The sequence below is a fragment of the Astatotilapia calliptera genome, chromosome 7 (assembly GCF_900246225.1).
Source record: "Astatotilapia calliptera chromosome 7, fAstCal1.2, whole genome shotgun sequence".
NCBI lineage: Eukaryota > Metazoa > Chordata > Actinopteri > Cichliformes > Cichlidae > Astatotilapia > Astatotilapia calliptera.
Window position 1 is genome coordinate 44,148,218 of NC_039308.1, and position 72,089 is coordinate 44,220,306.

General features: G+C 39.4%; 1 protein-coding gene across 2 annotated transcripts; it reads left to right on the top strand.

Annotated features, from left to right (window-relative positions):
* Nucleotides 1-6,781: 6,781 nt before the first annotated feature.
* kitlga (kit ligand a) lies at nucleotides 6,782-36,568 on the top strand. 2 transcript variants are annotated; one of them, XM_026174994.1, is made up of 10 exons: nucleotides 6,782-7,077; nucleotides 25,434-25,544; nucleotides 26,071-26,127; nucleotides 26,917-27,069; nucleotides 27,684-27,864; nucleotides 29,759-29,803; nucleotides 30,544-30,641; nucleotides 30,840-30,946; nucleotides 33,153-33,216; nucleotides 33,300-36,568. In XM_026174994.1, exons 1-9 carry the CDS (start codon nucleotides 7,063-7,065, stop codon nucleotides 33,181-33,183), a joined length of 798 nt encoding a protein of 265 aa, XP_026030779.1. In that variant the 5' UTR covers nucleotides 6,782-7,062; the 3' UTR covers nucleotides 33,184-33,216; nucleotides 33,300-36,568. The 2 variants fall into 2 exon arrangements, with proteins under 2 accessions (XP_026030779.1, XP_026030777.1); XM_026174992.1 differs by lacking the exon at nucleotides 6,782-7,077 and adding an exon at nucleotides 7,137-7,493.
* Nucleotides 36,569-72,089: the final 35,521 nt, after the last annotated feature.

Sequence of the window (72,089 nt, forward strand, 5' to 3'; positions counted from 1 at the left end):
AGATTTTGCATTTTAAATAGAAAAAAGGCAATGTAATTTTTGAATAAGAAAGTTAGAGAAGGAACGGTTCTAAAGCTACATGGATATAACCTTGAAAGCTTTTGGGTTTTCTTGGACTGCACTTTGACGGTAGAGTAGCTTGGAGCAATCGTGTCTAAACTATAGGAAAAAGGTGTGAGTCATCTACCAGTGTTATCAGGTGTTAAACAGCTATGGGGTGAGGAACTGATATGGCTTCAGTGAGACAAATACTGTATATGTTGCCCTAATCCGGTTGATTTTGACTTATGAGTGTTTTGTGTATGGATCAGCAGCCAAATCTTTATTGACAGAGCTGAACAATATTCAATCCCTAGCTCTTATGATTTGTGTTTGCACAGCATATGTGTGATTATGTGTGTGATTGGGTGAGTGAGGCTTGTAGTAAAAAGTGCTTTGATTGCTCACTTAGAGTAGAAAGGTGCTACAAAGGTACATTCGGGAGATCTCCTCTTCAAGTGGAGGTAGGTGAAATGTCACTTTGGATTCAAAGGAGGCAGCTTGCAGCAAATTACTGGATCAGTTTAAGGGGACATAATGAAAGCCATCCTACAAAGAAGGTCTTAAAGGCTTGTTGGGGAGAGGAGAAAAGTACTGAAAATTTGTCTGGGATGATTAGACGTAGCTCAACAAATGAAAGTCTGTAAAACAGGCAGCTGTCTCTCTGCACTTTCACTCTAGAAGTTTAAAAATGCTTATGTTAACAGCCAATGATTACATATTAAAAGAAGGAACAAGAAAGCAGATCTTGTTCAGATGTATTACAGTCTCGAGGACCTTAAATCTAGTAAATGTGCACAAGTTACTGATGGGTTAAAAGATACACAACCAAAGGCAACAGAGGCAGCAGTGGCTATTCCCAGGCACAAGAATGTTTGATGTAAAAGGAGATCAAATCATCCAAGTCTATATTCTGTTGAGCAGTGTGTAATTTTGCTAACTTTGAAGTGGGCAGAGCAAATGTTTATGAGATACTTTCAGTCAAGGCAATCAAGGAAAACATAGTATTCATGTGGGTGCTAGCTCACAAAACATTCTACTGGTAATCTGTGTAACAAAATAATCAGTGGAGCATGTTTTGATTTGAAGCTTATGCTATGAGGAAGTCATTTGAGCATATTTTGATTTCATGCTTCTGGTATGAGGAAGAAAGAAGGTGGGATACACGTGGTTGGGTTAGAAAATGTCTTAGCAATGCATTCAGGTGTGGCGACCCAACAGATGACAGGAAAGTGTAGGTTTCTGAAAACTACTCGACTATTTCTGAAAATATAGTTACGTTGGACTGTTGAGAAACGTATGATTAGCTAATGTCAGTTAATACCCAGAGAATATCCAACATTAAGCTTCAATAAACCACAAACCTGCCTTTAATGTATCATGTTACTGTTATCACAGAAGTATGCTACATGAAAGTGTTTTTTGGATTGCATGTTCTGACTTCTCTATATGAAGGAAAATATTTTTCCCTTCCATTTTGTCAATGAATTGCTGATATTTCTGTTTATACATAATTTGCTGAGCCATTGTTTTAAAAAAAAGACTTACAAGGTAAACTTTGGCTGCAAATGGCAAAGAGATTTGTGTTATTCACTTCTTTCATCACTGAGCAGTGACTGAAATGAGGAAGTGTTTCATTCAAATCATTGGTGTGATAGAACTTTATAATGAATGATTAACGTCTCTCGAATTAACTTATTTTTCCTTTTGGCTTCTTTAATGGGCTTCAGATTATTGTTAAAATGTGAGTGTGATTCTGCACAAATGTTTATCCTTGAAATTTAAGAATATGGCAAGGAGAAGCTCAACCCAAAGGTCCACTTACTAATGGCTTACCATGACCCAAAGAGGTCAGTAACCATAACTGTCTCTACCTCCACAACATTATGTTTTTATATTCACATGAAAAAGAGTTGTCTGTTGGAAATATCAAACAAAAGCCTAGGGCGTGAAGGGGGAAATTGTACAGAGCTATCATCTGCATTTTTTGCACCTCCTAACTAGTTTACAAGCAAAAGATACGAGGCATTGCCTGCCAAAACTTGTATGAAACTTTCCACATGATATCTTTTTGTTCACTATGATGAACATAATCAAGCAGATAAATGTAAGCAATTTATTTCCCCCATTGTAAATTTATTTGAAATAACATGGGTAGTCTTACAGGTCATATTTTCCTCTGCAACAACAACGTCAAAATTGATGAACGATACAGAGTTTTGAAGTTTGAATGGTTGAAAACTTCTGAGGTACAGATGTCATTTTGTTTCTGAAACTGTTTTATGTTTGCTGTGCACTCAAGCTTGTTATTTACACTGACATTTTAAATGCTCTCCTAGAAAACTATTTATCTGTGGCATGTGTGCACCTTGTAAATTCCTTCATTCAGCGTGAACGCAAAAATGTAGCCACTGGTAGTGCTTATCTTTGATTTGATGGATTTCAAATTTTGAAAACTAATGAACTGTGAGTAAGTGGTATTTAGAGGCATTACCTGAGTAAAACAAAACAAGTATTGCTATCAAAATTAAAAAGATTACTGTGAAAAGTGAAATTAATCTCCTAAATATTCACTTTCAAAGCGGAAATTAATGGATTATATCATGACACCCTTTTACTTACTATCCCTTGCTATTTTACACTAATCTTAAAGACCTGTAAATAAATTAAATTATGTTACAGCAGCTTTACACTTTACTTTTGTAGCAGCAAAATCAGGTTTATATGAAAATTGGGATCTTTTCTGATCTTTTGCTTTCTGACATATTCTGTATGCCTCTCGACTAGATACTAGTTACTTGGTTTTATCTGAGACTAGTCTCAGATAAAACCAAATTATCATAAAAAATGAAATGGAACTCAAGAAAGTTTATAGAGAATAATTAGCAAATGAGCCTCATTTAGCACATTAATTTGATTTGTATGACACATTTATGCAAAGATTCAGTCTCAGGTTCAGGTACATTAACTCTACAACATGATGACAGTGCAGGACTGTGTGTTTATGTGCCTTTTTCCCCTCATCAATATTAACCAAAAATCAATTAGTACAGTCTCCAGATTGCCCAGCCATTCCACAGAAGACTTCCTGTATTTCATAAATACAGGAAATCCTGTTTCTTGCAACTGTGGATTACATTTATTGACAAATATCCATGAAGTCATGGTATTTCACAGACAGATTACCAAAATAAGCACCTTATGTAATTATGCCTCTCAGACAGCCATTCAACACGAGAAGTAGGCGGGCTGAGTTTGTGGTTATTCAGCAAACAACAATGATTACTGATCCCATCGTATCCTTTTAATCCTCTCTGCTACTCAACATTCTGCATCTAAAAAAGATTTTGAAAGCTGACTGTGAAATATGTCTGCATTCAGTCAGTTCACAGAAGTCTCACACAGGCAGTGAAAGGGCTGAAAACTTTAAATGCGATTCTCAAGAACTGTCAGATTCTCCAGAACTGTCAAACCAGTTTGTTTATCCCTGAAGGCAGTCACCACACCTCCGACAGACTGACAGAAGTCTGTGTGCTTCAATTAGACCTTTCTCACTATGCACAATAAATATAATTTGTCACACCAGCTCGTTTAAAGATAAAATTGTCTTAACTTTTGCTTATCGTCAGAAGTGACCATATTTGGATGAAAGGGTAAAAGCTAAATTTTGGAGCTTGTATATGTGTTTATATGCTGTAAGAGTGCAGTACATGAACACTGATACTTGTTAGTTCCACCTAAAACTAGATTTGTTTTCTTTTGGTCCAGGAATAACCAACGGTAGCTTTTATAGACTGCAAACATTTATCGTATGAAGTAGGGCATTTTAAACATAGGAGTCTGTGGGACTTGATTCATTTTCTGGGCTCATCTTAAGTGGCCATTAGAGGAAGAGCAGTTTTTCACATGTCCACACTGGCTTAAAACATAGCTGCCTGGGCCTCCCTTTCCTCCAACAGAGCCCTTCCATGGGGCTAGCAAGGATTTTCCAGGCCAACCAGGAGACATAATCTCCCCAGGGTATCTTTTTTACATCCCATTTAAATCACAATTATTTTGGAAAAACGTTGTGCCTGCATTTGCCCCAGGGTCTTCCCTGTCTTTGTCATGCAGCATCTCTCCACATAGACATTCTGGCACACGTTTAGATGAACGTATTTAAGGAAAATGCAGTGCAACCTAAACAGACTGTTAGTGTTAGCCAAAATGTTAAGAATGAAGGCTCGAACTGATTTACCAGAGCACAGTTTTCCTCACCTCTCCAAATACCCTTCCTTTTCATTTGATTTTTTTTAAGCAATGCATTTCCACTGCAGAAAAAAACAACTGGGGAAATATTTTAAAATAAGAAGTACATATTTTTAACTGATATTTTCTTAAGTAAATTTCTCTGAAATGAGATGTCCTGGAGGGCACCACAGTGGACATGTGTCCAGTCTTTTTTTTAGAATACTTTTGTTTTTAATTAGGCAACTGATTTCAACTTTTAAAACAACCTGTGTCTTATTGTTTTATGTACTTTCTTGTCTGTCACCATGTAGGTCTAATTTTAATTACTCTGGTGTTTTTTTTAAACTGGTTTTGGCACTATACTTTTGGCAAGGACATAGCTCGACTGGCCATAGGGCATACTGAGCATTTGCCCGGTGGGCCGCTGGCGATTTTTTTGTTTTTATGGGCCGATGATTTTAAGCAATCACGTGATTTTCGCGCATTGCATGCCGGGAACTCGTGGCAAAACAATCCAAGTACCGCATCAAATGCAAGCATTTGCAGCACCGCAAAACGTTCATTCTCCGGTTCCAATACCTTCTTGTTTTTCTTTGGCGCACAAAAAAGGAATGTACAAAACAAAAGGAAAACAATGCCGGTCCGTACAAAGACAGACTCGACGAAAAGACAAAGAAAAGATACGAGGAAAAATCAAAGGAGTGAAAGGGTCAGACCTTTACGAGCACACAGAGTGGACCAAAGACGTCAGCGTGCTGCCCAACTTTCACCACGCTCATATTTATAATTATACGCTTCTTGGAGTGAGTGCATACACTCATGAAGTTTAGTAACTTCAGGTCACTGCAACAAGCCCAGGTACAGTTTACCGACGGATGGGTACAGGACCTTGAAATGCACCGTGTAGAAAGTAAAGACCATCGTACGAACAAAGGTAAGTTTACCAGTCTAGTTCACCAGTCTACCAATTAGTGATACAAAACAACTGTTTTATCCTGTGAATAAAAGTATATGGTTTCTTTTTATCGCTGTGTAACTGAGTTCAATTGAAAGCCTGCGTGCGCTAGCTAGTACCTCTTGCCACAAGTTCCCAGAATCCTTTGCGGTTTTACCCCTGAATGACGTCACATTTTCAATCTTTATCCCGGTGGGCCGGGCTCTAGTCAAAATGCCCGGGCCGATTTTTTTGTCCCAGTCCAGCCTTGGGCAAGGAGTAAGTAGACATCCAAGACAGTTTGCGCTGTAGCCACCGTGAAAAAAGCCTTATTTTGCTTATTGTTAGATGAGGACAGAAAAGCATGAAAAATCCAAGATTCATGAAGCTTTTTGTCAGTCTGTCAAAACAACTGAAAAAATAACAGTTTGAAATAAACTAAAATGAAAATTAATGGTCGGCTTTAAGAAGACAGTCCTAATACAGGACAAGAATGCTCTTTTGAAATAGGACAGCACACAGTTATTGTTTGTATGTTTACTGCTAGGAAGTCATGGATAAAAATATCACTGCACTAAAACCATCCTGAATGACCACCAGGAAAAAACCCTCAAATAATCACAGAGGACACCAACAGGAAATAGCATTAAATGTCAATGGGTCATTCTAAAATCACACTTAAAACAATGTAAGTAACTTTGCAAAAGATCCCACCCTTGCTAATTACACAACCAATTGTACACATAAGTTTCTTATCAGACAAATCTATGTAACAAAAGCTAGACTTTCAGTTTGACTCACTGATAAATCTCTACACAGCCATTTGGCTATTGACATTTTGATAGGCATGGCAGATAAAGAAACATACTCTAACAAAGCTTTGCTTTAAAGTACCAGCAGTAACTATTTAGAATTCCATCCTCAGTGTCATAAACATGTCATACTAAAACCAAGTGAAAGCTGCAATGCCCTAATTGCTCACTCTGTTGATTGCTTGAGAAAATACTTTTTTTTGGCACAGTCCAGTGACAATATTCCAGAGAACCCATGACAAACACTTTGACTCATTCTTGAACTGAGTCACTCCACTCATCACAGAAGGGAGAAGACTGAATTAATATGTCAAAGAGATTTTTTTTTTGTTACAACGCCCATGCTTTCACTTTACAGTCTAACAGTCTGATTGATTAAACGTGTGTCTGCTACATATAACGATGCGACGTCTGCATAGCATATGACATAGTCGAGAGCAGGAGGTAGGCTTAAGTAATAAAACCGCATAGAAAAAAACGTATTAAAGCTTTCCAATAATAATTACTATTGCCATTATATTATCAACACTGAACAGGCCAAGCACGGCTTCAAGCGTAAAAATAATTGCCATTTAGTACTCAAGAAACGCACTATTAGGAAAACACCTTACAGAAGCGCCGAGACTGTTTTTATAGCAGATATGTTTAAAGTGGCAGTAGTGGTTTGGAGAGCACCTCTTCACACTGTAACTCGTCAGAGGGCGGCTCTTGGACTGTTTTTTTACGTATCATTATAAAGGCTTAACTCCCTCCCTCTGCGCGTTGTCCCGCTCCTGTGCTGCAAGCGCTCAGTGTCTGGATCTATGTTGTAGATAGCTGGGCTATATGCCACACATTATTAGCCTAGAGGCTGCACATTTTAAAAGTTAAATATCACGGTTTTTTGCCGATCTTCTCCTTTTGGGCTTTTCCTTTTCTCCTCCACTTGGATACTGCTGACTTGGGCATTGGATATGTGCACACAGGATGATGACAACCCCTTTCCTCCCCGTAGAAGTAAAATAAAATAGGCTTTCGGACACACTGGATTTGCTCCTGTCATTCCATATGAAGAAGTCAAAAGTAAGTAGATGTTTTTGTTTGTCTGTTCGTTGGTTTTGCGGAATAAATAGTTTAATCTGCGGCTTACGCAGCGGGACTTGTTTCTCCTGCTCTCGAGTAACCGGAAAACCGTATAGATCGGGCACGATTTTTATTTTTAACAAGTTTGCGTTGTATTTGAATAAACCGACGGGACATGTTTCCGACTAATTACAGGATATAAGTGACAGCGGGATCAAGTCGTCTGGGTCCCGCTTCCTTCCTTCCTTTGACGCTGTGATGTGGCTTGATTTGGTTGCCAAATGGCAAACCTGATTTCCTCCTTAAAGTTATGTTTGCTAAAAATGTTCCACCTGTGCACACTGTATGATGACTGTGGCACATTTGCGTCTTCCTTATTTCGCTGGAGGAGCAGCGTCCTCACTGCACCCCGATTAGTAAGTTTAACCACGCCGCCCTGTCACTTCAGCCTTCACTTCTGAGAACGGTTTGCGCCGTGCGTAACTATTCAGCGCTAATTGTTAAAATGATTGCACTTATGCGTGAAGCGCATGGTGGTTAAGTAATTTTCAACCTGTAGGTTAGAGTTTATGATTGCTGCATGCACACCTTCGTAAATGGACGGTGTTTCCGTTTGAGTTGTAGTTTAAAGAGTAAAACTACTTTACTCAGTGAGAATGGTGATGCTTGCAGAATTACACGGCTTGATGTTGAGGCCATATTTTATCCACCTCGCCAGGCTGACACAAATCACTAGTAGGTAAATTAAGCCCAGGTTATTAAGGTGCAGTGTAGGACAGCGTGTCACTGTATTTCTTTATGTGTGCATATGTCAGTGGCTCTTTGTTTGTTTTCTGGTAATTGATATGCTCTTTTATCTGCCGTTTTTCCATGTACTGCAGGTTATTCATCAGCCTGCTTTATGTGCGCTGCAGGTCCACTTCGAGCTCCGTCTGTGAGCCTTGACACTGTAATCTCTGACCTATGACCTGGCTGATTGAAAACTGTAGGCTACAAGCAGAAGACTAAATGCACAGTTTAACATCACCATTACTTTTGGCAAATCAGTGAATTTCTATTTAATTTTGGCATTTTACCAATCTGTCATTTTTATTCCCGCCATGAAAGATTTGAGCCTCCAAATCTATACCGGCAGGTCCTCATCTGAGCACAAGCAACTGCTTTATACAAAATTTTAACATTTCATCTAAATTGAAGCCCGTTTACATTGTTAGAAACCATGACTATATCTTGATGTTAGGAAGTCTGCTGCATGAAATGGAAAGCATTTAGTTTGGGTATCTGTGTGCTGCGCCTGTTGGCTAAACTAAACATAGGAAGGTTTAAACTAAATCTCATCTCCAGGCTGTGTAACTGAACCCTGTGCATTTCAGGTTTTTGACTAATCTCAGCCTCACTCTGCTTGGCAGTTTAAGCCCATATTAATGACTAAATCAGATTAAAAAATAAATAAATCAAAGGACATGAAACATGTCAATATGGATATACCAGGGTGTGTACGTGTATGTCCATGCATAAGGGACGTCTTTGAAGTTTCGCAGACTAAGGCTGGGCATGTCTGCCACAGTTAATCTCATTCTGAGCAGTTTCCTTTATTCTTTTTTTTTTAATGAAGTTATACAGTAAGTTGTGCTGTGTGGTTGGACACCTTCCATCTTTTCTTCATGCACTGATATTGCAGCAGTTTGAGGTGTGCTCCTCTGTTATCAGAAGTAGAAAATAAAATAAACATTTTATTTATTTTATTTATATGTATCAAATCTGTTGAAAAAACTGAAATATTTCTGGTATTCCTTGGCGATGGAGAGCTCCTTGTTTATTCCTCTCATAATTTTTACGAATGTTAGGGCATGTAGCAGTAGATTAGTATATGTTTCAAATGCACTTTTTTTTTTTTTTTTTTTTTTTTGGCCTGTCCCATTTGGCTCTTTTGCCGTCAGAATTGTTGTCTAAAGGCAAAGAAAGATGCCCATTGGATTTACTTTCAAATGCACTTTAATAAAGGTGTCATTTGTCAGAGAGTTTTGAATAAACTCGAGCATTCATAAAAACAAGCTATGGCACACAAATGTGGGGAAACAAGCATGAGTACTGGCTTGTTGCATCACACCACAGAACATTTGGCACCAGTAGGGAGCGCTAGTTTTCTGATGCTAGCCACGCGGGGCTTTGAGCTGTGTGAGGTTTAGAGAGACATTGTGTATCTGGTCTCCTGTGCCCTTCCTGACACACTAAGGAATTTAGCTTTTTATTGTTAATTCAGCAGAAAGATTGAAAGATTCAAGCCAAATATTCAGACAGCTAACATTTCGACAAGTCATCTTGTCAGCTCCCTGCTCCTCCAAAGATCCCTGCGATGTTTTACAGTCTCCTCCTGTATACTGACTGTGTTGTTTGCCCAGATTAAACATTTCAATCCAAATAAAGTGACACAAGGCAGGTGAAGAGGCACTGGAGTATTTCAGCACCAGGATAATTTAGACGCACACATGGTTTGGCTTTTGGAGCCAAGTCCAGCACAGGCTGTAAATCCAAAGGCCCACAGCTCACATAATCCAGGCTCAGTTTCCTTCTACTTTATTGTTGTGGCCTCTGGCCTGCTGAGGACCAGCATGCAATCGAATCCCTCAAGTAAACTAAATTTCTCTATCTCTATCTTTGTTTTTTTTGTTTTTTTTGATGTGCAGGAAATATAAACTTGAAGGTTCTGACTTGAAGACAAATCACAAAATCGAATGACAGGCCTCTGAATAATTAGATTTACTGTGTCATGTTCCAGAAGGCATGCTGCAGGTAGGCGTTGTAGCAAAGTGGGTGTTAATGTGTCAGAATTACACTCTCCAGTAATCACAGCTGAATGAATTAGTTAACAATGAGATTATATTAGCAGCAGGAAAGGAAACACAAAGCATTAAATTAGAGCCCGCATGCTGGGCTGTGTGAAATCCATTCAATGCATAACGAGGTGTTGCTGCTGTTGCATGACATATTTAGTGCTTTGAGATGCTTATGGCTTTTTAGAAACCGCACCAGACTATATTAAAGTCAACACTAGTTTCCACTGGCTCTTTCACATTCATTAACATCAGCAGCCCAAGGGAATTTATGCCACCTATGAAGATAAAGCATTAAATCACTGAAATTCCCAGGTAGGCTGCCAGTTATGTTAGCTAATGTCTTGTTTAACACATGAGCAGCTCACGCTACTGATGAGTGTCTGTTTGTCAGTGCTGCATATCAAGTCGACCCTATGACTCACATTTTAATCACAGCCCATGCATCACTGCATATCTATCCACATATTATTTGCTTTGTTGTGAATGACACTCATCACTGCTGAACTTTTGTTTGGCATTTTAACTGAACGTATCTAAATGCTTGCATAGTTTTTCAGATAGTCGTCCTGTCAGGTTTATTTTTTAACTGTTGCGCCATTACATTGATTAGATTTATCGTCAATCATTTCCCACCTGCTCTTCTGTAACACAATCTGAATGCCTTTAAGTTTAGAATAAAGTTCTGTGTGCTGTGGTTTATTTGACAGCAAGAATTAACTAGTTTATGAGCACGCTGGTCTCTGCAGTAACTTGTGATGATTGAGCCACCTAACTCGAGGTTGCATGGGATTGGAGAGGTTTATTTATCTTAAGGATCACATGTTATTGGTGAAAATGAAAATGAATTCGCTTTGGTTGTTATTTTGTTTTTAGGCCCTGTGGGAAATTCTTGAATAATTGACTCTGAGTATAACTGAAATTGCTTCATATCAGAGTATTAGTGGTTAAAGACTGATATTGCAAACATGTTTAATCTCATCATAGCCCAATGAAGTGAAACCTCAATCAGGGGACATTCATAGAACTGAAGGACCAATTTGAAGGTCTTTTGTGAAGAAGATGAAATAGCCAAAAGCAATGTTTTAGCAGACAAAGCTTGCACAGTTCAGCAACTATGAAAATTAAAGAAGACAGAGCTGATGTTCAGTTGCAAAATGCTCACCCCATATGCACCATCCAGGTCCAAACAGGAGGAATTCAGTACTTCCTAGAATTTAAGCCTTTTTTCAAGAACCAAAAACTGCTGGAGCCAAAAAAGAAATGCTTGTTCTCTCAAAATGATTTTTTCCACCTATAAAAACCATTCAGAACATCAGCAATATTGAAGGGAATGTACAGGAGCTAAACCTACAGCTATTAGATGACTACCAAACCTATGTTTTATTAGCGTGTGAGTGTGTGTGATTTTGTTTGCAAAGTGCTATATTTTGCTCTACAGCTCTGTGTAATTATGGTCTTAAATGGTGACTTTGCCCTTGTTGAAAAAGATTTGTAAAGCAACACCATAAAAGCAACGCTGCAAACCTGGATTGATTTACAGGATTTTCTTCTGTCACAGAGCCCAGGCCTCGTGTCTGAGCGTTTGATGTCTTATTTCTGCAGGAACAAGACATTCAGTGTCCTGTCCCAGATTCACCAAAGGCCTTGTTTTTATCCCCTGTCTAACCTAACGCTCCCATGAAGGGCACATGTCTTTGAGTGCAATATTTTGCTAGAAAGGTGCCTGTGTCTATACCTGCTTGAAAATCATTCTTGACTTCAGTGAGGTTTGGGATACAGAACCGCTGAGCTCCTCTCTTCCAGTCATCAGAATCAGAATCAGAATCAGAATGGGTTTATTGCCAGATGTTGAGGTTTACAACATTAGGAATTTGCTGCGGTGCTTCAGTGCAAACAATAAGAATTAAAGTGCTATGTAGAAAGAAAGATATGTGCATGAGATATACATGAGATATATACATGAGAATAAGAATTAAGAGTGCTACGTAGAAAGATATATACATGAGTGCAGGTGGTGATCAGTGCCAGACATGAAATGATGCAGTGACACAGCGTAGGGTCATGTGTTGGTGGCGGGGACAGTCATGTGGTTATTGTTCATGTGTCCAACAGCAGAGGGGAAGAAACTGTTCTTGTGGCGAGAGGTTCTGGTGCGAATGGACCGGAGCCTCCTGCCTGAGGGGAGCAGGTCAAACAGACTGTGTCCAGGGTGAGAAGGGTCAGCTGAGATCCGGGCTGCACGCCGCAGTGTCCTGGAGGTGTACAGGTCCTGCAGAGATGGGAGTCTGCAGCCAATCACCTTCTCAGCAGAGCGCACAACACGCTGCAGTCTCTGTTTGTCCCTGATAGTGGCTCCAGCGTACCACACGGTGATGGAGGAGGTAAGGATGGACTCGATGATTGCAGTGTAGAATTGCATCATCGTCCGTGTTGGCAGGTTGAATTTCTTCAGCTGCCTCAGGAAGTACATCCTCTGCTGGGCTTTCTTGATGACGGAGGTGATGGTGGGCTCCCACTTCAGGTCCTGGGTGATGGTGGTACCCAGGAAGCGGAATGAGTCCACAGAGGTGATGGGGGTGTCAGTCAGGATGATGGGGGGGAGTGGAGCTGTGTGCTTCCTGAAGTCCACAATAATCTCCACTGTCTTCTGGGCATTCAGCACCAGGTTGTTGTGGCTGCACCAGGACACCAGACGTTCAACCTCCCTCCTGTAGGCAGACTCATCCCCGTCAGAGATGAGCCCAATGACGGTGGTGTCATCTGCGAACTTGATTAGCTTGACAGACTGGTGGGTGGAGGTGCAGCAGTTGGTGTACAGGGAGAAGAGCAGAGGAGAAAGAACACAGCCCTGAGGGGAGCCGGTGCTGATGGTCCGGGAGTCCGAGACATTCTTCCCCAGCCTCACGTGCTGCTTCCTGTCCGTCAGGAAGTCAGTGATCCACCGGCAGATGGGATCAGGCACATTCATCTGGGAAAGCTTGCCTCGGAGATGGTCTGGAAGGATGGTGTTGAAGGCAGAGCTGAAGTCCACAAACAGGATCCTGGCGTAGGTTCCTGGGGAGTCCAGATGCTGCAGGATGAAGTGTAGGGCCATGTTGATGGCGTCATCTACAGACCTGTTGGCTCTATATGCAAACTGCAGGGGGTCCAGGAGGGGGGCCGTGAGGGTCTTGAGATGGGAGAGAACTAGGCGCTCAAATGACTTCATGGCCACAGATGTCAGAGCCACGGGTCTGTAGTCATTTAGTCCAGTGATCCTAGGTTTCTTGGGGACAGGGATTATGGTAGAGGACTTGAAGCAGGCAGGCACATGACATGCCTGCAGTGAGGAGTTGAAGATGCCAGAAAACACTGGGGCCAGCTCGTTTGCACAGTGTCTGAGGGTGGCAGGAGACACACCGTCTGGGCCGGGAGCTTTCCGAGCATTCAGATTCTTAAACTGCTTCCTCACATCTGCTTCATGAATATGAAGAGTTGTGGTCGGAGGAGGTGGTGTGAAATCCTCTTTTGTGTGGGGTGAGGAGGGGGGTGTTGTAGGTGAACAGTTTGAAGGTGGTGATGGCTGTATGGAGGGGGGAGAGGTGGGGGAATGAGTGTCCAAAGTGCCTCTATTGTTGGGGTCGTTGGAGGTGTGAAGGCTGCCTGATGGCTCGTCAAAACGACAGTAAAAGTCGTTGAGGGTGTTGGCCAAGAGCAAGTCGTCAGTGGAGTGGGGGGTTTTAGGCTTGTAGTTTGTAATATTCCTAAAACCTTTCCACACAGAGGCCGAGTCATTCTCTGAGATCTGCTGCTGCATCTTCTCAGAGTGCTGATGTTTGGCAATGTCCACTTCCTTAGTGAACTTGTACTTGGCCTCTCTGTAGCAGTCCCTGTCTCCGCTTCTGAACGCCTTACTCTTTTCCAGCCACAGCTTTTTGAGTTTAGGGGTAAACCAGGGTTTGTCATTGTTATAACTCACCCTGGTGCGTGATGGCACAATGCTGTCCTCACAGAAGTGGATATAGGAGGTGACAGTGTCCGTAAACTCGTCCAAGCTGTTAGAAGCAGCCTTCAATGTGTCCCAGTCTGTGGTCTCCAAACACGTGCGAAGCTCCTCCACAGCCTCGTTGCTCCACAGTTTTTTGGTCCTCACGACAGGTTTGGAGAGCTTCAGCCTCTGCCTGTACGCGGGGATTAGGTGGATCATGACGTGATCAGAAAGTCCGAGTGAAGCGCGGGGCACCGCGCGATAGGCCCCGCTGATTGTGCTGTAGCAGTGGTCCAATGTCCTCTCCTCTCTGGTCGGGCATTTAATATACTGCTTGTATTTCGGAAGCTCATGGCTCAGATTGGCTTTGTTAAAGTCCCCAAGAGCAATGATGAGAGAGTCCGGGTATGTCCGCTCCGTGTGGAGAATCTGCTCTGCGAGTGCGCACTGAGCTGCTCGCGCATCCGCGTCTGGCGGTATGTAAACAGCGGCCAGGATGAATGAAGCAAACTCCCGCGGAGAATAAAACGGTTTGCAGTGAATAAAAAGATATTACAGAGAGGGAGAGCAGTGCTGAGCAATCACTGTTACATCTGTGCACCAGCCACTATTGATGTAGAAGCAGACACCTCCACCTTTGGTTTTATCGGAGAGAGCGGCCTGCCCGTCCACGCGCAGCAGATGAAAGCCCTCCAGCTTGAGCGCGCAGTCCGGGATGTCCTCACTGAGCCACGACTCCGTAAAACATAAGACACAGGAGGAGGCAAAGTCTCTGTTCATGCTTCTCATCAGGGCCAGTTCGTCTATCTTATTCCAGAGTGAGCGTACATTAGAAAGGAAGATCCCAGGAAGGGCCGTTCTCAGTCCGCGTTTCCTCAAACGCACGAGTACGCCGGCTCGCTTACCTCTCTTTCGACGTCTCACTTTCCTGATCAGAGTCAGCAGTAAATCTGCCGCAGATGCGACAAATATTGGAAATAAATCCACAGGCGTTGTAGTCCTGCAGTTAAGGAGCTCTTCTCTGGTGTAAGAATATCCAGAGGAGTGCCCAGACACAGAAGAAATGCACAAAAACAAGACAAAAGTAACGCACTGAAGCACCAGGGCATCCATACGCGGCGCCATCTTGGATCCACTCCACTCCACTCCATCTTTTATGTGTCAGATGACCTTAAGTATGTTTGTCTTTATGCAAGAGTGTAGAAGACCTTTCACAAGGTGCTCATACAGCCAGCAAGGAGAAAGAAAACATGATTGAAGCAATTCCTGAGAGTTTAAAATCAATGTTTATAGAACTCTGATCCATTAACCACTTCATGCTGAGGTCTGTCAGTTAGGAATTCCTGCAGGCTTTTTCTAACTGATGTGCAAGCCTGAAATGACTGGTTGGATCAGTTCAACGATTTATCAAACCTGGGTTTGGTCTCTATACAAAAGGCGCCGTGACTTGATGTCATGTGAATGCAAACATTATTGGGGAAATTACCGTCACAAGGAAGAGGGTACATGACCAGAGCCAAGCAGATGGGTCTGTTCTGTAGATTGGCAAAATATTTTGAGCAGAAACCATAGGGATCTATTTGTCAGAAGCAATTAGTAGCAGCAATTAGTAGCAGCCCTTTTTCATTTTCCCTCTTTAAAAGTCCAAAAATCTGTCTCAAATGATCCCTTATTTGCTGTTTAGTATAATGTACTGGACTGGTAAGTGTAGACTTGATGCACTGTGTGTGGCCTTGCAGGATTTATTAGTCTCAGAACTTTATTTCTCAACGAGAAGTTGAGTTTAAACAACTGCTTGGAGAGACATTTCTGCATCTCATTTTCTTATTTTAATGACTGCATGACTAATTTATAAACACGACCAATAAAGAGCAAGACAAAAGGTAAACAGTTGCAGCTTCCCAAAGTGGATTTTATGGTTTTTGCTGTGCTTTATGTCATTAAATATGTCAAAGATTTGGTTTTGGAGTGTTTGGAGCAGAGAAATTGCAATTGAAATTTGAAAGTATTCCACAAAGTTTTAAAACAGCAATCGATTTCTTTTGAAATATTAATAAATGATGGAAGCTTCTGCTCTCACCACCACAGACTCTGTAATTCTGTTGAAATGTATGCCTGTTCCCACAGGGCAAAGTGTTTCAGAGTGGTTTCTTCTTTAGCCAAGAGACATACGTGCACAGTGTGAATCAGCTATGGACCCACAGTGCTTCTTAATAAAGGAACCTCTCCTTTCTTCACCTTCTTTAATCTGCTTGTTACAGTCTACAGTCAGGCAAAGTCAAAATCTGGTTGAGCTGGCGCTTTAAAGGTTTACATTTAGGGATTAAGGTTTCTCAAAGAGTATCTATAACATCATTTTAAGTACCTCCATGAGCTTTGGATTTAACTCTTGTGCAATTTCTTTTGAAAGTAGTGAACTCCTGCTGTCAGGTCACAACACCTCACAATTGTGAAGCTTATAATCTGTTGCCTTTAAACTAGAGTTTGTGTGTGGATTTAGTTGTTGCTGCGTCAAAGCAGGATTTTTAGTTAATATGGTTTCTGGGTTGTTTTTTTCTGTTTTGTTTGTTTTTTGTTGTTGTTTTTTTGGAAAAAGCTTTCGCAGAATAAGTGAAAACACATCATCTGTTTTGTGGATTAGTTCATCTTTTCTCTGAAGAAATATCTCATATAATTAACACACTATTCATACTGTGGTTGCACATGTGTGTCCATTCTCTTTTAAGGACCTTCTTTCTTCATTTGAGAATGGCATCTTGCCTTGAACTCTTATAATTCAGTGTCCCTTATGAATACAGGCCCTTCAGATATTTTTACGAGCGCAAATTATCCCATCACTGAGCATCTGTGGTATACATCTGATTCAGAACAGTTGCTAGGGGGTATTAAGATGATGCTGCTTTTTTCCTCCCTCGTGTTTCCAATCCATTAGCTTGCAAGTTGAAGTTTCCACATGATCAGTTAGGACAACTGTCATAGAATTTAAAGTCAGTGTTAGTCATCTGGGCTGTTTAAGAAACATGAATGAAATGTGTGTGGGTTTTGTCATATCCATTTTACTTTAAGGCTGACATGTTCTGTGGTGAACTTAAATTGTGGTTCAGGGAATGTCACTTTCAATTGCTGTCAGCTTTAATGTGACTAGTTTTATGAATTTAATATTACATCCAGAACCCTTTTAAACCCCAAACTATTTGTAAAATTCCCACTTACCAAAGCTCAGTTTCTTTATTCTAAGGACTAAAATTAACAACCTTGAAAATATACAGTGACACCTAACATTTATACTTCTCCCATAAAATACTGTAAGTTGGAGAATAAAGAAATCTTTTGAAGTCAAAAACCAACTGTTACTGATCCTGCCCTAAAGATCTGCAACTTCAACTCTGTTGAATGTAATCTAACATAAATAAAGTATAAAAATGCTGATATCCATTAAGTGGTAGCTTAAATCTTTAATGAATTAATTTGTCCTATCCTTCCTATCCTATCCTTATCCTTCTCTCCTCATCCCATGGGAGATGGATTCTCCTCCCTTAGCCTAATTCTGCCTGTTTTTCCTGTTAAAAGGGAGTTTTTCCTTCTCACTGTCACCAAGTGCTTGCTCATAGAGGGCAATCTGATTGTTTGTTCTTTCTTGTATTATTGTAGGATCTTTTCCTTACAATATAAGGCGCCTTGAGGCAACTGTTGTAGTGATTTTGGTTATATAAAATGAATTTAACCAAACTTAATACACCCTCAACGGGTTGCGATTTACCAATACATTCAGTCTGGACCAGGTTCAGCAGCCCCCAAGGAAAACAGTAGCAACAAGATATCGATATGGCAAATATTCTGTTTTGAAGTCCAATTTTTAACTTTAATCTTAACTTTAAAGTTGCATTTCTGGTCATTAAGCATGTAAATAAAAATATCTGGTTTCACCTCTTGTTTAGCAAAATGAGATACAGTTGTGCAATCTCCAAGAAAGTTTATAATTTTTCAAGTTTTTGCCGAAATTTATTTCTGCAATTTCTCTACTATCGGGAAATTCTATGTTCGTACAACACAGACCCTTGCCTCCAGCTCATTTGCATTTGTGATATTTGCCACTAGATTGCCAGTGCGTTAACACTGAAAGATGCATGAGCAGCCCAATGCAGACGCCCAGCCACAAGGAGATCATTTTTTGGCACGTTGTGTTCAGTGGTTAGCAACAAAACCAAAAGCTAAACTACACTGGAATTTTTTTAAAAAAACAAAAGGAGGCAACATACTTTCCCACTTTCCCAAACAATAAAGTAAGAGTAAACTACAATTGGAAACCTAAATCTTTTGTTAAAAATCTATTTCTTTTAATTGAAGAATTGTATACTGTCTGTAATTCATACTGTCAGCTGAACATTTCTGTCTGTGCAGTTCAGTATGCAACAGAAAATGATTTTTGATGTCTGAGGAGAGAGCATTTGTTATCTTTTAGTCACTGGAAAATATGTCTGTACCTCTATCTCAGTCAGGGTTGAATTCTCTGCTTCACACTGTAATCAAATTATACTTCCTTGTTCCTGTTAGACTGCTTTTTAACAGCATCAAGTACAGGGCGCCCTTCAACGAAGCTGTTGATCTACTTGTCTGAAAGTATCTGAAAGTATATGAATCTGATAAACTGATCTACTATAAACCGGTTACCATAAAACTGACAACTATGGACCACCAATTCACATATTCGAGAATGAATCACAAGTTCAAAATATTATGATTGTTTTTGTTATGAGGAAAATGTTGTACAAATTTAGTCAAGCTTTTGGTGAGAAGGTGTAAAATATATCACCTACATCTGTAAGATGATCTGAAAAAATGCACAGTTGCACAACTCAAGATTCCTTGTTGGCCAGGAAAAATTCCCCTTCTTCAGTAAGTGCATATTAACCAGATCTGTCTAACCCCTTATTTGTTGATAAGCGGCTATATAATGGGATTGTAAGAGTATCATAAAACACATTTTTTCCCACTCTTTTCCTTTCCAACAAAAACATTGTAGAGTACACAGCACCATTTTATCCTTTTCCTCCCTTTTTGAAATTTTTTTCACAGTAGCAAGATGCGATTTCCTGCTGTACACAAACGGTGCACTATAATTGCAATTAAAAGTATGCATTGTTTAGTTCAACATCTCCTCTATTAAGGATGTAGCATTCAAGGGATGTCCTATTTGGTCAAATAACAAGCTTGTTTTGACATTTAAAATTATAGCTTTGACTGTAAAATAAATAAACAATAAATAAATTGTGTGCTCAGTAAGTTACCATAATGGGAGCCTTAATTCTTCATGCACATGCTCATATGTTTGGACAAGTCTTAGCGACAGTAGTCTGATTTGACCACTGCTCTGTCGTGTCATACAGCAATAAGTCTGGATTGACTTTTGCCCTAAAGATGACATTAACAGCAGACACTTCACTGTCTCCAAAAGACACCTGCAGATTGGCTTCTTCTCTGTATTACCCTTTAATTTCCTAGCAAGATCATTATTTGTGTTTTCATCATTAAAGCCTTTAATCTGCTCCAGATCAATCATACGTTGATGCTATTTGGTTAAAAGGACTGAAACATTTGGTGCTCTCTCATCTCTGAAACCTATTGTTTTACGCAGCAGGGGTTGTCTAATTTCTACCTAAATGTTGGCAAGGTCTGATCTCATTAGACATTTGAATAGGTTTGTTTGTTTCCTGTTTTTCTCAACAACATATGCTTAATGGCACACACACAACAAAACGAATTGTTTTCATCATTTATTAAATGAGCGATTTCTCTGAAAATCTGTCATTAGCTATCACTACTTGTGGCCATAGTAGTTTAATTGATCTCAGCTGCTGGTAATAAATTGGCCTCTGGAGACCACCTTTCTGTGTGACGTTATTGTACGTTTTTAATTAAAAAGTAAGCCATCAGACCTAGTTAACAGATCAAGTAATTTTTATCTTCTAAGCCATTCAAAGTATTTAACTGTTAGCTGTTAGCTGTTTATTTGTAGGGCTACACCAGTCGGTTCAAGCCAACTGGGTTAATAGCCCCATATAACAAATTAGGTTTGTTATAGATCCACATTAAATCAACCTCAATGAAATTCACTGTTTACTCAACAAGTTATGTCTCTTCGTGTATAGGATACAGTTTCATTTTGTGACAAAATAGCTATACTTTTTTTAGCGGATTGTGCACTTGCTATAATCTTTGATATATTTTTCTTTTTCTCTTTTTCTTTTTAAATTTAATCTTTAAATCGTTCTGCTTCTCATTTCAACAGTGTAGCTGATATGTAATTATAGGAAAAGAGTTTATCTGAATGGGTACTGAGACAAAATTGTAGAGTACTTTGGGCTGTCAAGTTGAACAGGAAGCAAAATATTCCCCGAAACCCAGATGTCTGACAGTTATCATCTCAAGACAAATGTCGCTTGTAAATGTGTCAGACATAGTTGAGGAAATGGTTTTTACGGTTTATACCTTAAGGTAAATTTATAAAATTATTATTTCCATTTGTACAGCAGTTAGAATTTCTCAATCAGTCTCTAAAGTCTTATCTGTTTTTTGAGGTAAAAAAAAAAAAAAACAGAGCTCCAGAATAAAAATTTGACTACACTACTTCCTGATGAGTTGAATCAGGAAGAGAACGAGCTGGTAGTAATTAACATATTCTTTGACAAAAAGAAAAGAAAAAAACACAAAACACATTTAAAGGTTTTAAAAAAATTCCAGGGTATTCATTGGAAACCCTCGGGTAACTTGAACCTGAATCAACTCAAGAACATCTAGACAGAAACAGCAGCCTGGTGTTTTCCCTCCCCATCTTTCATCATCTGGTCTGTTTTAATCCTCATTTCAAAACATGGGAACTAATGACTAATGGCAAAATTCAAAACAGTGATGTAGGCAAAAGATTATGAGAAATGTCCATCTATCTGACACAACAGGCTGCATGTTGCCATGGTAGACTAATGTCATGCAAGGTACTGTGCTCTGCTTTTATGAGATTACGTGGATAACAGGGCCACGAGCCCAGCAGTCTGGAGAGCCTGTTCAGCTAATTAGGCATCGGGTTCAAAGTGGTGATGGAAAATCAGACGGGATAATCATTATCTGCATCATTATAATGAAAACAGAAAACAGGCTTTCAGCAGGCCTCAAGAACTGTGATGCACCTGATGATGGAGAACAGGGCTTTATTTTGGAGGCTTGTGAATTAATATTCAATGATTTTGGTTCTGATAATACTACTATTACTACTACTACTTCTGATACTGTTAAAACAAAAAGTGGTTGTAAAGTGTCCGACAGAAAAATGCAATTTTGTGCATGGGAGATACTTTCATCTCCTGTTAGTGCAGCTGTGTCTTCTGTCTGAAAGTCAATCAGAAAGCATCAGGGAAATGTTCAGATGACCGAGTTCAAGTAAGTCAAAGTGCTGTCGGTACTGAAGCCTTGTTGTTTATTGATATGTTTGGCCTGAGCTGTGTTGGGAATTCCGGAGCCTTTCTGGAACTTTTAGAAACAAGATCTGTTTGTTTTTTCGGTGTGTATTATTTTAACAAGATAGTTCCCATATATTTTTATTGTTGAAATTAGACCGCTCACGATAAGATACAGTTGTGTAAAAATATGGTGTATATGCTATGGACTACGTGACAATATGATACTATTACATTTTACATGGATGTCAGATTACACTGATAGTCTTAGGAATGGTTCCACTATCGTGCACTGTAAAAATAACTTTTGGTCAGAGTGCATAAATTACAGTCACTCTCTTTGCAAATTGTACATTTAGAGGACTTAGATTTCCATGACCGTACCGTCTTCAAGTAAAATAGAACTTATTGCAGCAGTATCGTGCACCAACTGATTTCTACACACAGCTTTACAAATTCCCAGTATCTTTATATTATTTTCTTCAAAGTAGCCACATAGTAGCAATAGTTGTTGCAATGTTGTCCCACACAGTTGCTACTTGGTGAAATAAATTGTTTTACAAAACAAGGTTTTAACAGTGAAAATTGTTGAAAAGTGAAGCTAAATCTCAGTGTTGTTCTTGTTGCACAGCATTTCTTCAACAGTGTTTTTTTTTAACATTGTGTCCTTGCGTAAGTCTGTACCTCCTTCCTGTGTTGCCAACACACAAAAGTAAGTCAACAGCTGTTTTGATCCAACAGCAGAAATTTAAGCAGGTTTGCGTCCGTTGTTATTTTTTGTTTGAAATGTTTAATGGTAGGTCTGCTCTTAAACCTCTGCTGAATAAAAATCAAAATGATAGAGAGTTGTACTATAAATATGAATGGGAATTGTAAACTACAATTTGGGTTCTTTTTTTCTTCTGTCAGCACAGAAGTAACACATGAATGGTTTTCCTAATCCAGGAAGACAGCTCAGCCTTGGAGCAAAGAAACAATTAATTATACTTTGGTAGTAATCCAGATCTAGGAGTCCTACCATTTGATTTTTTTCTTCTTTTTTTTCTTTTTTCCTTTTAACCAATTACATAATCTGATTTTATTGACTCAGGCAACAAAAGAAAACGTTAAATTATGTTTTGTTTTAATACTTAAATTCTGTATTTTCTGGTCACTCTCAAAAGGCCATCATCATATTCTATTTCAAGTATTCAATTTCCATTTTAAGTAAACCTTTTCATAGAATAATATGATGTAAAACTAAAAACCTCTTGGATAGTGATAGGATCTGCATTAATTATACAGAAATGTCAGGTCTCTACCACCATCATAATTGAAGCAGTTGTCCTAGTCCCCTCATCAGCCCAATCTAACCATAAATCTTATGAAGATTTGTTTCAGAAAGACACTTAACTTTCCAGCACCAAGAGGTTAATCGAGTTCTTTAACATGTTACACCAAGTCTAACATTCGTTGATTGGTTGTGCTTAGCTAATTTATTTCATGGGTTATGAATCTGTCTCATAAGGATCCTGGAATGGTGACTACATCCCCACCTGATGTGTTTGCTGATGTTTTGTTTGTTTGTTTTCTTTTTTTTGTTGTTGTATTTATTTATTTATTATTATTTAGTTTTATTTGTTAGTATATTTACATTTGCAAACATTCAGAAATTATAATGTTGATAATAGCAAACCAGTCACAGGAGGTCCACATGTGCACAACAGTTAGCTGTTTACTAGCTTGATAGTGAAATGATAACATGTCTTCTGAATGTCCTTAATGACCAAACATAATTAGCAAATTTTTCTTAATAATCTTTTCACTGACTTAAATTTGATGGGATGCTTTCTAGTCTGTGTGAAGTTTTAGGTTTTTTTTTTTTATTACAGCATGAGCAACAACTGCACACTTGACACACTGAATCATCTTTTAAAAAAAATGTTTCTATATAGTGAGCATGTCCATTAAGCTATGTAAGCTTAAGCTATGTAAGAAATGTAAACAGATGGATATTGTGGCTTGAAGAGGAATTTTAAGGATTCTAGCCTGCTGAATTCACTATAAGCCTGTAACTCCATACACTCAGGTACTGTAGCAAGTTTCTGCATGTAATCCATACTAAAGAAATTACGGGCAGCCTGGACACTGGACATTAACCTAAAGGAGACAACAGATACACTTGTTTCTCGTTCATGAGCATCACTGTGCACACATTCTGTACAGACAGTATGTTAAAGACAAAAAACAAGAGTATTGGAGTGGTTTGAGATGTTGTGTGATAAACATCAGGTTTTGCTTTGCTGAAAAATCCCAACATTGTACTTTAGTTGTAGATAGGGAACTCTGTTTTTATTATCCCTCATTTGTTATACAAATATGGTTAGAGGTTAAAGATTGAGGCATAACTCATGAATTTAAGTGTCCAACAAACTTGCTTGTTTTTCAACCCCGACTTCCATTTAAAGACAATAGTTGGATGATACAAGCTACAAGGAATTGAATTACATTCCGTCTTTTCCTTTAGCATTTCCTGATGTAGATGGATCATTGTTCCACTGGCTTCCTGTTGTGGCTTATTGTGACTTACATATAGCAACAGGAGGAACACTGGTGGGTTTGAAGATTTGAAAATTACTGATCTCACCCCCAGGCTGGCAGGGAAATGTAGATGGTCCAGGTCTGTGCCGCAGTTAGTTGTTGCAAAATAGTATGATCATCATTAACAATAGAACAAAATCTTGTTATAAAGGTTGCCAGATTAGATGTGGCATAGTTCCCTTTGTGAAACACTTAAAATTTTATCCACCAAACAGCAAGTTCACATTGAAGGTTACTAATGTGTTTTTGGGCTCTCCTTCTTTTTGGCCCCATCTTTACTGAGAGGAGAATTAGGGATCCATTGCATAAGAAGCAGGTCAGCCAAAAGACTGCAAGCTGTCTCTTCATGAGCCTGAGAGTAACTTTAAGAAGCTATGTTTACATTATTGTTCTTACTGCGAGACATATGTTTTTAAGAACAAATATCTCATTTAAATGGCAGCACTCTGTTTCCAATCACTTTAACACTTGGCAAGTAGCAATATTACAAAAAGGGATATTATCCAAAGGATGTAAATTTTAAAAGGTTAACGTTTGGCATCTGATATCTTCTATTTAAGTACACAAATTTAAAATAATTAATCACAGTCGGACCTGATATAAGTATGCTGATACTTGATGGGGTTTTTTGGGTTGTGTGTGTAAAACTTCAAGACTTTTAAAGTAGCTCTTTCTCTCTTTTCTGGCTACCCATATGATCTACCCCGACCTGACAAGACCATAAAAACATTAAAACATGTAAGACAATGACAACAAAAATCCCTTGTCATTGAAAAATAAAAATAACATCTAGTACTGTGTCATTACCCAACTCTGTTCCAGCATGGCAGAGAATCTATTTCTTTTTTCACTTCGCTAGAAGTTAAAGAAGAGCCAGGAACTAAAATACTCTTACAACTAAAGCAACTGCCAGTTAAAACAGAAGGCAAGTGAAAATTGAAAGCAGTCCTCTGAGTAAGAATTCTGTTATTCATCTTATCAGACTCTTTATTGCATTCTTTAAGACCTTTGCATAGATTTAAGACATAACTTGAATTGGTTTTCCAGAACAAAGACAGTAATTTATCCAACATTGCAGGTGTGACATTACACGTCCTTGTAAAATGCTTTGATGTGTCTCCACCATAAAGACTAGCCAGTAAGAATAGTACTCAACACAGCATTGGCAATACACATTTATTATATGGCTGTAAAATTGTCATATTTCATTGCCAATTGTATTTCTTGGTGACTTCTATAAGAGAAAACACATCTTTGTGCAAGTAATGGCCAAAGGCTTGGGAGGCCGAGTTGTTAAGCATGGAAACACCAACAACTCTAAATCTTGGAAAGTTGCAGGAACAGCTGCAAAACCCACTCTTTTTGTTCTTAATCTGATTTAGTGTGACTTTTTTTGCTTTTGCTTTTTAGGTACAGTGAAACTCTAATCTAATGTCTCACATGAGATTCTGATCATAAATGGCTTTTTATGTTGAAGATGTAACTAATTGCCAAAACATGTTTGTCCCTTCTGACCTGCAGAGTTGGATACACGTCTGTGTCCATTTCCTGCTGTTCATTACGCTTGGGGTGCATTCAGATAGACTTAACGTCAACCCAGTGACCAATGACATCGCTAAACTCTCCACTTTGGTAAGAGAAACACTCCAATTAAATTGTATTTGAGAAATTCTAAACTAAATGTCTATTCTGGTATGTTATACATGGCAGGCTACCACTGAACAATCTAAAGCTATTATAGCTATTAAAATATAGTCAAATGAACACACAAAGCACAATGCAAAGGCATTAGAACTGTATTCAAACCAGTGGCAGATCTTGAAAGTCTTTGCTCAAACAGCTGCAAACACTGTATTTCTCCAGAGAACCATATTTGATCACTGCCATCACTTAACCGTGTAATGTAAAAACTACCTGTTTATCTTTCTAGAATATATATTTTAAATAACTACTCGTCAACAGAGGAGAAAAAAGAAAGTTAGCACCTGAACAGGAACAGGAACAGGAACAAAAAAGAAAGCTGTGTAGTTGTTTCACCAAGTCTTTGTGTTCATGGTTTCAATAATAGTAAATTCACAAATTTTCAAACTGAATGAAAATTCATGTTTTTATGATGTTGCCTGCAGTTTAATGTTAATGTACTTTCTTTTTTTTACAGAGACAAAATATTCCTAAAGATTACCTAATTCCTCTAGAGTACATTCCTAAAGAAGAGGTAAGATATTGTGACATCTTTCAATGAACAGGCAGTAACCAAATTTATGACAAATCTAGCAAATTGATAAGCACAAAAAAATGCTTTAATTGTCCTTGCATTTGACGTTGTTACTTCAAAGAGGTGAACCAGGTTTATGGCCACTCTGAGTCATTTGGCATATTTGGGTGTGTCAGGATGGTAATAAATCAGCAATAAGATGAAACCAGTCTGCTACCAATTTGCAATTGGATTGGTTCAAATTGTTAATAACATAGAATCTGTTGTGATAATACAGCAATTAACTTTTATAGGTGAACAAAAGTGCAAAGTCAAGTCCCCTATTGCCACAGACTGCACTCAACGCCACACATAGACTCAGACTAATTGCAGTGCGTTAACAATCTGTGTTTATAAATTAGGCAGCAATTATTGGCAAACCTTCAACAGTCTGTCTGAGAATGATTCGAGTCAGTTGGACCACAAATGTTTTGACACTAGTTGCTTCTTACCTATGTAATTACCTTGCCTTTGAAAGTGGTTACTCAGAGATTGAACGTGACGCATGCTCAACCTCTGGGTGACCAGCTGGTCACCGCAACTGCCACTTTTCCCTAGTTCCAAGGCTGCCATTTACTCTAGTATGACTGAGCCATAAGACGATGAACTCACTGACAATGATTACCTTTTTTGAGCTACATCCCCATGTCAAACTATCAGTAAACACATCAGCTATGCTGCTATCTTATACCATGTATGTATCACACAGTTCATACATCTCATGTTACATATGTGTTCCTTTTTTTCCAGGCTGGGATGTGTTGGATGAAATTAAATATCTTCTATTTGGAGGAAAGCTTAGTAAGGTTATCAGAAAAGTTTGGAAACGTTTCATCCAATAAAGAGAACATTAGCATATTCATTCAGATTCTCCAAGAACAAAGGGTCCATATGCAGGATCTGGTAAGTTCATTGTTTACTGGTTATCTTTTACCACTTTTATTACAGATCCAGCATCCATGACAAACAGTGTTGAAATGTGCATTATATATAATTGGATAATGTATATGAAAAACACATAATCAAAATATATAGTGGCCTAATTATTTAAATTGAATGATTTTGGATGAAGTTTTTTTGGACTGCAAAAAAAAAAGAAAGAACGAAAGCATGCAAGCTTCAGGTATGCATTTAGTCACATGATTTTCATTTAATATGGGTAGAAATGGGTTTTCAACATTTTGAAAGAGTTACCCATTCTCACAAGTATTACGCAGCATATAGTCTGTTTCAAATACATGGTCGCTACTGGTTTAGGTTCAGAAAGTAGGAGTCATGATGCTTACTCTGTTAATTCACAAGTTATTCTCACACCAGCTTTGCAAGCGAGACATGAAAGGCTGCAGAACACTGAATGTCTGAAATACATGAAGCATTTGCACAGTCATGCACTTTCATGTGATAATATGTAGAAAAGCGCAAGATTGCATGTGTGTAGAAAAATTAGAGATTTTTTTGGAAGGAAAAAAGAAATGAAATAAATGTATTTAATGAAAATTGTGTCTCTGTATTTCCAGAATGACATCATGCTTGATTTTGAGTGCCACTATAGGGAAGAGAGGTTTGACACCAACCAATACTTTGACTTCATCGAAGATTTACTCAGAGCTGCACAGAATAAAGAAGATGCACACGACTGTGATGTTCCTCCCTGTCCCACCTCACCATACCCACCATTAATAGACGAGTATTCAGAAGGTGAGTACTCTATATAACACTTTTATGTTGTTAGACATGTTTGTGTAATTTCATTAGTTTAATAAATGAAGAAAAACTAAATGGTTAATTGAGGTGTGAGATTTGTTGCTTTATTGCTGAATTCGTGTGCAAAGTTTGTATTGATTGCAGCATGTTTGTAGCTACTGTGCACTGGGTTTTGCAGAAAATTTACTATAAGGCCATTTGTGATATATAAATGTTTGCTCATTTGTGTTTGCCTTTAATTCATGTTACAAAAAAAGGGTAGATCTTTTTTTGAGCCAGTGGTCAAATGCTAAGTTAGCATTTCCTCTTACAGATTCTTATTGATTAAAATAAAACAAAGGATAAAAAAAAAAGCACTGGGTCGAACTATTTGAACTAATATATCTCAGGTGTTTCTGCAAAAGTTCAGTTGTAACGCCTCCACAACAAGCTGCATGTTGCACACTCGTGTTCACTCCATCTGGAGTGTGATGCTTTAAGCCAAAGCACACTACAATAAATGACAAGACTGGCAAAATATCTATCAGTCAGTCCAGCTTTTCTTGGACGAAGCTGATGTTTTTAAGGTAGTCTGGATTTCGCAATCTGAATTTGAATTCATCTTTTTTCATTCTGCATGAAAAGAGTCAGCAAGGAAACAAAAAACAAAAAAATGTCAGAAGAGGATAATCATATTTTTCACATTTTAGTTTCACAGTTAAGATCACTTTGTAATGCACCTGATATTCTACATGTGCCCTTAAAGATATGAATTTAAGATTTGCACAACATTTTTCATTTTATGAAGTTACCACTTTCTCTGTATCAACAATTTGCATTCATTAATGTTGAGAAAAATTGAAGAAGGTATAATCACTTGAAAGTAAAGAACACTGTTTAGTACTCATAAGTCAGATAACAATAATAAAGAATAACTGAATAGGATTACTTTTAATGATGATCAGTAACAAGCAGAAAGATTGTTTAATCACATTTTCATATGTGATATATTACAGTATATCATGATATAATTTGAAGTCAGTTTAATACTTAGCAACCAAAGGGCTACACAGCACGAGCGCGTCTAATACCTAATACCAGATTACCCAGAGAAGTTTGCACAAAATTAAAACTAAGCCTTGTCAAAACCACAGTTGGAAAGGAAACTTTAAAACTCAGAGAAATGTATAATCCCCCCAAAAAAATAATGTTATAACTATACTAACAAGAATATAAATTTGCAAAAGAATCTAAACTAAGGACTGAGAACAATAAAACACACAAACCCGAGGCATAAGTTAAAGGTGTGGGAAAGCAGAAACTAACCTTAACTCTTGAAAACGCCCTCCCAAAAAATAAATTTAAACCCTGAACATTTCCGTCACAAGTTCATTCCTGCTTGTAAAACTACAGCCACCCTCTTAGGAATATAGTGAAAAGGCTTTATTTAGGACAGACCTCTTGTGGCTGTTTGGAGAAGCTTTTAATCCACAAACCATTATTTCTTCACAAGAACTTTGCAAGATAAGAGCTGAAAAATGTTCTCAGCGGTCAGATGGCCCATAGAGACACGGCTGAGTCACAGGACCGAGGGAAGATGTCCCAAGGTAGCACATGTGAAAAGGAAGAAAAGAGCCGAAACCTGATTGTCTACACGTTGAATACAGAGCAATCTTCCCAAGCGCTTGGCTTTTCTTTTGCGGAGTGGTTGGATGAGCTCTATTGTGCGTGTTTGAGGGGAGAGTAGAAAAAGTGGTGTTGAGGTGCCTTTTTAACACCTGACAATAAAATGTTGACACTCCTCTCTTCCCTTAATTTCCATCCCTTTATGTCACTTTTTCATTTGTCTTGTTGTGTTTTCTGGTAACTCTGAATCCATCTCTTTTGTGTTTTTCTGTTTATCCTTCAGAGTCCCCCACTACCAGCCCACCGTGTCCAAATGACTGCAACACAAGTAAGTCTGTGGATATTTGCAAGAAAAAAAAAAGAGCTGCAAAACCAGTCCAGCTGGTGTACCAAATGGGCAGCAGTGTTTTTCCACTTTTGATATCAAGTAAGCCAGTGTCCTCAGAATGCTGTCACTGATGAGCAGTGCTCTTCGGGGCAAATTCCTCATCATGTGCCTCGCCTTGTCCTTTTAAGTGTTTACCTGCCTACTCAGTTAAAACCCCTGCAGGGCTTTGCATCTTCACAAGTTGTCAGTGTTTTGATTAACTGCACGTGGAAATGCAGACAGAATGTACATTTCATTAAATACTGATTCATAAACATTCGTTACAGTGTGAAGTGTAAGTGCGTTGCAGAGTGGTTGTAGTAACACAACAGAAACACTGAAGGGGGAGATCAAGAACATGGTGATATAATAAGTTTCTTTTTGTTTACTGTTGCTTTCCTGATAACCACATTAACCTCCAGAGAGATTAAATTTCAGTATTTTATTTGAATGGATGCCAAGAAAATCTTTGCACATTATCAGTAGTTTGTGCCGCAAAATGCTCTTTATGTTAAAGAGAGTAAGAACTAAGAAATAAGGTACAGTATAATATTTATTTGGTGATGCTCTTTACTTTTCACGGTAAAAACAAAGAAAATTTAATTATTAAAAAAACAGAAATCACTGAAGAAAAAGTTTATTTATTAATATTTAATCATAGTTTAAGTAATTTTTAAGAGAATTTGTCCTTTTAATCCTAGGTGAGCAACAAAGACTCCTGCCTGAGGTGGTGGAGAGAAGCCTTCTCTCCTTACTCTTCATTCCACTTTTAGCCATCGTGTTCTTGCTTGTATGGAAGGTGAGCCAACCTTTGACCTCAAACACTAAGCTGAAGTACCTAAGAGATATGAAAATGTCGAGAGATACAGTCGTGCTTTGTTCCATTGAATTTATGAGAGCTGGCGGCAGCCTTTCAACTTTGTGCCATTGTTCTACACACCTCGTTGATCCTTGTGGTGAACTTCGGAATTAAGAGGAATTTTCTAACCTGGCACAGGTCAGATCACGGAGGAACCAGGACGATGTTCAACAGAATCCTGCAGAAGAAGGACTCACAGGAACAGAAGGGACTGCACCTCCACTAGATACTGAAATATCAGAAAAGTGAGCTTTTTTTGTTTGTTTGTTTTTAATTTACAGGCAATGCAAATTTGCAGCAGTAAAATAATGCTCTGACTTCTTACTGCAGCTGGATTAGTTGCTTAAAACTGATTGAGCAAGCAGTCTGTTAATTATGTACTATTTATTCACAAAAAATATAAACAGAGATCAAAGGTATTACTTCAGGCATGAAAACTCTAAAATAGCAAATTTGCAGTGAAATATTGGAGGTGTGGGTTTTGTTAAAATTGTGAATTTAGTAGTAGAAAATGTTTTGTGTGTTTATTATTACACTATTTTTAGGCCTAGGCTTTGGACTCGTATCAAATTCTGCTGCTACTTTACTTTTTACATTTCCTTCATATTCACTCTTTTGTAAGTCCCCTGATTTCATAGAAATATTTCATAGAATATCATCACTGTGTAGTCAAGACTCTTTAAAGAAGGTCAATAGCCTAACTGTTGCACAATGGCAAGAAACAAAAAATAATAAGTCATTATTTTAAATTAAAAAGTATATGCACAAAATAAATAAAAAAATAAATAAAAAGGTAATTTTTCACCTAACTGTAGGGTGTCGCTCATATATATAACCCTCATATTGCCACCCATATTAAAAAGTTTAGGAGACACCTCTGTGCTAGTCCATCACAACAATGTACTAAACATTCCACAGAGATTTTGGCTGAAGATAGCACTGACATGACTGACACAGCACTGTTACTGCAAATATCCTGATTGCATTCCCATGATGAAAATCTCCACATCTCAAAGGTGCTCTATTGGATTGAGATCTGGTGGATATTGAGGCCATTTGAGTGCACTGAACTCAGTTTCATGTTCATGCAACCAGCTTGAGACAATCTGAGCTTTGTGACATGGCGCATTATCCTGTTGGAAGCAAGCATCACAAGATGGGCACACTGTGGTTATAAAGGGTTGAACATGGTCGCCAACAACACTCATTTAGGCCGTTGTGTTTGAACAATGCTTAGTTGATACTAAGGGGCTCAAAGTGTGACAAGGAAATATGCTCCACACCAGCAGTCCCCAACCTTTTTTGCGTGACGAACCGGTTTATGTCAATATTTTGGCAGCCTTTAAGGTATCAGGGATAAATACAACAAAATAAAACCAGTACTGGTACCAAAATAAAGATTTATTCATAATACACAGGAAAAGACCCAGGGAAACCGAGTTAACGATAAAAATGATTTTTAAAAAATCAATAAAAATTAATAAGACCCCCAAAAACCATAAATTTCACACCCAAGCCTCAACTCTTGCGACCCGGTTCAAACGACTCCGGTACGGGTCCGTGACCTGGGGTTTGGGGACCGCTCGCTGCTCCGCACCATTGCACCGACACTCTGAAATGCTCATACAAAGTCGGATGGATGCACACTTTTATGGTGATGAACCCAACTTCTGACTCTACCATCTGATTGTCTTATTGCCAAACCATCAGACAAGGAAACAATTTTCCTTGCGCTTTCCGGTTTCTGCCAGTGTGAATTGCAACAGTTTGTTGTTCTTATCTGACAGAAGATACGATCTTTGCGGGCCTCTACTGCTGTAGCCATCTTCTTCAAATATGATGCTTCCTTGTTGTAACCTACCAAGCAACTGAATGCAATCAGACCAATCTCCTCTGACTTCAACAAAACATTTTAACCAAGAGGACTGCCACTCACTGCATATTTTCTTTTCTCTTATTTTTGGACCATTTTCTGTAAACCCTAGAAGTGGTGGTTGTGTGGGGAAAATCCCAGCCAGCATGGCACCAACAAACATTCCACTTTCAAACTCATTTAAATCACCTTTTATTCTTATGCTTGGTTTAAATTTCAGCAGGTCACCGTGACTGTGTCTAAATGCTTAAATGCATTAATTTGCTTCCATGTGATTGATTAATTTCCATTAGTTAATTTTGCCTGATAAAGTAGCTAGGAGGGGTATATATTCACATCATAGAAAAAGGTTTGAAGATATATGTTTACTGCTAGGACTAGTAAAAAAAAAATGACAAAAGTAGTTTTCCTACACTTTTCAAGCGTCTTGACTGCATTGCTCATGTTGTCCTACTGTACCAATCTTGACTCCTGTCATGTGAAAGCCATCTCTGTTGTTCTTGATGTCTTTTCTTGTTTGTTCTTCTGCTTCTTCTTTTTCTTTCACTGAAAGATAATGTCTGTCTGTTCAACTGCAGGAACATGCTGAACGTCATTGAAATAGTGTAAGGCTTCTGCATTTGGTGTTCTTCGGTGTATTTGGTAAGATTTTTGACATTGCTGTAAATAAGAGCAAATACATTTCAAAAAGCTCTAAAACCTCATCTCACTCTCCTTTCTCACAGGGTTCTACCCTTTTCTTCTGTTGGTGTCTAAGGGTGAAAAGAAAACACGAAGCTGAATTCCATTGTGAGACCGTAGAGGCGAAAGGCCTGTTCATGACTGCTCTCCAGATTCACGATGGCATATTACATCACCGAGACTGTTCTGGTTTAATCACACACTTATATCATGCGGATAAGCTTGCCTTTCTTCTAAGACTGCATGCTTTTGAGAAAAAAAGTGAGATATTTGCTGTTATAAACTCCTGTTCCACACTCATCCTGGGACTCTATGACTCCGACTAATCATTCATCAGAATCTGCTGGATCGACAGATCTTTGGGGGAAAGCTATGTCTTTTTACCAGCGTGTCATTCAGTCTGGCTGTGTTTTTGGGCCTGCCGCTTCATTTTCAAGGAACATACCACAAGGTGACCAGTGTTATGCTGGTTATGTCTTGTATGAACTTAAGCCTGAATTACTACCTCCGGTGACCCTCATGTTAACCACACCTTCAGCAGCTCCACAGTTTCCTCTGCCTCCAAGGTTTCCTTAAGATTAATAATGTTAATCTTTGTTGTTCCAAGATGTAGTCACATTATCTGCTTTAAGTACAGTATGTACCCATGGGGATATATGATGTATTTATTTATTGGTGGCAGCACTCAGTGGCTGCTGTTCATGCAACTATAATGTCTGAAGTTAAGTCATTTAACAGCACCATTACTAAAGGGCCACACATTTTAAAAAAAAAAAAAAGAAGAAGAAAAAAAGGTTCTGTATACTAACACATCGCAAACCCCAAAACATATTCCTCCTAAACAAGTGTCATTTTCTTATTGGTGTTGTTGTTGTTGTGCGTATATGTAATTCGGGTGATTTAGAATGTGTGAGAACACATGTATACAGAATATGCTGCTTTGACTAACTTAGATCTAGACTGTTAAAATCTGCAATGACATTCTGCTAACAAGTATCAGGGATGACGTCTGTGGATTCATATTTTTTTTATTTTATTTTATTTTATTTAAAGGTGAGTTTTTCAGAACATAGAAGACAGGCACATATAAGACAGCAACCGGCTTCCCTTAGCAAATGTTTTAGTTCGACAATGCCTTTATTTTTTACTTTACACACATCTATGTTTGCAAGGCAAAAACTGTTACATAAGAGATTTCTTGATGGCCATTCCTCAAAGGAAAAAACACTAAATTGTTTGAGACAGAAACAGAAATATTCAACAAAGACCTTAGCATTTAGATTTTTATGATAAACTATCTTTCTTTTAAACTGTTTGTTCAAAAACCAAATGTAATCGTAAATCAGGCTCATCAAGTGTAGACTGTTCACTCATAAGGTTTCGTCTGTTCTTGCTTACTTTGCCTTTCAATACTGCCAGAATTAGTGTTGCACAGGAAAAGCACTCGTAGAAAATCTGATGAAATAGTAAGTGCATTTATCAAAATTAAAATGCTAATAAAGGTCAACAGATGATATGAGTTTTTAAAAATTGACAAAAATGCCCCTTACCTTTATAATCCACAAAGTTCTCCACATATTGAATTTTTTGCCTTAAAGTTGCGCCAACTTATCACAGTATTGAGGAAACGGGCAGCAGGGTTAAACTATTTAAAAAGGAAACTAATCTTCACAGCCTTGCCCAAAGACAAAGTAGGGAATCCAATAAATTATGATGGGTTGTAGTCAAGTAATTATGAATATTTTTAATGACAATCAATAAAGAGGTAGCAGTGTGATTAGGACACACTGACTGTGACCTTTCCCATCAGACACATACCTGACAATGACATAACTGGCAGGACACAAACATCAGTATCTATATCTAGTTTGAGTGTTTCTCTTACATATGTGGTCTTACATTGTACCATGTCCATTCATGTTTTTGTGCCTTGTTTGGTTGGTGTGAGTGACTCGTGTGGAAATGTAAAAGCCCTTCCATGTTTCCGTGTTTTAGCAGAGTGGCGAGATCATTACAGGGCAGACAAAAATAACAGACAGGAGTTCCAGTCTCTCTTCTTCTTTTATTTTTAACTGAGAGTTAAGTTCGTTTGACTTGTGCCCAGTAAAGATTTGGATCTAGTAAAGCAGTGTTTCAGAATGTGAAAACTAAAATGGCTGAACAAACTGCAGTGGTTTTAACTTTTCTGTCCACGTTACATTTTCTCCTTTATATCCTATAGGAAATTTTTAATCTGGTAACTGCTTGTTTCCTGTGTATTTGGGACTATATGTTGGGAATTTTTTCATATAGGAGTAAAGAGTATATTGTGCAAAATTAAATATATGTTTTGTTTTGCTTTTTTTGTTTTTGTTTTTTTATGTATACCACATTGGTGTTCATATAGTTCAGATCAACTTTACCTTTCAGCATCAATAGCTGGAATTTTTTCGTGTGGTATTGTTTTTAGTGTTGAACTGCAAGAAAATGTTCAAAAATGCATTTTTGAGGAACGCTTTTGATCATGACAAATTTCCTGTGACATGTTCTTTATGGCGAGCCGAGTCTGTGTTAGGAAAAAGTATAACACTTTGGTGTCCGTGTAGTCTACACCAACAGTACTTTTAGAGGAAATATCTAAACGTGTGGTGTGACAAAGTATTGCAATTTCAAAGTTTTCAGTCAGTTGCTTCCTTTCAAGGATGCATTTTTGAACCGTATTGAAGTATAATATCTATGGCAGTTAAGACCTGAGACTTTCTCTACAGTTACCTTTAGGTTGTGCTTCTCCACATGAAGACTATTACACGCAGTTTCCAATATTCTGACAGAGATACGGGCTTCTCTAGCCACAAATGAGCAAACAAGGTATACTATGTCAAAAGTTGCTTTTATACATGGTCTTTGAATATAATGAGCTGCAACAGGTCTAAGCTGTGAACAAAAAAATAGAAAAAAAAAACATGGTCTCCCATTTTCCTGTCTATGCAAGAGCCATAAGCAGCAGTATGTCTAATGCGGGGAAGCCAGAAAGTAAGCAATTTCTTGCATTAGTCAAGAGAATGACTGCCCTTTAATACTGTTCCTATGTGAGTCGTAATGTGTTCTGATGCATCCTGAACAGTGCTTTTGAGTGTGCGAGTCATTCAGTCCATCTATCTTCAGTGAGTGAGTCAAATGGCTCTAGGCAGGAAATAAGTCTGGGTGCCAAAAAGCAAATGTTATTAATGCCTGGTTGGTATTCTGGGTGAAAACTCTACTGTATTCTGTATTTTTGTATAATTGTAAACAAACATATATGAAATATGAATAAAGTACATGTACCCAGCTGTTATCTGTTGTTTGTTCAAGAATTTTAATTTAGAATCTGCTTGATTAGGAATCCACATGTCATGTGAATCCACACATCACATTTTGAGTACTTGCGTGAAAGAGCTTTAGGTACTTTGGAAGAAAGTACATTTTTCTAAAATTTCTAAAATATTCTTGAAGAAAAGCTTGGACAATTAGATTTTTATGGCAATTTTCTATACTTCCATACTGTTTGCATTTGTGTTATTATGCTGTAAAATGTTATTGTCTGATTTAAACTGTGTTCCAATGATAACTTGAGAAAAAGCCTACAATAATGTGTTATGAATCCAGCTGATAAGATAAAACAAACTATGTCCTCACTTAAAACCTAGTAAATCACCTCTCTTGTCTTGCAAGACATTTCTCCCAGAAGACTACAAGCATAAAATAGTTAAACACATTTTTTTCCTGCTCCTTTTCTCCATATTTTATTTCATTAACGCAATTACACAAGAGGGAGTACTTGGCCTTCAGCCTTCTGTCTATATATATGCTTCAGTGTTCCAATATCTCGTGGTTTAACATGGTCTTGAGAACATTCACTGTAGCACACTCCACAGAGACAAACATGACAGCTTTCCTTTGATAGTCTGTTTTCGCTATTAAAGAGAGATTATTTGTGTTGCACCCTCAGAGAGACATGACTCCATTCTCCTTTTTCTTGCAACTTTATTCTCCTCAGTTCAGGTTTGGAGTTTACAGGCAGAATAGCGTATCATCAGCAAAACATCGCTCCCTCACGTCTCAGACACTTTTTTTTCTGCCCTTACTGATGACATCACACATCTGAACTCTGACCTCCTGGAGCCAGTAAACTACAAAAATTAACTAGAAATGTGTCCAAAAACAAAACACAATTAAATAAGAATAGTCTTTAAAGATTTTCCCCACAATTCAGAAAAATTTAAGTTTTATAACTACTTTTAGAGCGCAACATTTGCACATTCATAAAAGTACAAATGTCAAAATGCTTTTCTAAGTCTAATCTACTTAAACCATGTGATTTGCAAAATTACTTCTCAATTAATTAATTAATTATAAAAAAAAGAGTGCATATCAGGAAAAGAACTTCAGAAAGAATGATTCTACTTTCTGATATAAAGTGGTATTATTCAGTGTATCACACAGTGAAACATGATGATGGAAATATTTAAGTCTTAGAGTGTTTTACCAACTTCAGAGGTAGATGCCGTCATCAAATCAACATTTTCCTGGTGTTATGCAGGTTTTCTCCATCGTACCATGTGAGTTTAAGGTCTACCACTATAGCAAATGACTTGTTCACATAATACTTCGATTTCTGTGACTGCATTTTGTTTGCAAACTTCAAGTTTTTCCCAGTTTTTCTGATTGCTGATTCTGATTAGGATTTGAACTACTTTCAAGTACAGACAAGCAATGTTCCCTCTAATTTTTCATGTGTCTGAGCAAACACACAAACTCTCTGAGCGATCCCTTGGACCTCTGTGAGCGACAGCAGACGTGTGTACTGTGGTCACGCCGGCATCGAATCCATCCAAGTTACATGGTTTATTAAAATAATCAAATTACAGCATTTACATTTATGTCAGACTACTTTTAATTAACCGCTTTAGCCCACTTACAGTGAAAATTTAAAAAATCTTGTTCATGACCTGTGCAGTACGTTAACACTATTGGAAGTAAAAATAACTTGAACTCCAATTTTGGAAACACAACTTTCTTTTTTCTTTTTCTTCTTTTTTTTATAAGGCTCTGACTGGTATTATGAGTCTGTGGTCTGGGAGAGAGTCCTGTAACTCTCTGTCTGCAAAATACAGTATATAATGACCAATGTTGGGTAATTAATTATATAGTCACTTCTTCAAAAAAGTAACTAAGTTATGCAAACAACAAAGTTTTTTGCAGCTGTTTACCTAAAAATGCAGTCAAGGCAGTTTTTTAAATAAACATTTCAAATCAATCAGCTGTTCTGCATCAAATTTGATGCCACACAAATTTTTTGTGCCACTCAAAAAATACATTTCTATCCACTATGAGATAAAGGAGAACAACAGCCTGATACCTGCAGGCCTGACAACAGGAGATGTATCACTCCTGTAACACCTGTAACATTCAGCAGTTGCCTCATTGTTCTGACACACACGACTACACTACACACTAACTACACAAGATTTGTGCTAAACGTCGCAAATCTCTCACATCTCAAAACATCGCACTCACTCCTAAAACTTCCCCATTCCTAAACAACTAAATACCATGTTGCCATATCATTTTTTGATCGGTCGACATGGTACATTTTTCGGGGGGACAAGAATTTTTGATGACATTTGTGATTAAATGAATGTCGGTGTCCAGAATATGCTTGTGCAATATTTTAATACTTGGTACTACTGGGTTGACTTACCAGAATGCATGTTTCTTTTTTTCTTTTACTTTGAGGTGCTGTTTAGTCAACTTCCTGCATGTCTGACCAGACATTATCTGACTATGCACTTTGCTCCCTCTGTCCTCTTTCACATCAACAATAAACATCATGCCAGTGAATGCACTATCAGATTCAAGATTCAAGAACTTTATTGTCAGTACAACAGTATTGTTAGGATGCCTGGGTCGTTGACCCAGGGTTTTTGAGTTTACGATATTATTTATACTGTCTAGTTTTTGGTTTCTTTGAGTTCTGTCTTATGGCTTATGTCTCTGTCTTCTTTAGTTGCTCTGTCTCCCCTATCACCTGCATCCCCTTGTCTAGTTCGCGTCTATGTGTATCTTAAGTTCCTATATCCAGAGGTGTGGACTCGAGTCACATGACTTGGACTCGAGTCAGACTCGAGTCATTAATTTTATGACTTTAGACTTGACTTGAAAAAATGTTCTAAGACTTGTGACTTGACTTGGACTTTTACACTATTAACTTGGGACTTGAATTGGACTTGAACCGATTTACTTGAAAAGACTTGATATTTTACCCCAAATATAAAATTTAACATGCATATTATCAGTGTTGGGGAGTAACGGAATACATGTACCGCCGTTACGTATTTAGAATACAAAATATGAGTAACTGTATTCCGTTACAGTTACCGTTTAAAAAGGTGGTATTCAGAATACAGTTACTTTGTTGAAATAAATGGAATACACTGGGGTACTTTCCTGTTTCATTTTGTCGCGGGTCAGGACTGTTTGGGTTTTGTTTGACAGCTACGTTCTTTTGTTCCAGGCGGCAGCGTTACGGTTGCCATGGTTACAGGGCGACGCTCTCTCTCTCTGCGACTGTGTGCTTCCTGGGTGAGAGAGCGCCTTTTCGTTGTTGTTGTTGTTGTGCTAAGCTAACAGGCAGAATGCTACAAGCATAGCTCTAAAGAATGTAGCATCATGTTCAGTGTAGTCCGTGCTGCTGGGAGAATGGACTGCCATACACGTTATGTGTCTGTGAGCGCTAGGAGGGAGAAAAAGGGGAGTGGAAAGGTACGAGCAGTCATCGAGCAAAAACGGGAGCTGGAAGCATGTAAATATAATAATAACCACTGCAGCCAAGAAGAGAGCCTGACGAGCCCAGTTGTAAGTAAGCTATTAAGACTCGACTGTACACTGTGTTCGTGTTTTCCTCCGAAAACAACAAGTTCCGTTGGAGCAGCCTTTCAACGCCTCTCTCTGTCTATCGCAAGAAAAGTTGACCCACACAACAAAGTAGAGCTATTTTTCGGCTACCAGCCGACAGGGACCCCGCCGTATTATGCTGGGCTTACACTGTGCGATTTTTTCAGTCGCGCGATTCAGCTCCTGCTCAAACTGTACGATTGACTCGCAGGGGTTAGAAGTTCATAGGTCACGATGCAGGGTCTCACACTATACGGCCCGATGCTCTGATGCGACCTGAGTGCTCACACTGTGCGTCCATAAAAATGAAGGTTATAACAGAAATTCTGTCGCTCGCTCTCCCTCTCCGTCTTTCACTCACACAGACACACCACCACCATCAACTTTGCTAAATTGCTAATGAAAAACATTGGTCAGGCAGCTGTGATTGAGCAGCAGTGTCGATCCAACTATTTTCACGGTTGTTGTGGTCGTGATAATTTTGTGAGGCCACATCGAAAGGGCTCGGATGGTTCTACAGGTTGTGCCTCCCTCGCTTGTGTCCAGATCACACGCTGCACTGCTGTGCTACGCCGTCTTTTTCGCTGACATTTGTGTTTGCGCGTGCGCAGTGTGGCAAACTGCGGTGACACCCTCACGACCAAGCGATTGATGATCGGGAGCTGGTCGTGAGGTGTCAATCGCTTCTCGTTACCCCACGTATACTACACGATGCACGACGCACGATGAAGGCCAAAATCGGGCCGATCGCCAAAACGATCGCACGACTCAAAAATCGGCTCAAAATGGGCCAAAAATCGCACAGTGTGAGCCCAGCATTAGTCAGAGGTCCCTTTACTACAGTTCGGAGTCGCGGACCTTCAGTAATAGTAATAAATCACACAGCAATAGTACATTCACGTTGTTGTAAAAAGCATGATAATATTGTAGCGGGTCAGGGCTGTTCGGGGTTCTGCTTGTACAGTTATGTTTTGTGTATGTTGCCATGGTGACGGGTGACGCCCTCTCGCTGCGACGGTGTGTCCTTCCGGGGTCAGAGGGCGCCCTATGTGTGTTGTGGTTGCCACGCTGAGCAGTTAGCTAGTGGCAGTGTGTTCTTCTGCAAATGTTATAAACGGCTGTGCTCCCTGGCTAGCTCACGGGAAGCAAGACCAAACGATACCTCCGTCTCCTCCTTGTCTGAACTCGCCACAATATATTAAGTAATCCAAAGTATTCAGAATACGTTACTGTCATTGAGTAACGTAACGGAATAGGTTACAGAATACATTTTGGGGCATGTATTCTGTATTCTGTAATGGAATACATTTTAAAAGTAACCTTCCCAACACTGCATATTATATAGAGATTGAAAATGTGACGTCATTCACGGGTAGAACCGCAAAGGATTCTGGGAACTCGTGGCAAGCGGTACTAGCTCACGCAGGCTTTCAATTAAAATCAGTCACACAGCGATAAAAAGAAACACAAAAATGTCAAGAAGCTGTTGTATTATTAACTGCAATAGCCGGTCGCATGACAGCCACGGGAAGCCGACGGGTAAAGAGATCGGTTGTTATCGGATTACGTCGTTGAAGAGAAATTGTTCGAGCCATGTTTCCGAAGTAACAGACGGATGGCCTGGATTGCAGCCATTCAAAGATCAAATATAACGTCCCAGAACCCTCCAGCTCACAGGTTAATGCTCCAAGCATTTACACGAAGGTCAGTGTTTTTTAGTAGTTAATGCGTCATTTTCTTAACATAATTGGTGATATAGGTTACAAGCAAGTCTGGCGCTGAACAGAAATTGTCGCGCTATGCTCCTTTATTTATTGTGCATAAATAGTGAATTGTCCTGACACAATATTGCGTTTCGCTTCTGTTATTATGGTACATTGACAAAAACATATACTTTTATTCACAGGATAAAACAGGTTTTTTGTATCACTAATTGCCCAGTACGATTACAGCATACAATATTATTGTCACTGCTACATTTCTGTGATGGGTACCAGAAATTATTTCCACTACTAATTAATTACCGTTGAGCTCAAAGGTCCTATTAATAAACGGTTAAGGAATGTGTATTTATGACGACAATTTGTGAGACTGGTAAACTTATGATATGTACGATGGTCTTTCGTTCTACACGGTGCATTTCAAGGTCCTGCACCCATCCGTCGGTAAACTGTACCTGGGCTTGTTGCAGTGACCTGAAGTTACTAAACTTCATGAGTGTATGCACTCACTCCAAGAACCGTATGATTATAAATATGCATATATTATGCTAAGATGAGATAGCTGACTTCATCTAACTAGCAAATGTTTTCCAGGCTACGTTGGTGATACAGTTTTTTTTAATGTGTATGATATTTTTGTCATGCGATTTTAAAGCCGGTCCTACAACCGCATCCAAGAATAACATGCAGCTTATCTCAGAACTGTCGGTGAAAATTATTATTGGAGCTAGGTTTAATTGAGCTGCATTTTAAAGAGGTGCAATTTTACAATTTGTGTATATTTTCTAAGTTCACTATTTTGTCATGTGTTGAGAAAAACACAGATTTTAAAATTACATGGTCTAATATTTACATTTAGCATAAAACTGCAACATTATTTTTTCGTTTTTTTTTTTTTAAAGACTCGAAAGGACTTGAAATTCAAAGTTTCAGACTTGTGACTTGACTCGGACTTTTACACCAGTGACTTGAGACTCGACTCTGACTTGCCTGACATTACTTGAGACTTGACTTGAGACTTGAGGATAAAGACTTGAGACTTACTTGAGACTTGCAAAACAATGACTTGGTCCCACCTCTGCCTATATCCCCGTGTTCAGTCAGTGTTTGTGTCTGCCCTGTTCCCACGTCTCTGTTCCCTCTGTAGTGCCTGCATGTGAGTCTGTGTCTTTGTTCAGTCTGTGTTATGTGTTTCCTGTTTTACTTTGAAGGTCTCTGTCTTTTCTCAGTGTGTTCAGTTTACGCTTCTTTGGTCTCGTCAGTTCTGATTTGTCCCAGCTGTGTTTCCCTCCTGTTACTCATTCCCTGATTGCTCCCTCTGTGTATTTAAGCCCTGTGTTTCTCTGTGTCCGTGTCGCGATCTACCGTTTTCTTAGCTGTGTGTTCTGTCATTCCTCTGGTTTAAGTTTGTTTTGAGTTTTTTCAGTTATGTTATATTTTTGAGTACCTAATTAAAGCCTTTTTGAGTTCACGTCTGTCTCCGGAGTCTGCACCTTGGGTCCTATTCCTGCCTGCGCACAGCCACACCCAACAAGTATACACAGTATACAGAGTACCAAAATGCTGTTTCACCCCAGACCCCCATGGTGCATTTATAAGAATATAAAAGATATATCTCCAAGAGATATAAAACTAGGAGTTACAAATAAATAACTTTGGGTAAAATTAAGGGATAAAAAGGCACTAATTACTAACTATACAATACTATAATAATAACTATACAATACCAGCTGTACAATAAAGAAAGACAGGACAGAGACAATATGAAGTGGATTGTGTTGTAGGTATTGAATACCAGGTTAAAGTTATGATCAGGATTTTGTGGACAAGACAGAACGAAGACATGTGCAAGATGCAAAATGTGCAAATATAGTATAAATACAGTATAATTTTGATGTGTGTTCAATAACTATGTGACTGAGTGTGCAAATAAGCATATTGTTCCCAGGTCCGGTTTGTAGTGGGTTTGTGGACGTTTTTGTTGTTTTTGAGTCTTTTGGTGAGTATTGTAAGGTGCTAGTAAAAGTGTTTGTGCATATCAGCCTTTTATGTTGCACCCCAAAAACATGTGTTTTAGAGGTGGCATATTTCTGTGGTGTATTGCAAGTGATTTCATTTTACACATCTTTGTCATCATACCCCATTCTGGTGGCTCTTAGTTGAATCTGTCAGAGCAGACATATAAACATACTTTGTCTTGTGAAGTTTTCACTTTATAGTAGATATAAGAATGTCTACCTGCTAAATGTGTTGAAAAGATATAAGGAGAGGAGCTCAAGTATGTAGAAATTAAAAGCAAGACTTTTTACTTGATTCATTGCTCAGTTCTGGTAAAAGAATTGCTCTAAGCAAATTAAATGTCCATGTAGATCTCGGAAGTCTTTGAGATCTTGACAGCCTCAAAAATTCATTTCATTTTTTATTAGACTAAGTTAGCTTCTCTAAAAAAAAGTAACCACAGTTTAATACTCTGAGTCTTGTCCTGACATAGAGCATAGAAACTGAACATTTAACAGTATTTCCTCTTTTGTCAGACTTTTTTATTACATTTAATTGTACGGTAGTTGATTACAGATCACTGATTACTGTAGGTCCTCTGAAACAGGAGGCAGCAAATTAGAGGCATAACGCTATGACATTTACTTCAAAGCAGATAGCATGTAATGAAAATAAAATGGCGGTGCAGCCATTAAGCAGATCTGCATTTGGTCTGGAAAGAGAGTTTGTTACTCTGTACAAAAAGCTCTTTGGAAATCTATGGCATCTTTCTACTGCATTCAGCACACACAAAGGAAAACAGGAACAACCCCAGATTTCTTTTCAGTACTGTAACCAGGCTTACAAAGAGTCAGAGCTCAGTTGAGACGTATTTCTTTAACCATAACTAATAATGACTTTGTGAATTTTTCACAAGTAAATTTCTAACTATTAGAGAAAAGAATAGCTACCCCAGTTAATCCCAAACATTGTCCAAGCTTTTCTTCTCAGCCCTCCCACAGATGTGCTATAGAGCACTGCAGCATCTCTGATCTTCAGTATTTTCTTCCTCCAAACCATTAATGTGCCTTTTAAACCCCATTCTAAGAATCCTTCACTTTTAAATGAGATTAAGCAATCTTTGCTGGTGGGCTATGTGAATTTTAAAAGTGGCACTATGTGACCTTAGGCAATGCATACATTTTTATTACTCTGCAGATGATGCCCAGTTTTATTCATCCAATTGACAGAAATCTGCAGGCATTTTGAAAAGATGTTAAGGCCTAAATAAACTCTAATTTTCTAGTTCTAAGTAAAAAAAGAGGTTCCTAAAGTTGTAGAAACATGTCTAACTAGATAGTTACTCTATATTACATTACTCTGGCCTCACAGTAACACTGTGAGGAATATTTAAGTCATTTTTGATCAGGGTATGTCATTCAGTTAGTACATTAAACAAATGTGTGGGATTACCTTTAGTCATTTGCGCAGTATCACTAAAATGAGAAACATCCTGTCTCAGAGTGCTGCTGAGTTCATGCATTTATTACTTCTAGGAGGTTTTTTACTGTGAAAAGCAAAATGTTCCTTCCCAGAGTCATCAAATGCTAGCTCATAGGGGGTTATGTTATTTGTTTCTTTCTAAAATGTAGCTTCTTTTCATTACAATTGAAAGCATCTTGTGACAACTGTTGTTGTAAATCAGTGCTATATAAATTGAATTGAACTGGACCACAGGCTTCTGTTACAGAATATACTTCCTCTTCACAATCATCCAATATACTGACTCCTCTGCAACACTCACTAGTGAAGCTGCTTTGGCCTGCACAAGTCTGACTGGTTACAGGATGTTTGTTTTGAGAGTGTTGATAAAGAAGTACAGAGAAGGGCAAAAGGAGTTGCATTGTGTCCTTGTAGATTGAGAGAAAGCATACGATAGAGTGCCAAGAGAAGAACTGTGATGCTGCATGACGAAGCAAAGAGTGGCAGAGAAGTATGTGAGGCTTGTGCAGGACATGTACAAGAGCACCGAGACAGTGGTAGGTGTACAGTAGGAGTCACCCCTCCCTCAGCCAGGTGGGAGGGTGTCCATCTGCCAGGACTGGTTAGGGTTAGGGGAGGAAGACAGGACAAAAGACACACCGTGGAACAGATAGTGGTGAAGAGGTAATGACTAATAAGCAAGATGGAAGAGTAAAAGGGAAAGTTTGCTAGATAGTTGTGAGACCGGCTACTGTGATGTATGGTATGGAATGGTGAGTCTGACAAAAAGGCAGACTGAGCTGTACAGAGGGCATATTGAATACAGAGCTGCCAGGCAGGAGGAAAATAGGAAGACAGCAGAGAATATTCCTGGATATAGTGACAGTGGACATGCAGATGGTTGGTGTGAGATTCCTAGGAATAGGCTGAGACGCAGGCAGATGATCTGTGGCAGCCACTTAAAGGGAGCAGCTGAAAGAAGAAGTGTCTACCTCCTGCAGAGTGTTCGGCACTTGGTTAGATATTGTGAAAGGATTTTCTCTAACATGGGAAGGGTTCTGCGAACATACACTATTTTGCCATCAATGGACTTGGCTGGGTCTTTCATTTTCACTTTTTCCCTTCCGAAGTCCATTGTGGTGGCTCACAGAGCCCAGTATATGAAAATTGTGTCACTGTTGGAATTTCTGGGTCGACTTGTAAAGACTGAGGCCAATGCTTCCATGAAGAAAATAAACTTATTCCACAGACGACTCCTGTGAAAATAGTTTTCCCATTTCTCAACACTAGCTTTCATAACCTCACTGATTTCTGCCTCACTGCCAGGAGCTTCTGCTTTCCCATCCTTCCACTTAGATGACTCCCAGATGCATGAATGGAAGAAGGAAGTGCATTTAGCAATGAGAACTTTTCTTTTTTTTTTTTCTTTTGTGACTGTAAGCCAGCTGAACTTGGACCACAGTGTGCTGGCTCTTTGTGTGAGCACACTTGATGGATCAGTCCCTTATGCACCCTTCAATGGGACTTGGATACATGTTCAATTTTTTTTTTTTTTTTTTTTTTTTGTCTTCGGTTGTGTTTGGTCTCAGGAAAAGATAGATGTGAGTCAGTGTTTCTCCACAAGTTCTGGTTTAATAACAGTTCTGAAAAACAACTGAGCGCAAATGACTATGACGAACAGCGTTTAAGTGGATGCACTTTGGAGAGGGCTATAGCTGTGGGACTTATCCAAAAATAACAGTGCTTGCAACTGTACTGTGGTAGCAACAGCTTGAAACCCTTCACAGCCAACACTCTGAGCCAGTGCAGAGTAAACACAATAAAAACATCATGCTGTTCAGCTTCGGCTCAAATACACAGTAGATGTGTTCCTGGAATACTCACATGATATCAAAGTGATTACTGAGTAAAAGGATTTATATGACAAAATGACAAAATATGGGATAATATGTTACAGTCTGTCAGTATTTGTCTGTGTGATTTTTATATTGAGTGGCTATGAAAGTCACATGAGTCTTTTTCAGACTTGAAAACTTGTCACTTAAATCCAGAGTCTAGCACAATTGGATGGGTAATCATTCAAAACTGAACAAAACAAACCCACATGGGTTTAGCAAAGAATTCATTCAGTGTAAATAAATTTTTTGTTTAAGAGCAATTATTCCCATTTAGCCATGAAATAGCCATGATGTGAGGACAAAGTTATATATTTCAAGTATTTTTTTCCCAGGACTTTAAGATTTGTGCCACAATGCAGTAACAGTACAATCCTACAAATTATTATGCTTCTTTTGAACAGTATAAAAGTTCATTAAATTCTACCAAAGAAAACAAATCTAACTTACACTTAGTAAGTTAGATTTTTTTTCTTTGCACTAAATAGTTCTTGCTTGGTATAAATCTTTCTGGATATCTGCCACCTAAAGTAAATTCATTTGACAAGGTAAGGTTAAAAATATTTAAACAAGCTTGACAGGCTACGACATGCCACTAAAAGGAACTTGTGATGCGGTTACAGGTTTAACATGTTCACTTTTGGGAACGCTTTTTCAAAAGTCACACAAAAGATATAGCTTTCTTTTTGATTAGGAACAAACATGATTATCATCAATCTTTCTGTGTAAGGTCACCAAACAGACAAATCTGATATGAGTAAATATCAGGCATACCGACCGCCGAGCCTCACCAAAATCTCCCTGACAGGATTATTCAAAGTTATTTGATGTAAGACAGTGTGATTTGTCATATGTGTTCTTCAGTCGAGAAAAAATGCAAAGTAAATATGTGAAGAGCTAGGAAGGTTTTCTTTTATTCTGATTGCATGTTGGCTTCCTGGCATTTTCTTTCTATTTTCCAACATGTACATTTTTGTCCCCATGAAGCATTCTGGTGAGGGTGGTATGTGTGTTTGTGTGTGAGTCCAGGTATGTGGAGGCACAGGAAAGAGCATGGGTGGGAGGACACAACTGAATCCCTGTAGTCATTAAGGTAATTTTGTGAATGCTTTGCCCATAGCTCTCCATATATTTGTGAAAATAAAGCATATTTTTTCAAAATAAAGCATGTTTTCTGTGCATGTCCTCTCCCTGTGAGTGTGTGTGTGGGAATCAGCACAGGCCTCTAGTCACAAGTCAGACGCTCTAATGTTACTAATAACCCACACCAATAGACTTGTGATTCACATCTTGCCCTTTATGGCGCTCTTCCCTGTGGCCAGAGCAGAATGCCTTCCCCCCAGGTGGGAAGCACAGGCCTGGCAAGCCCCGTCCCGAGAGGACGTAACACGAGGCTTATCAGAGTGCTGGGCTGTGCTGTAATACTCCTGTGAAAGGTCTTTCAGACCGCCTCCCAATATTGATTTTTTCTGGGCAGGAGGGAAACTGAGAAGGCCCCCCTCAGTCGCACTGGACCTGGGGAGGAGGAAGAGGAGACAGGTAGAGATAGAAGGTTAGGAATGGCAGGGTCAGCACACCCATGCATCACCTATGCTAATGTGTCATTCACATCTGTTTACATAAAGGAAGTACTTACATAACCTTTTCACCACAGACTGTGTTGAACTAGTTGCAGGTGGCAGATTAAAAAACAGTCTCATCAGTTTCATGATTTACAAACACTGAGTAGTTACTGCTCGTGTGGTCTGAATTTTTTTATGTCTATTTTTTTGTCCAGGCAACACCCGCTGTGTTTTAAACTTCAGTGTCCTGAAACTGGATCTTATTGTTCCCATAAATGAACCAGACTGAAATGTTTCCTCACTACCTCAGACAGAGTTCTTTATAGCTGGAATGTTATTTGGAAAAAACATATGAAAATAGAAAAATATATACAACGAATAGATAGAAAATATATAAATTGCATATGAATGAAAAAAGGGAAAACGTGATTTTTTTCACCAAAGACTTTTTGAAAAGGGCTGCAAGCCACTCTTTCAAAAAGTTTTGTGTGTTTTGCAACCAGTCAGGAAAAAAGTATATTTTTATGTAGCACTAACCCACCCAAATCAGTGAGCTGTGACATTGACGATTCAGGTTAACTACCCTATGGCCTACACACCACACACCAACATTAGTGACTTGTTTCGAGTAAGTGTAATGAATTCAAAAGCAGGAAACGACATATTTGCCAGTCGGTCAGGTCACGCACACTTTGTCTTATTTATCTGTCATCTTCTTCTTTTTGGCTAGTTCCTTTAGAGGCAGACACAGCGGCCACACCAAGCCTCTGCATCTCCTCCTTCAGTGCAACCATGAATCTAATCCTAGTTTCCTCTCCTCCCCCTTTCCTCGTGTCAGACAGCTCCATATTCGGCATCTCTTGCCCAGTATATCCTCTTCGCATGTCCAAACCCTCTAAACTGTGCCTCTCTGACTTCTCCAAAAATGACTGTCCCTTTGATATTTTTATTTTTATTCTTGTCCATCCAGGTCAATTACAATGAAAATCTTAACATCTTGACCTCTACCACCTCCAGCTTTGCCTCCTGTCACAGGGGCACCACAGGGGACTGTCCTCTCCCCCTTCCTCTTCACCCTCTACACCACAGACTTCAGCCACTGCACAGAGACCTGCCATCTTCAGAAGTTTTCTGATGACTCTGCGGTGGTTGGATGCATCAGCAGGGATGATGAGACAGAGTACCGGGCTGTGGTCGACTCCTTTGTCACGTGGTGTGAGCAGAATCATCTGCAGCTCAACGTGGCAAAGACCAAGGAACTGATCGTGGACTTCAGGAAGACCAGGAAACACTTGACCCCTGTTTCAATCCAGGGGGTCAGTGTTGACATTGTGGAGGACTATAAATACCTTGGAGTACACATTGACAATAAACTGGACTGGGCTAAAAACACCACAGCACTTTACAGGAAGGGCCAGAGTCGTCTCTATTTTTTGAGGCGACTGAGGTCCTTCAACATCTGCCAGAAAATGCTGAGGATTTTCTATGAGTCTGTTGTGGCCAGTGCGATCCTCTATGCTGTTGCATGCTGGGGGAGCAGGCTGAGGGTCGCAGATGCCAACAGACTTAATAAACTGATCCGTAAGGCCAGCAATGTTGTGGGGATGGAGCTGGACTCCCTCAAGGTGGTGTCGGAGAGGCGGATGCTGTCCAAGATAAAGACAATGTTGGATAACACCTCCCACCCACTCCATGACATGTTGGTCAGTCACAGGAGCACGTTCAGTGAGAGACTGAGATTACCGAAAAGCACCACTGAACGACACAGGAAATCATTCCTGCCTGTGGCCATCTCCCTGTACAACGCATCCACTTAACACACTGTTTGCTGCTACAACTACACATGTTTCTTTTCCAACTATTTATTTATGAGTGACTTATGTATGTATGTATGTATATATATGTATATATTGTACTATTCTTAGTTAGCGTATTGTCTGTCTTGTCTTAATGTTGGTTTAAAATGGAGCACTGTAACAAAAAATAATTTCCCCCAGGGATCAATAAAGTATTCTGATTCTGATTCTGTCTTTTTGTTAGTCACACCATCTTGTGAACATTCCCTTTCATTCCTGCTACATTCAGACTAGCATACAAACAGATCACAATGTCCTCTGCGGACATCACATAGTACACTGGTGTGTGATCCCCTTGTGTTAGATTTATATTTGACAAGCTAAAATATAGTTTCGTCAAAACTGGTTATACCGGACCAAGTAAGCTTCTGTTGGAAAACCCCTTTGACCTAACTGAACTGGGGGAAGGTAATTTTAATTAAATGTGACTTTAATGTTTTTGTTTGTGTCTGTGTTATTCATTAAGGTATAAAGGAAGTTATAAAGTTTCTTATATAAGTATATAAGCAGCTCCCGTGTCTTGTTGAAGTATTAAAGCCATGCAAAAGTGACACTGCCAATGTACTTTCTATTTGGCATCAGCCAACAGAATGTCTTTGTCTTAGTTTCTATCGTAAATAGGGGTAGCTGCCATTCAATCCTAAGATTTGATTCAGAAAGAGATGCTGGTAAACAAAGGGCGGGCCACAATTTCACATGGAAATTTAAAACTTAAATTTAGAAGAAAAAAAACAGCTTTATGTTGAAATTTAATGGAATAAGTGTGCCGTTTTAGTCTTAAAGCCGTAGGTAAGGGTACAAAAAAGGGGTTTTTTTTGTTTTTAATATTGACCACATGATAACAAGGGATAAGAAGTCAAAAGATTAGCCTGCAGTGTCTGATCATGATGTTCATTCTATCTGTGGCTGTCTATTGATTTTGTGTCAGAAACATTTGACCCCATCCTCTTTGTGTTGTTCCAGTGCTCCCCAACAGTTGATGTTTTTGTGGTGTTATTGTTTATCCAACTCTTTATGACCTAATGATTTATTTAAGCTGGATGTGTCTGAAAACTGACAGAATTATTTGTTCAGTTATTTGTTATTGTTGTATGAAGACTGCATAACAGTGGAGAGCGATTTGCAACACATTGTATGTCTAAGAGTACAGTGATGCCAGAAAAATGTCAGTTAAATGTAAGCTGAATGAATCTAATGACAGGACAGAGAGAGCAAGAGCAAAAGGTGAGCCCGACAGTGATGAAGGGAGCTGGATCACCTCTGTGGGACGAAGCATCAGAGGAGAGACAAGGGCATGCATGCAGATGAATCGGAGACCTTGAGAGCACTTGTTCAGTGTCACCTTAGTGCAGAGTGAGGGTGTGCAACAACTCAAACCCTTGTCATCTGATCTAAGATTACCTCTCCGCACACTGTGACTCAGTGGCTCCTGAATGCTTCTTTCAGGCCTGCTTTCAGGGCCAGCTCTCACTTGATGATGAATCACTTAACTTCAGCCTTTTATTTCTGGAGAGGATCCCGTTACTAGGCACCCATGTTTCCACTCCACAGAGAACATTGGTCAGCATCTCACCCCCACACGAGAGCTGCTGTAGGTTTCATCAGACCATCTGGAGAGCAGTTATTTTAATCAGAGTCAGATAAATGAACCATGCTGTGCTACAATATGCTGTGAGCTGGCTTTTTCCTGTTTCCCCTTATAAAAGCATCTTTGGTATGTTATGTCAGTCTATTTAAAAAAAACACACACGCACAACTCTATTTTCTAAGTAATTAATTAATACTGGCAAGTCTCCCTTGAGGCTGTTTATTTGCAAATGCATCAACAAAAGAAGTTGAATGGGTGTTGCCTTATTGTCTACACCTGAATAACGCACCGCTTCCCTATTGAGTCTTCCTTTTGACTGATTTCAAAGGGGAAACATGATAATTTTGAAAGCTAGCTGACATTAAATGCAAACAAAAGCCGTCTCCCACTTTTAGTATTATGACATGAAATACACCTGTTCTTTCTCTGATGTGGCACAGAAAATATGTAATGAATACTCCAGATAGGTACGTTTCCTGGCAGATGGACGTAGACATGTTAACGTCTACAATACAGAACATTCAGCCTCTATAGGATCCAAGGCGATACAACATTTGTTATCAACCAATTCAACTTAACCCTTTCTAACCCACATAAAGAGTGGGTCCTCGTCTGTTTCTCATGTCCCAAGCTGCATACTTTTAATTCCATATTGGAGCATCATTTTAAAGCAATGTCAGTTAAATGACCTACAGCACACCTAAAACAAGTGGATCAACACATGAATGCAAAGAATGTTATCTCAAGAGTTCTCCACTTGCCACGATTCATATATTCCAGCTGTGTCACATTCTCTTTTATAAACTTAAGGTAAAAACATTTCTGCAAAGGAGCACTTGATTACAACTCCTTCAGGTCTCTTCTCATGTCTGTCCTCCATGCATTTTCGGAACTGAGACATCCTTTCTTCATAGTATGCTGAGCACATTTCTAGGTCACAGGCAGGAGTACATGGTCCTCACAGCCTGGGTTTGTTTTTCTTCCTCTCTCTTTTCTGTCTCTCGCTCTATCCTCTGAGGTGGAGCAGTGAATTGTTCTTGAGGCATGCTTGCCTGCAGTTTCCTGAACCCTGTACTACAAAGCAGGTTCAACATACTTGGGGTATCTTTTCATTATCTGCATTCGCTTACCCCAATACTGACAATCAGGATAAGCCACTGCATATGAAACTGGCAACATCTGGGTGTACCAGCAGCTGAGCAACAAATTTTAGCAAATTTTAGCAACATAATACAGAATGGAAGTAAATTAGTAATATAACAGGAAATGCTCTGTATAGTAGATTAATGTTAAAAAGTGCCATATGCCACTTGTTTTGCACATATTCAACTCTGTATATTTTATATATTTTATTATTATTATTATTATTATTATTATTATTATTATATATATTTTTTTTTTTTTTACTATTTAATTTGTAAAAATGTGTATACACACACACACACACACACGTAGGAAAATATTTAGTATACACATCCAGAAATGCATACACTATTATATATTGTACATATATTTATTAGTTTCAGGTTGGCCATTCTTGTATTTTGCTCGTTTGTGTTGTTGTGTTTGCACATCTCTGTTGCTTGTGGGGCTCGCACACAAGAATTTCACTCGCATGTGCTGTGCCAGTGTGCCTGCACATGTGATGTGACAATAAAAAGTGATTTGATTTGATTTGATTTGATTTGAACATGTGTACACTGTAAATATTTTGGTCAGTAAGACATGAAAAGAGCTATATACATCAAGTGTAGCCTATTTAAGAGCAGGAAGAAAAGCTGCAAAAAAAATTCTGATTGTGTAAATGTGACTTAGCACTGTCATTAAGACACTGGACAATATAATGGATCGAGCTTCCATGGTGTTTAGTAGCCTGAGAGATTTTCCAGAGAACTGATTGGTCAATAAGTGGTGATTATACACTTGCAGATCTCTAATCTAATCCAGAGGCGGAGCCAGACATTTGAAACACCCGGGGCTTAGCCCAAAGAGTAGTATGCATGTGGGATTTTTTTTTTTTTTTTTTTTGGGGGGGGGGGGGGGTGTAGAAATGACTGAAAGATTAATAGGCTCTGTTCAAAAAAGAATGACTTCATATAGGGAAAAATATATATCACATGTGCAGGACACCTTAAACTAGTTTTTTAATTAAGCAGCAAGGCAGAACAAGGTCAGGGCTGCATCAAGACACGAGGACTAAACCCCAATTCAACCAGACCCAGAACTGATCCAGAATTAAAACAGGACTACAACAGTTCAAAATCAGGACTACTGAGGACTTAACCAAGACAGAACCAGAATCAGAACTAGATGATAGCACTAAAAATCATCATAGACCTGCACTACACTTATTTTTTAATTCTACCAAAGTACACTATTTAGATTGAGAAAAGTTTATATAATTATTCAGCCTTGTTGTGCAAACAAGCCTGCAGAACTTAATAAATACAGAATTTGAAAAATAACAAACCTAAAAAGAAACACTAGGTACGAGATACATGAGGACCTATGATACGGTGATACTTTTGGTAAACAACCATTTGACTAACATGTCTGTCTCACCTGCTCTTGTTCATCTGTTCTGTCCTCGTTCTCCTCTCTCTCCCTCTTTGTGCTGACAATCATCAAATATACAGTTGAAACCAGATATTTACTCTTCAGATAAAAACACTTTTTTAATTGTAACATCAAATCAGACTAAATGTTTATTTTTTTTAGATTGATAAATATAAAAACATATTTGTTAACTTTAAGAGTAAAGAGAGAAACTGTCTGTATTTCTTAATTGCAAATGGCACCAAATTGTATTCAAACTTGAGCCACACTTATGGAGCTCCACAGTTCTGTTCCTGGTGTTTTGGTTGACATCTCTTGATTTTCCCATGTCAAAGAAACAGGCTCTGTGTTTTGCCTTATATGCATCCACAGCTGTGCCACCAGTTTACTCACATGGACTCTACTAACCTATCAGAAGCTTCTTCAGCTCAGAATGGAATCGTCTGGAGTTTTCTTATTAATTAACAATAAATTTAGTGTACATGTACTCCTAAATTTGATGAAAGTGATAAAAATAGCTCTGTCTCTCTTTATTCTGAAATTTAACTAATTCAAAATATATTTCAATATTTATCTAAAACAAAAATTTACTCTAAATTGATGTTGTACAGTAAAAATGTTTTGTGTTTTCTCCCTAAAGTGTATGTAAATATCTGGTTACAAATGTGAATATCCTGCTGTGTACTGAAATCCCTCTTGTTTTGCATAGAAATATACTGAACAACATACAAAGCATAATATATAAAATAACATTTACCTGAGTTTTTTCTTTGAAAGAACCCTCTAATGTCCATTCTTATGTTTCAGTACATAACTGAAACCGATTTAGTCGGGGAGGGTAAGAACTGAAAATATGAAATAAACACACATAAGCTAAGACTCTAAAAAAAATAGCATTTGTTCGGCTTTTCATTTTGCCATTTGTTGATTCACTTGAAGAGCAAGTAACGTAATATTGGTCAAGTGATCAGTTTCATATCAATCTTTCGTGATGCACCGTCATATTTACATTATTTGTACAGTACGAATGATTTGCTTTGGTACCTGGTCAAACTTAAGCTCTCCTTAGTATGGCTGGCTCCGTCTCTCCAACAGCGCACTCACGGGCAGCAGCTGCCCCGCCCCCTCGCTCAGTCGCTTAGTGCCTGAGCTTGGATCATACCAATATCAGGGGGGGATTCACGCACAGTCGTAAATTCCCACAGTGTGCACTATGTGCTTCGAATATTGTGTGTACTTTTTGTTTTATACAGTTGTCAGCCAGGCATCTAACTATGAAAAAATTACACTCCAAAATACCCCGGGCTTCTGACAAAACAACCCGGGCTTAAGCCCCGTAAGCCACCCCCACGCTCCGCCCCTGATCTAATCTGCTCCGACGCAGGTTCGGTTACCAGTTACATTAACAATTTTACAAGGGTAAGAGATCAACCACCTTTTTAGTACAGGAAAACCCAGGTTAACCCTAAAGCTACCTAGAATGAAATCCTGCTTGACAGTTCAAGTCTGTGGGCTCTAGTCATCATACCTGTTTTTTATCAGCTCATCAAACCTCCATCCATCTATAGCCTTCCGCTTACCCGGGACCGGGTCGCGGGGCAGCAGCCCAAGCAGAGAGGCCCAGACCTCCCTTTCCCCAGCCACCTCCTCCAGCTTGTCCGGGGTAACACCCAGGCGTTCCCAGGCCAGCCGGGAGATATAATCTCTCCAGCGTGTCTTGGGTCAGTCCCAGGGCCTCCTCCCGGTGGGACATGCCCGAACCACCTCAACTGGCTCCTTTCAATGTGGAGGAGCAGCAGCTCTACTCTGAGTCCCTCCCGAATGGCAGTACTTCTCACCCATCTCTAAGGGAGAGGCCAGCCACCCTTACTTAAATTCCTCCACTCCTCCAGAGACTTAAACTCCTCCACTTGGGGCAGGAACTCGTCTCTGACCCAGAGTGGGCACTCCACCCTTTTCCGGCTAAGGACCATGGCCTCAGATTTGGAGGTGATGATTCTCATTCCCACCGCTTAACACTCGGCTGTAAACTGTTCCAAGGTTAGCTGGAGGCCATCACCCGATGAAGCCAACAGAACCACATCATCCACAAAAAGCAGACATGAGATCCTGAGACCCCAAGTGAAAGCCTTCCACCACTTGGCTAGACCTAGAAATTCTGTACATAAAAATTATGAACAAAATCGTTGACAAAGGGCAGCCCTGTTCCCATCACCCACCGGGAAGTAGTCCAACTTATTGTCGGCTATCCGGATCAAGCTCTTGCAACGGTGGTATAGGGACTGAATGACCAGTAGCAATGGGCCAGACACCCCATAATCCCAGAGCACCCCGACAGGACCCCCTGAGGGACACGGTCGAATGCCTTTTCCAAGTCCACAAAACACATGTAGACTGGTTGGGCAAACTCCCATGCACCCTTGAGTATCCTTGAGAGGATGAAGAGCTGATCCAGTGTTCCACGACTAGGACGAAAACCAAATTGTTCCTCCTGTATTCAAATTTCGACTAACGGACGGACTCTCCTCTCCAGCACCCTGGACTTTCATTGACTTTCCCAGGGAGGCTGAGGAGTGTGATTCCCCTGTGGCTGGAACACACCCTCCGGTCCCCTTTCTTAAAGATGGGAACCACCCCCCTGGTCTGCCAATCCAGGGGTACTGCCCCTGATCTCCACGCAACATTGTAGAGGCGTGTCAACCAAGACAGCTCTACAACATCCAGAGCCTTCAGGAACTCAGGGCGGACCTCATCCACCCCAGGGGCTCTGCCACCAAGGAGCCGTTTATTGCCTCGGTGACCGTGGCCCCTCCGAACACCTCCCACACCCGAGTTTTTTCTTCAGCCACCGGCCGCGCTGCCTGTCGGTAGCTATCAGCTGCCTCTGGAGTCCCATAGGATAACCAAGCCCGGTAGGACTCCTTCTTCAGCTTGGTGGCTCCTCTCACCTCTGGTGTCCACCATTTGGTTCGGGGATCACCACCACAACAGGCACCAACTACCTTGCGGCCACAGCTCAGTGCAGCGGCTTCGGCAATGGAGATGCTGAACATGGTCCATTTAGACTCAGTGTCCCCAGTCTCCCTCAGGAAAGCTCTGCCGGAGGAGTGAGTTGAAGATCTCGCGGACCAGGGGCCTGGCTAGACGTCCCCAGCATACCCTCACTGTATGTTTAGGTGGGTCAGGTCTGTCCAGCGTCCTCCCAGGTGGTGATCAATTGACAGCTCAGCCCCTTTCTTTACCCGAGTGGCCAAAACATATGGTCTGGTGATATGATTACAAAATCGATCATCAACCTGTGGCCTAGAGTGTCCTGGTGGACACTCTTATGTTCGAATGTGGTGTTCATTATGGCCAAACTGTGGTTTGCACATGTAACGCTTCCAGCTCTTCATAAATCACAGACGCTCAGAAAGGTTGGCTTTTCACGGTTTATTATGAAGATGGCGCCGGTGAGGTCGGCTGCCGTCACAACTGCTCCGACCACTTTTTCTTTGTCTTTGTTTTTTAAGTTAGTTTTCAGCATTTCTAAATCGGCAAAATCATCACCATTGGGTACATTAGGTATGACAGTGACACTCTTGTTTCTATTGGTATACAATGTACTCACAATTCGAAGTTTTTAACTCCGGATCCGAGCTGGCCGAGTGAGATCTTGAGGGAGAACAAAGGGAAGCGGCGGCGGCCTAGAGGGAAGCGAGCCTCCGGCATCAGGAACAGGCTGAGAGCTCGTGAACACCGCACACCTCTGCCTAGCATCCTGCTCGCCAATGTCCAGTCACTGGAGAACAAGCTTGATGACCTCAGGGCCAGGATAAAGTTCCAGAGAGACATTCGGACCACGCCATCCAGCCAGCCGAGTTCTTCTCGGTTCACTGCATGGACAGGACACGAGACTCGGGGAAGTCAAGGGGACGCGGCGTGTGTTTAATGGTGAACAACAACTGGTGCAACAGTGCGAACATTGTTCCTCTCACACGCTCCTGCACACCAAATCTGGAACTACTGTCCATCATGTGTCGTCCTTTTTATCTACCTCGGGAATTTACATCGGTCATTATAAGTGCCGTTTATATTCCACCACAAGCGGACACGGTCACCGCCTTATGCGAGCTGCATGAGGCACTCACACAGCACCAGACACGACACCGGGACGCTGCGCTTATTGTGACGGGGGACTTTAATAGTGCCAACCTCAAACGCGCAGCGCCAAACTTTTATCAACACATCACCTGCCCCACCAGAGGTGAAAGGACACTGGACCACTGCTACACTACGGTCAAGGACGGCTACAAGGCACAATCTCGCCCTCCGTTTGGCAAATCTGATCACGCCGCCATCTTCCTCATGCCAAAATACAAACAAAGGCTGAAACAGGAAGTTCCGGTTCAGAGGAAGGTCGCGCGCTGGACGGATCAATCGGTGGCCGTGTTACAGGACGCACTCGATGACGCAGACTGGGACATGTTCAGAAACATCTCCGATGATGATGTCAACGTGTTTACGGATGCGGTTGTGGGATTCATCGGAAAACTAGCGGATGATACCGTGGAGACAAAGACTATCCCACCGTTTCCCAACCAGAAGCTGTAGGTGGATAAAACCATCCGCGACGCTCTGAGATCCCGCACCGCTGCCTACAACACGGGACTCACGACGGGGGACATGGACCCGTACAAAGCCGCGTCATATAACGTGCGGAGGGCGGTGAAAGAGGCGAAGCAGCGCTACGGGAGGAAACTAGAGTCACAACTCCAACAGAGTGACTCTAGGAGCCTGTGGCGGGGACTAAGGAAGATAACGGACTATAAAGCACCAACAACCGGTATGACGAACGCGGCCGTGACTCTGGCAGACGAGCTGAACACTTTCTATGCTCGCTTCGAGGCTGCAGCTAAGGACTCCAACAATGCTAGTGCTAGCGGCGCTAACGGCTGCAGACAGGAAGATACTGCCAGCACCGGGAAAGGTTCTCGTCATCTCCGAGCATGAAGTAAGGAGAGCCTTCAAGTGAGTGAACACCAGGAAAGCAGCAGGACCAGACGGCATCCCAGGTCGTATCCTCAGAGACTGTGCATACCAGCTAGCTCCTGTGTTCACTGAGATATTCAACATCTCTTTATCTCAGTCGGTGATCCCCACATGCTTCAAAGAGTCCATCATTGTTCCTGTCCCGAAGAAACCCCACCCTGCTTCTCTCAATGACTACCGCCCTGTAGCCCTCACCTCAGTAGTGATGAAGTGCTTTGAACGCCTGGTCAGAGACTTCATCATTTCTTCACTACCAGACACACTGGACCCACTACAGTTCGCTTACCGTCCAAATCGTTCCACAGACAATGCCATCTCTCATCTCCTCCACACATCACTCACTCACTTGGACACTAGAAGGGGGAATTATGTTAAAATGCTCTTCATAGACTACAGCTCTGCATTTAATACCATAATTCCCTCCACACTCACCACCAAGCTGGAGCATCTGGGACTCAGCTCATCTATGTGTCAGTGGATCTCCAACTTCCTAACTGGCAGACCACAGGCAGTAAGGATGGGCGGACATGTCTCAGCCTCCACCACTCTCAGCACTGGAGCCCCCCAGGGGCGTGTTCTGAGCCCCCCCTGCTGTACTCTTTGTACACATATGACTGTGTGGCCACTACCAGCTCCACCACCATCATCAAGTTTGCTGACGACACCGTCGTGGTGGGCCTGATCTCTGATAACAACGAGATGGCCTACCTGAAGGAGATTAGGAATCTGGAGAACTGGTGCCAGAGGAACAACTTCCTTCTAAACGTCAGTAAGACAAAGGAGCTGATAGTGGACTTCAGCACTAAGCAGGAGAGGAACTACCAGACCCCTGTCATCAACGAGTGCCCAGTGGAGAGAGTGGACAGCTTCAAATACCTCGGAGTTCACATCACGCAGGAACTGTCATGGTCCTGTCACATCAACACCGTGGTGAAAAAGGCCCGTCAGCGTCTCTACCACCTCAGACGTTTGAGAGACTTCCAACTGCCCTCCAAGGTGGTCAGGAACTTTTACTCGTGCACCATAGAGAGCATCCTGGCGGGAAACATCTTAACCTGGTTCGGGAACAGCACCATGCAGGACAGACGAGCTCTACAGAGGGTTGTGCGATCAGCTGAGCGCACCATCTGCTCCGAGCTCCCTGACCTGCACTCAGTCTACAGCAGGCGATGCTGGACCAAGGCCAGGAAGATCGTGAAGGACCTCAGCCATCCCAACAACAGACTGTTCTCTCTGTTGAGGTCAGGAAAGCGATTCCACTCCCTGAAGACCAACACAGAGAGACTGAGGAGGAGCTTCTTCCCGCAGGCGATACGGTCTCTCAATCACACCACCACACAGTACTGACCCATATATAGTTCTTACACACACACTGGACATTCTGGACATTGTTTTCACTTCATCACTTAAATCACTTTAAGCATATTTGCACTGCACAAGACATAATGTGGATTGCACAACACTGGTCACTATAGTCTTCATTTCCAGTTAATACTTGTACAGCTGTTGTTATTGTGTATATATTTATTTATTTATATTTCTTCATACATTCTTATATAGTTCTATACTGTGTATTGTGTATTTTGTTGTACAGTTATTTTATTTTCAACTTTAATTTATATATTTTATCTTATTCTTTCTCAGTTAAATTTACCCTTCATTCTAAATTGTGTTGTACAGTTATTTCTTTTTTAACCTTAATTTATATTTTATTCTTTCCTAGTTAAATTTACCCTTTTTAATTTTTCATATTTATTTCCTATCTTATTCATAGCCTTTTTTTTTAGGTCACGAGCAGTTGTCTAAGCATTTCACTGCATATCGTACTGTGTATGACTGTGTACGTGACAAATAAAATTTGAATTTGAATTTATTCCGCAGAAGACATAAAACACACTCAACAGGTGTATTCTGGTGGTACCTGCAATTGTAGATCTCTCAAATTGCAAGCGCGCCTTGTCTTGACAGACTTACAATCTACTTCTTAACAAAGAAATGATGGAAAATAATCATTAGTTCAATTTTACAGTCTGTCACACTGAACTTGTATACAAAGAGAAATCTTATGACTTATAAAAATACATTTCACAACCGTATAAAACAAAATAACAGGGTACAGAAGTCTCAGTAAACAGTATCACCGGCTAAACATTGCCCTCTATTGGACAAATTAACGGAAGCGCACTACATTTTCACTTGCTTGTGCTTTACAGACAAAATGACTGTTAACAAGCTCGCGTACCTGCAGAAGACATAAAACACACTCAACAGGTGTCTTCTGGTGGTACCCGCAATTGTAGCTCCTACAATGTAAAACAACGTCACAAAAAGCACAGAAAAACAGTAAGTCCAAACACATTTCCTGCTATGCGCAGCAACCACTAGGGGGCCGACAAAAGCTTACTGTCAAAGAGCATAAGTACGGCAGAAACACTGTTTAACAGCAACCAGCCTTTGTTCCGGTTACACGGTAACATTCTAACATCAATACAAACCTGTATACATCGACATGTACAACTTATGTAACAACATTCACACCAGAAACCATAAAAATGCCAGAGCCTTTCATTACAGAACTTAGCCCACAGTGCAAGCGTGCCTTGTGAGGAGCGGAAGCCTTAGCAGCTTCTAAACGCTAGAGTGAGATCCGGTTTCTGGGTTTTCAAAATAAAATACAACAAAAATGATAAAATTCACACTTAAAATAATAATTAAGACCAGGTGAGTGCATGTTTTTCAGATGTATTTTTAACTCCGTTACACACAGAAGTCCAATAACAAAACACCACTTGGGTTCAGATCCAGGAGGCCGTTCCTTCCAATCACGCCCCTCCAGGTCTCGCTGTCATTGCCCACGTGAGCATTGCAGTCTCCCAGTAGGACAACAGAGTCACCAGGAGGAGCACCCTCCAGTACCCCACCCAGGGAGTCCAAGAAGGCTGGGTACTCTGAACTGGCACTCGGCACATAAGCACAGACGAAAGTCAGGACCCATTCCCAGAGTCAGAGGTGAAGGGAACAAACCTCTCGCCCATTGAGAGAAAGCCCAACATACCAGCAGCAAGCCGAGGGGATACCAAAATATCCACCCGGTCGGAGTGGGTACACTCTGTTTTGCGTAATTATTTTTAAATCTCTGTAGAACTGGAACCACGTAAGGTAGTGCAATAATTTCTTTTGCATATGAAACCAGAGGAGTTGTACTTACATGTTATGCTATTAGCTTGTCCTAGGTCATGGTTTTCTTCCACATAAAGCTTTGCAAAAATTGTATAAAAAGCGCTTACAGCAACAAAAACATTATATTCCAGAAACACACTTTGCCGATCTGATCAGCTGTTCGCAACACTTCCTACGTTGGAATAGACGTCAGCACAAACTATTGTATGTCCGCCATTGCCTGGCGGAACCAGAAGTGATGTCATTTTCGCGGAAAATGTAGTTTTTTTTACCTTCAGGGCCTTATAAGCCTATACTGGTGTTTTTAAAAGTCATATTTGGCTTTATGCTTTTCTGTATAGTTTCTAGGATGCTTAGAACTCAAATTACACTGCTGGAAATAGTTTATTTTGATGCACATGCTGGGTTTTTTGGCAAATTTGCATTATAATATTTATTTTTGTTTTTCGTGCAGTATATAAAAATTGGTGTATCTCAAAAATGAAACTATGAAGACACTCAAAATAAATTTCCTGTGGTTGGAAACTATTTTGTGCAACTTTTTTTATATTTACAGTTTTGAGCAATAAAGGTCTTAAATTTCTCTAACTAGAAATATATGTAAAAATAAATAAATAAATAAATTTTCTTTTGTAGTTTATTGCACTTTTTTGCAATTTATGTAGTTTCTATGGACTTAATGCATACATATTGTTAAAATTTGGGCTATAACGGTTGTATTGATGTATAGTAACTTGAAATTATCCCAAAAGTGGCACTACAGCATGTAGAAATATAAAGATAAGCTTTGGCGGACTTGGTTCTATGGTAGGTCTTAAAGGGTTAAAGACCAGCTTGAGACTCACAACACTCCACTAGATTTTGGCCTGCTCAGTGGTGATAATTGTCAGGGTTTCTGGGTCGTTGACCCAGTATTTTCAGTTCACGTTCACTGTTTATCTACTGCCTGTTCCACTTCCTGTTTTATTGTGTTAGCCTTGGTCTGTGTGCATTATGTTCAGTCCTCTTCCCATTTATCATTAGTTCATTATGTTCAGCTGTTCACTCACCTGTCTCCAATCGTTGTCATTGTTAGTCATTTATTTAAGCCCTCTCTTCCCTTCAAATAGATGCAAGTAAAACACAGCAGAAAATAAATAAAGTCAAAGACTCAGCGGTCCTGTTACTCTATTTTCACCTGTAAAGCAGGACTGCGGTAGGCGGAGGTTTACCCTGGTGCAGGTGTGCCACGGTCAGTTGAAGAATCCGCGAGTTTCTCTGTGAGTTTCCCATTACGTCGTTGCGCACTCGGTGCTTGCTTGGAAGTTTAGGGGTTTTTTTGCTGTAAAAAGAAGTTTTCTTCCCACGCACAACGGACGCTAATGTTTTTGTCACTTTTTATGGAATCAAACTCAAAGTAAGGTCAATCCTTCCACGCTTTAAACGCTGCACGCTCATACTCTCTCTCACAATCGATATGTGATCCATTGTTGATCTGCACACAGCTGTTGTCACTAACAGCGCACTCGCTTACGTCACTGTCGTGAGACATTCTCGCAAAAAATCACGGTTTTAGTAACGCAGTAACACAGCGTTCCTAACAGTAATCTAATTACCGTTTTTGCAATAGTAATCCCTTACTCACCTACCTGCGAGTCCTGCGTTTGGGTTCCTTCTTCCTCGCCTCCACACAACGCCTGACAATAATTAGGTTACTACTCATCTTTCAACTCTTCTAACTCTGATTTCTTGAGTGTTCCCTCGCTGCAAATGCTTGCCTGGAAAAAGGCTCAGTTTGACTCCTTAAGTCCAACTCATCTATATCCTTGAGCCAATCTACTTCTGCTTAAGTAAAGAAACACCAATGCTCACCTACCCAATTAGTCTTTACTTGAACTTCCACTCTTGATTTCTCCAGCCTGTGTGCCTTCCTCCCTACAGCCTGATAAAACAAAGTAAACGGGTAAGGAACCAAACAAAAACTCAAAACGATCTCAAATAGTAAGGTTGGGCGATTGGATGAATATATTGACTATCAATGATAGGCTGAGGCTTACACTGATTGTTTTTACAAGAGTGATTTATTTATGTATTTATTTATTTGCCCATGAAAACATTTGCTAATAATATTGGTCGAAGCAGTCAAATGAATAATAATAGTGCTATTTTAATTGCACCCTTTTCCAGCTGTTAACAAATGCAGCCTCCTCAGAGTGCACCTGCGATAGGAGATATATTCATGCAGGCGCAGGATTTTTTATGGGCGGAGCAATGTAATCATGCTTGGGCAGATTTGCGCATTTAGAGTATATATGTTTTGATTGACGATTGTCGGTTGGAAAGTTTTTACATATCGCCCACCTTATCAAATAGTCCCACTTATCCTACCACCCTGCCTGTTTCAGTTTTCTTTTCAGTGTAGAAGATAAGATAAGATAAGATAAGATAGCTCTTTATTGTCACTGTTAGAACAATGAAACGCAGTTTGTCATCTCTTCATTTGCAGCTGTAGGTTTTTACATTCAACGTTCTTTGGACAAGATGGTAATGCACTTGTTATATACAGAAACAAAATATCTAAATATATCTACAGGTACAGTGTAAGGAGTAGGATGCAGTGCAGTATAAGGTGCAATGTGATTGGTACTGCACATTAAGTAAGGGGTAGGAATGCTGGTTGCTACTGTACAGTTATATAAATAGAGGTAGGAATGTTGGTTGTATTGTACTGTAATGAGTACTGTTTACAAATAAATACTGTAATGAATACCGTTTATAGATAAGTACAGTGCAAGTGTCCATGAGTGTTAGCAGCACAGTTAACCTTCAATCAGCTACATTGATAGATAATATATTCACAAATAAAATTGACCATGAAATAGTAGGTGGACTTCATATAACTGATATAAGCGATCATCTTCCTGTTTTTGCAATTTTTCAAAATTATTTTGGGATTAAAACTAAACAAAAGAATCAAATATTTGATATGATACGACATAGAACAACAAGAGCCATTGCTGCCCTCCAGGTGGACTTAAAGGAACACAATTGGAATGAGGTTTTTGCAAATGAAGATTCAAATAGTGCATATGATGCATTCTTATCAACTGTAATTTCACTATATGAAAAACATTGTCCTTTAATGAAGGTCACTAGAAAGCATCACAGGTCAAATAAGCCATGGATCACAAAGGGGATAGAAGATGCATGTAAAAAGAAAAATAATCTATATAAGAGATTCATAAAACAGAGGACAAAAGATGCTGAAATAAATTATATAAAAATAGATTAGTAAATATTATAAGAACAAGTAAGAAAGAATATTACCACAAATTATTGGAGCAACGTAGAAGTAACACACAAGAAACATGGAGGATATTAAACAGTATAATCAAAAAGGGCTCAAAAAATAAGAATTATCCAGATTATTTAAAAAAGATAAAGATATTGTGCTTGATAAAACTAAAGACATTGCAAATGAATTTAATGATTTCTTTGTAAATGTTGGCTTTAATTTAGCAAAAGAAATTCCAGAGTCAAGAAATAATAACGACCTAAATAAACATATTACTCAGAATGTGTCCTCCATGTTTATTGGTGCTGTAACTCATAGAGAAATAATTAACATTGTGAAGACATTTAAAAATAAAAAGTCCACTGACTGTTTTGGTATTGACATGATATTAGTTAAAAGTATTATAGAATATATAGTGCAACCTTTTGCATACATTTGTAATCTGTCCTTTCAAACTGGTGTGTTTCCCTCACAAATGAAAATAGCAAAAGTTATTCCAATCCATAAAAACGGAGAGAGATGTCAGTTTACCAATTATAGGCCAATATCACTACTCCCACAGTTCTCAAAAATCTTAGAGAAGTTATTTGTTAATAGACTTGATAAATATATTGATAATCTCCTAAGTGATAACCAATATGGCTTTAGAGTGAAAAGGTCCACTTCGATGGCAGTGATGGAACTTGTTGAAGGGATATCTAATGCTATAGATAATAAGGAATATACTGTTGGTGTTTTTATAGACTTAAAAAAGGCGTTTGATACAATTGATCATTCTATATTAATGAATAAACTAGAGAGATATGGCATAAGAGGGTTAGCATACAAGTGGATGAAAAGTTACCTGGATGAAAGATATCAATATGTCGAATTCAATAATGTAAAATCTAAGCAGTTGGAGGTAACTTGTGGTGTTCCTCAGGGCTCTGTGCTGGGCCCTAAATTATTTATATTATATATAAATGACATATGTAATGTTTCCAAACTGTTAAAATGTGTATTGTTTGCTGATGATACCACTCTGTACTGCTCAGGTAAAAACCTAGAACAGCTTCTGACTACAGCGGAAAAGGAGTTAAATATATTAAAAAACTGGTTTGATGTAAATAAGTTATCATTAAATATAAAGAAAACAAAATTGATTATTTTTGGCACTAGACAAATGAAAAATGTATCTAAAATAAGGGTTAATGGAATTGAAATTGAAAGAGTGTACGAAAATAAATTTCTTGGAGTGATAATTGATGATAAGCTGAGTTGGAAGTGTCATATAAACCATGTGAAGACAAAAATGTCAAAAACCATTGCTATTCTCTATAAAACAAAGCATGTCCTGAACAAAAAATCATTATACACACTTTATTCTTCTCTGTTGCTTCCTATTTTCAAGTTACAAAAAAGAGCTATAAGAATTATAAACCAATCAAACTATATAGAACCAACTAACATTTTGTTTATTAATCTGAATACCCTGAAATTTTATGATTTAGTTGAATATAAAATGGCACAGATAATGTATAGAGCACAAAATAACTTGCTTTGCTCCAGTACTCAGAAGCTGTTCAAAGTCAGAGAGAGTCAATATGACTTAAGGGGAACAGATTTCTTTAAAAAAAAAAAAAGATGAGGACAAATATAAAGCAGAGATGTGTTTCTGTTAGAGGAGTTAACCTGTGGAATAGTTATGACAGTGATTTAAAAAGGCGTAGTTCATTTTCCTTGTTTAAAAATATGTTTAAAAATGGAGTATTAGAAAAATATATAAATCAAGAATGAAAAGAGCAAAAAAAAAACCCCTCTTGATTCTTTTGCTTTGATGTAGTTACTTATCTAAGGTGGAAAGTTTTTTTTTCTTGTTTGTTTGTTTGTTTGTTTGTTTGTTTGGTTGGTTGGTTGGTTGGTTGGTTGGTTGGTTGGTTGGTTTTTGCTTTGTTTTATTATTTGCTTCGAGCACTGTGTACAGGAGCTGCATGCAAAAAAATATTTTGTGAAAAGGGTTGGCGTAATAAGCAAATGCTTCAGCCAATACCTTTTGATTAGCCTTGTCTCATGCTTTCTTGCTTTGTGGTAGATCTTTGTTCTGTTTTCACTGAGATATTTGAATGCTAATCAATAAAAATCTAAATCAAAATCAATCAGGGTGGAGGTAGGGCATGTTTGACAGCCTGTGGGTAAAAGCTTCTATTGAGTCTGTTTGTCTTTGACCTGATGGACCTGTTACCAGAGAATCAGACTGTAAATAAACTGTTAAACTGCTCTCTGAGTCCTACATTTATTCTCTAACAATATAACAAGAACAGAGAAGACAAGCACATAAAAATTTAGAGAAATGAGAAAAAATTCTATCTGCTTTTCTATCCCAGCGTTCTCACTCTAAGAAATTATTCTAAAGTCAGTTAAATATAAGCCCCTGTTCACAGACCTCATGTCTTGTTTGTTCCCTTTATCAGTTTAGCTCATGTCACAGCCTCTTGGTAGATATGCTGCGAATTGTGCTTTAATTTGTTTTGTAGTTGTAAATTAGCAATAGATTTTTTTTTTCAGGCATTTCCTGAACTAAAGGTTCATTTTTTCCCCCACGCAAAATGTGTTTTGTGGTACAGATGGAAACAAAACACCAACACCAATGGTACAAGTTTGTGTACAATAAGGCTATTGAATGGCAACTGTTGAGTTATGACAAGAAAAGTTACACAACTTGTGTTAACACATCAAAAATACTTTTATTACATATGTTGCCACAGACTTCATAAGATTATCAATTAATGAGTTTGACAAAGCCTTCTTTCAGTTCTGTGACAACTATTTCTTGAGATCTTCAAAACTGAATTGTTTGCTGTGCACATGTAGAGATGCTTTCTAAAGTCGCACCGTGGCCGCAGGATTTGTTAGTTAATCTTGATACTGCAGGACGCAGTTAAAGTTCAAAGCTCTTATACTTAATATAAGAAGACATAAAATGCTGCTTTTTGATGTCTTACCTACTCCATTATTTATTTTTTCCAATAATTATTTTTTATTGAAGTGCTTGAAATCTTGTCCCAGAGCACAGATGGCATTGGGGGAAAAATCCCACTCAACAAGAAGTTTCCCTCAGATACAGTTTTCATTTAATAGTATGTATGCTCACGCTTGTTTAAGAATGAATCTCCACTTCTTAAGTTCTTAAACCAAGGGCACACTAAACAATAAAATTCCTCTGGTGAAATGTTGATGGAAAAACAACCTATCATCCTATTAAAATACCCCAAAGTAATTTACTTCTTTGCAGGATGCCACAGAAGCTCTTTTACTTCTCTTTTCTTCTTTTATTCTCAGAAGATCAGCCCAAATGTCAGCTATTATTGGAGCTACTAATACTGAGTGAACCTTTACCTAAAAGGGAGGGGTATTCTGCATTGTGAAACAGGCTAATTCAAATCAAATCAAATCACTTTTATTGTCACATCACATGTGCAACACATGCGAGTGAAATTCTTGTGTGCGAGCTTCACAAGCAACAGAGTTGTGCAAAATACAATAACATAAACAGGCAAAATATACGAATGGCTAAATCTGAAACTAATAAATATATGTACAATATATAATAGTATATCGTTAGCTTCATAGCATAAGTGCCTAAGTCATTTGACTTAGTCAAATGACTTAGGCACTTGTGTTATGAAGCTAACGATATGCAAAAAAAAAAAATTTCTGGATGTGTATACTAAATGTTTTTCTGTGTGTGTGTGTGTGTGTGTGTGTGTGTATACACATATTTTACAAATTAAATAGAGTCAACAATAAATAAAATATATAAAAATATACAGAGTTGAGACATGTGCAAAACAGTGGCGTTACTGTACAGTATGGAGTGCATAATGTTAAAGTTCCAGTAGTGAAGCTGAGGTGTCTATGACGTGTTCAGCAGTCTGATGGCCTGGTGGAAGAAGCTGTCTCTCAGTCTGCTGGTACGGGACCGGATGCTGCAGAACCTCCTTCCTGATGGAAGCAGTCTGAACAGTTTATGGCTGGGGTGACTGGAGTCCTTGATGATCCTCCCCGCTTTCCTCAGGCACCGCTTCCTGTAGATGTCTTGGAGGGAGGGAAGCTCACCTCCAATTATCCGTTCAGAGCACCGCACTACTCGCTGGAGAGCTTTGCGGTTGTAGGCGGTGCTGTTGCCGTACCAGGTGGTGATGCATCCAGTGAGGATGCTCTCAATGGCACAGTGATAGAAGGTCCTGAGGATGTGGGGGTTCATGCCAAATCTTTTCAGTCTCCTGAGAAAGAAGAGGCGCTGCTGCGCCTTCTTCACTGTATTGTTTATGTGTACTGACCACGTAAGATCCTCAGCCAGATGTACACCAAGGAACCAGAAGCTGCTCACTCTCTCCACAGCAGCGCCGTTGATGGGGGTGTGTACTTCTCTGCAGATACGACATCAGCAAGGTAGAAAAATCTGTTTTGGTTTGTGGTTACAAGAGGAAATCTCCAGCAAACCCAGAAGCCGTAGGACTGTTAATCCTCTTGGTCTCATGTTGTGGTTAACTCAGCACTAAAGGCAAACAAGAACACCGAAACTGGGGAGAGGGGAGGGGGTTGTTTTTTGTTTTCTTTTTTAATCCAATGGCAGTAATTCTAAAATAGGCAATTTTGGCAAGGTCATGGTAAGTGAAACCATGAAATCTTTTAAAGTATCATTAGGCAGCAATTGCATCAGGAAAAAGAAACACTGCAACCCTGTGATGGGAACCAAACTTACCACATAAAAGAAGGCATGGTACATGTCCAACACCAACACATGGTCTGCATTCTCATCTTCTGTTTATTGCATAAAGGCACCAAATTCCCGAGGTGCAGAGTCACTTAGTATTAATAAATATGACATTTCAAAGTTTCTGCATCATTCTGTGGAAATATTTTTGCAAAGCTCTACCTTTAATCTCTACCTTTAAAAATTAATAGAAATTGATTTATATGTTGGCCAGAATCCCCAGTCATGGTCTTTGTTTATATATATTTCTGTTATTTTTGGTACAAGGACTCCTGTGATCTCTCCCTGTGTGTAACACAGACAGAGAAAGACATGCAGGCACAGAAATCTACATAAAGCATTATTCTGTGATTTGCAGGCTTTCAAGTGTTTAAGTGCTAATGATTTTCTACAATCAGAAAGGGGCTTCTGGGAAAACTGGTATTCATGTCAGAGTATCAAGGCTGGAATTTCTGCTCCCAAATAAAAATATGTCAGTGCTTATCTAATGTTGGCCAAAAAGCACATGATGATTCTCTGGAGCTTTGGAACAATGCTCTATGGAAAGATTAATCAAAAACGGGAAACTGGAGCAAATCCATCACTGCATTCCGCATAAAAGAGTTCAAACAAGCTGGTGGGATCCTGGCGAAACATGAGTACCGGCTCTATGTCGCCAGGTCACTAATGAACTGATGTATTTCAGTTATAGGGCATAATATAAACATTTAATTGTATTCCATCACTCTGATCGGTGCTCTTCTGTTTGTCCAGTATATGTTTTAGTATTTGCATCTGCAGCTTTTGCAAGTTTTTGCACAACCCTTAGCAAAAATGCTCAACAAGGTGTGGAGTTAATGAGAATTTGTGAAGGGAAAAGTCTGGAATTCAAAAAGAAATTGCAGGTGTCTTTAAAGATTCATTGTTGACATTGCTGCTTTTACATAATATCAAAGCTATGGATTTATTGTAACATATTACAAGTAATGGTCAGCTTCTAGCACTGCCAGTCATCCATGTCCAATCTTAAAACAATACACTTAATACGCTCTAACTTAATTGCAG

Bases quoted from the DNA above. Each gene is read 5' to 3' on its own strand.
- kitlga (XM_026174992.1), top strand. From the start codon at position 7,359: ATGGCAAACCTGATTTCCTCCTTAAAGTTATGTTTGCTAAAAATGTTC. The intron at 7,494-25,433 runs GTAAGTTTAACC...TCTGACCTGCAG, and splicing joins TCCTCACTGCACCCCGATTA to AGTTGGATACACGTCTGTGT. The intron at 25,545-26,070 runs GTAAGAGAAACA...TTTTTTTTACAG, and splicing joins TCGCTAAACTCTCCACTTTG to AGACAAAATATTCCTAAAGA.